The 71270-nt window shown below is 46.9% G+C and overlaps 2 protein-coding genes and 1 long non-coding RNA gene across 3 annotated transcripts in view; 2 read left to right on the forward strand and 1 right to left on the reverse strand.

The window, feature by feature from the left end:
* Positions 1–221: 221 nt before the first annotated feature.
* Positions 222–28972, reverse strand: LOC146337912 (IgGFc-binding protein-like). The gene is made up of 9 exons (XM_084815451.1): positions 28953–28972; positions 26525–26578; positions 21317–22594; positions 16335–16370; positions 11320–11355; positions 9281–9411; positions 4906–5193; positions 844–981; positions 222–386 (listed from the first exon to the last, which is right to left on the reverse strand). Exons 2-9 carry the CDS (start codon positions 26574–26576, stop codon positions 222–224), a joined length of 2124 nt encoding a protein of 707 aa, XP_084671577.1. The 5' UTR covers positions 26577–26578; positions 28953–28972.
* A 21309-nt stretch (positions 28973–50281) lies between these two features.
* On the forward strand, positions 50282–65068 carry LOC146337913 (IgGFc-binding protein-like). Its single transcript, XM_084816335.1, has 8 exons — positions 50282–50335; positions 55001–56230; positions 58252–58595; positions 58789–59362; positions 59898–60502; positions 61326–61893; positions 62808–63397; positions 64481–65068. The coding sequence occupies exons 1-8, from the start codon at positions 50284–50286 to the stop codon at positions 65066–65068; spliced, it is 4551 nt and encodes a 1516-aa protein (XP_084672461.1). The 5' UTR covers positions 50282–50283.
* Positions 65069–66527: 1459 nt separating this feature from the next.
* LOC146337914 (uncharacterized) overlaps positions 66528–71270 on the forward strand; it is a 6105-nt gene continuing 1362 nt past the window's right edge. The window contains exons 1-2 of the long non-coding RNA XR_014785121.1: positions 66528–66584; positions 68073–68214. This is a non-coding gene — a long non-coding RNA (uncharacterized LOC146337914). The remainder of the gene's footprint in view (positions 66585–68072; positions 68215–71270) is intronic.

The following is a 71270-nucleotide window of genomic DNA, read 5'->3' on the forward strand; positions in this document are numbered from 1 at the left end:
TTTTGCACCAATGGCTTTGTTTCATTTTGGTAATCTAAAAGAATCTATTGCTGACTGGGCCCTAACAGAATCAGGATCCTAAATCAACACAGGCAGGATGTTTTTGTTTTTGTTTAAATAGACTTTGAACATTTCTGTTCAAAAGGTACAAAAATATGCATTTCTTTCAACAAAACCTATGGGATTTTGTAAGGGACCAGAGGGAGGAGCTGGCCAAGTACTTACAAGAAGCAATCTGTGGTGAGCCCAGTCACATATTGGTCCACTTGGAACACCCAGCGACCTGGGTAATTCACATTGCTGGTTTGGGGAAGATGGAGAATATCAGGGGTGCGGGACCCAGGCATGATGTAATAATTTATTTGGTCTCCACTGTCAAATCCAACCTGGAGCAGAGACAGAAGGGGAAGACTCATGTACTGTTCAGACAGGGGAGAGACATTTATTGGGATTGCATTTTGATATGGAGGTAGCTAATTTTGCACTTTTGCACCAATACAAGAAGCAAAACTCAGCCTTTGAAGGTTGAATTTTTCAAATTTTTCACTCAGAATTTTTCAATGCAATCCACCACCTCCCCCCACAAACAAATGCATTCAAAAATCCATATATTGGGGAAAGTGCACACAAAAATGCATGTTTTGGTGAAAATAACATTTAAAATGCATTATATTAGGGAAATTGCTTGCAGTATATTAGGCACAGAAGTGCACAGAAATGCCTACAGATTTTCATGTGATTATTTGGGGAAGCCTTTAAGGTAGTCTATGTTACTTTCATCCCTTGGTGCAGAATTTCCCAGTATAACATTTGCTGTACCATGCGAATGCCATCTAAAGCTACCTGTGCTGGAGTTCCTCCAAGGCCCGTCTTAGGATTGCCACCACTTGTTGTCCCTGTGGTCCATTCGATATTAAGATACATGAACATGATGAAGGTTAGTTCCCTATTGGTAGTCAAGACAACCTGGAAGGTGTTGACCTGCAACACAAGGAGAAGAGGGAGAAAGTAGTGAACGTTTTGTTGTATATGGTTACACAAGTGAGCATTTTCTTCCATACTGCATAGCGATGTATGAAATAGAGATGTCGGAGAATTTCTCCACGAATCTTGGGGAGGCCAAATGCCAGTGCATTCGGCCCCCTGAAATTGGTGGAGAAACGGTCTGCCCCCCCGCCCCCCCACCCCGGGACAGGACTTACCTTGCTCGAATGTCCCTGGCGGCGGCAGCTCCGGAGGCAGCTCCGGCGGCGTTTCGGCGGCGGCCGGTCTTCTGACCGGCTGCCGCCGCCGCCATTTCAAAGTAAAAAAAAACCAAACAAACGTGATAGGCTACGTAAAGATTTACGTAGCCTATCACGGCTAGATTTTTAAAAAACACCATGATAGGCTACGTAAATGTTTATGTAGCCTATCACGGCTGACTTAAAAAAAAAAAGTGCTTACGCAAATGGCAGCACCCATGGGCGCCGCCATTTGCGTACGTGCTTCTTTTTTTTTTTAAGTCAGCCTGATAGGCTACATAAACATTTATGTAGCCTATCACGGCTGACTGCATGGACGCAAACAGTGGCGGCTACGGCCGCCGCCATTTGCATCCTGGCAGGAGATGAGGTTTCGCGGCCGGAGGGACGGGGCACCTCCCCCCTGGCCAGAATTTCGGCGGGGAGGGATGGGGCACCTCTCCCCTGGCCAGAATTGTGGCGGGGAGGGACGGGGCGCCTCCCCCCCGGCCAGAATTTTGGGGGGAGGGACAGAGCGCCTCCCCCCCCACGAAGCAAGCTTCGGGATCAGGTAAGTGACTTTCGTCCATCCCTAGTACGAAACGACTTACCTGTTTCGTTTTGTACATCTGCATTGGGGGAGGCTCCATCCCTCCCACCAAAATCCTTGACGGCCGGCTCCGCTCCGAGGTGACTCCGCGGAGCCGCTGGCCAGGGCAGCCCACAGCGAAATCCGGCCGCTGCTGGGCTGCGCAGGGACGCAAATGGCGGCCGCCGTAGCCAGCGCCATCTGTGTCCCTTTTTTTGCCATGATAGGCTATGTAAAAATTTACGTAGCCTATCACGGCAAAAAAAAAAAAGGGAACGCAAATGGCGGTGACTACAGCGGCCGCCATTTGCATTCCGTTTTTTAGCTGTGATAGGCTACGTAAATATTTACGTAGCCTATCATCGCCTCCGCAGGGATGCAAATGGCATCCCTGCATTAGCTGTGATAGGCTACGTAAGTATTTACGTAGCCTACCACGGCTAAAATGGTGATGTGAATGTAAGGATGGAAGAAAGTCCCTTACCTGGTCCCGCAGCTTGCTTCGCAGTGGGGGGGATGTGCTTCGGTTCTCCCCCCAAAGTTCTTGGCAGGGGCGGAGGTGCCCCGCCCCGCCCGGCCGAAATTCAGGCCGAGGGGGAGCGCCCCGTCTCCCCGGCCGCGAAATAAAAAAAGTAAAAAAAACCCAACAACCACGTGATAGGCTACGTAACGATTTACGTAGCCTATCATGGCTAGATTTTCAAAGTCAGCTGTGATAGGCTACGTAAATCTTTACGTAGCCTATCACGGGTGACTTTGGAAAAAAAAAAAAGCGCCTTGTTTGGGCAGGGGTAGTGTTGCCCTTATTTTTGCCGTAGTCTACATAAATCTTTACGTAGACTATCCCTGCCCAAATAAGGAACGCAAATGGCGGCGCCCATGGGCGCCGCCATTTGCATATGCGCTTTTTTTTTCCCCCCAAAGTCACCCGTGATAGGCTACGTAAAGATATACGTAGCCTATCACGGCTGACTTTGGAAATCTAGCCGTGATAGGCTACGTAAATCGTTACGTAGCCTATCACGTGTGTGTTTTTTTTTTTACTTTACTTTGTAATGGCGGTGGCGGCAGCCAGTCGGAAGACCGGCCGCCGCCCCCGCCCCCGCTGAAACGCCACCGAAACGCTGCCGGGACCCACCGCCGAGAGGGACATTTGAAGGAGGTAAGTCCCATCCCGGGGCGGGGGTGGCGGGGGGGGGTGGAGAATTTCACCACCAATTTTGGGGGGCTGAATGCGTTGGCATTCGGCCTCCTGGAGATTTGTGGAGAAATTCTCCGCCATCCCTACGCGAATGGCAGTCGCAGACGTGGCCGCTATTCGCAGAGCAGTGCGAACAGCAGCAGGTGAGTGCTCTGTTTTGCATGCCTTTTGCGGGGTGGGGGGCAGGGAGCTTCGTTCCGCCATGGGTTTCGGGGGGCCGAATGCACTGGCATTCAGCCTCACCAAGATCTCTGGCGGAATTCTCCGCCATCCCTAATACAGCGGTGACAGGTCGGTCCTCTAGTGGCAGGGCATTCCACTTTGGGGGATCAGGTTAAAATGACAGGGAGTCCCCACCCCAGTAGCCTCAGCAAGAGAATCCCCACAGCAGTTGTGTACTGTTCAATTTCAAAGTGCAGGGGCTCATCATAACAGTCCCCATAGCCATACCCTCAAGGAGAGTCCAACATTTCAGGCAGTTGTGTTGATAAGAACATAAGAAGAGCCCTGCTGGATCATACCAAGGGTCCATCTAGTCCAGCACTCTGTTCACACAGTGGCCAACCGGCTGTCGATCAGGAACCCACAAGCAGGGCATGAGCGCAACAGCACCCTCCCATCCATGTTCCCCAGCAATTGGTGTAGATAGGCATACTGTCTCTGATACTGGAGGTAGCATATTGTCATCAGGACTAGTAGCCACTGATAGCCTTCTCCCCCATGAATTTGTCCAGTCCCCTTTTAAAGTCACCCAAATTGGTGGCCATCACTACATCTTGAGGAAGTGAATTCCATAGTTTAACTATGTGCTGTGTGAAGAAAGACTTCCTTTTTATCTGTCCCAAGTCTCCCACCACTCTGCACTCTCTCCCCCACCCACCCCCCTCTGTAAATCAAGGTAGCCTAGAGCAGGGCCCTCCAACCTTTTTGCATCAGTGGGCACATTTGGACTTTTGATAGAGTGTTTGGGGTGTTTTTTCCAAAATGGCTGCCATAGTGGGGGGCAGGCTTGCCCATTCATAAAATAGCTGCCATGGTGGGCATGACTAGTCACAAAAGAGACTGAAAGAGAAGTAACTTGCTCAAGAAGCAACTTGGCCAAGAAGCTAAGTGCAAGGCAGGGGTAGGGTCTGAGCTCTAAAACACAAATCCACTCCTTTGAACCCAAATAAAGATGGTACTGGGGGGCAGCCCCTTCACTCTGTAGCTTGCCCTCCTCCCAGTTAAAAATATAACTTTTAAACATTAAAGAAATCAATATCAGGAGGGCAGAGAGCCTGGTGGGCACCAAGAGAAATGCCCACTAGGCACCATATCGGAGACCCCAGGCCAGGTAATTTCCCAAACAATAATGAAGGACTCCAAAATAATGTGAACCATGGATTTTTGTGAACTGTCCAGAGAGCTTCGGCTATATGGAGGTAGGTATGGAAATGAAATGAATAAATGGTGAAATAAATAAATAAATAAATAAATAGTTGATCATCAGTGCATCAGGGAGAAGGAGGGGGGGCAACTCTCCTTCTAAAGCTCTCCACACAACCCTAATGCTGGCTACAGCCCTAGCTATGCTGGCTAGGGCTGATGGGAGATGTAGGCCCAAACATCTGGAGGATCACATGTTGCCCACCCCTGATTTAAATGGCCCAACTTGAAAAGTCAGTGGAAGGTGAGAGAATCATGTAGGTCCTTCCCATTAAATTGGTGCTCCCTCCTGGCAGATGACTGATTTGATGGACAAGATCCATGCAATCATTTTCCACCCAAATTCTTGGGTCATCATTTTAAAGGTTCTCCCAGCCACAAGGAAGCTGCTCATTGCTAATCAGCAACCATGTGGTCAGGAGAACATTTAAAGGGTACCACGTGGTCCAGGTCGATAAGAGACCTACTTTCTTTGATTTAGATCCATAATAGCCCACATGGTCCCATGTAGCAATGAAGGCCCAGACAGCTGTGAAAGGGATCTCAGGGAAGTACTCATTGATATCTGCAGTGCAGCGGCTAAGCAGTGTTGGGTCCTGAGTCTGCCTCCAGAAGACATCCCCATGTATAGGAGTGTAGACATCACTCCAAAATGGGGCAACAAGGGGTAGTCCACCATCCAGGGGTAAAGGGTCAGGAGTGATTCCAAACTCTGGAACTGCCACACCAAAGGTGATCAGACCATCGTTGTCCACCTGCAAGAACAAAGGGAAAGGTGAGGGACAGAAGATAGAGACAGACTGATGGACAGGTGTATTTAACAGAGTTGTTGTGAATGACTTGCCCGGGGAAGAGAGGTCATGGAAGAAAGCCAGTAGTCTAGAATGAACCTATCAAATGTATCTTGTTCTCTGTTCTGTGGCTGTAAAGAATATTCCGCACACAGATTGCAGGTTCTGAGTGAGGCCATGAATAACTGGGCTTATCATGCACCCATTTCAATACAGATCTGGGATACAGTACAATAGATCTGTTTCAATACAGATCTGGGATTGCTGGGGATGAAGTGGGGGACAACAGCAAAGGAGGTTTAGCAGGTTAGAGACCAGGGCCAGAACAACACCCCAGGTCATATTGATACAATCCCATTGTAGTGACCTATATCCCTCTTGCTCATTTATAACTCATATTATCTTTTTGGTGCCTGGTTAAGACCTTTTTCTTTCCCCAGGCATTTGGCAGCATATGATGAGTTTTAATTGGTCCTGGAGATGTCTTTAGTTATGACTGACATAGTTGTTGTAGTTATATGTTGTTTGTCTATATTGTCTGTGTGCTTTTATGTAAATGGCTTTTAAACTTTGTATATTGTATTTTAATGTTTTAACTTCTGTAAACCACCTGGAGAGCTTTGGCTGTGGGGCAGTATAGAAATGTAACAACAACAGCACACACAATGATATCAGTTGTGGTATTTTGAATAATATGAAATAAAAACCAGGAATAATGCTAAAAAGGCAGTATACAGAATGTGTAATGTGCCTAGGGATGGGCGGAATGCTTACCCCATTCCGGGTGGGGGGGTCTGTGTGTGGGGGGGAGGCAATCCGTTCCTCCCTCCCGGAATCCATCCAGGCTGGCTCTGCTCCACCTTGATCCTGCGGAGCTGGCCGCCAGCTCCGCTTTGCTGGCGAATGTCGATAAAGCCAGCAGCCATTGCCGTGCCATATTGCTCTAAGTCAGGGTCCGGATGCAAATGGCATAGTGGGCGCCATTTGCGGCCGTAAAGCTGGTAGTTTAGCCCAAATGCAGCCATAAATGGCTGCATTTAGGCTAAGCTACCAGCTTTACGGCTGCAAATGGCACCCGCTATGCCATTTGCGTCCGTAGCCTGACTTACAGCGATACGGCACGGCAATGGCTGCCGGCATTGGCTGCCGGTACAGCAATGGCTGCCGGCTGCCTGCATGGCAATGGCTGCCAGGGACGTGGCCGGCTCTGCAGGATCAAGGCAGCAATGGATCTGACCCGGAAGGATTCTGTGCGGAGGTGGAGGTGAATGCTCCGTTCTGCCATGGGCCTCAATGGGGTCTGTGGCGGATTTCTCCCACATCCCTAAATGTGCCCCAACAGTTATCTGTGCACTTCAGGACTGATAAAAAGCACTCGTGTAGAACTAGCCCAGATTAGATCTGGGAGCTGTTGAAAGAAAATGCAGTAAAAGCTTAAACTGATCCAGCAGTTACGAGAACCCTGGGAAATGTAGTTCTGCCATAGGAGTGAGTAAAGTCTGTAACAAGAACATTTTCAATGATTCCCCCAACTATGGTTCCCAATATTCCTTTAGGTAAGCCATGCATTTTAGTGTTATTAAATTAATATTGTTTTTGGAAGACATGCACTAGCTTTCTGACTGCATTTCTTGGTTGTTTGGATAGGTTTTAGCTGTTCTGCTGAATTTTTATGTTGAATCATTACACTGTGATTGTATATGGATGTTCTTGTAATTTTGTGGCATGCTGCCCTGATAGTGTTTTCTGATTATTTGCATGGACTTGGGATAAATAGCTGGATGTCCCATCATTGCTTGTAGTCCATATTTGTCTCAATTCCTGCTGGGATGGAGGATTCTATAGACCAACCTTGCTTAAGCCATTGTCTTCCAGATAGGGATGTCAGAGAATTCCGCAATGGATCTCGGTGAGGCTGAATGCGACTGCATTCGGCCCCCCGAAATCCATCGTAGAACGAAGCCCCCGCCTCCCCAACCCACGAAAGTCGGGCAGGACGAAGCCCCCACCCCACCCCACGAAAATTGCTCAAAATGGAGCACTTACCTGCTCCTGCTGGCACTGACTTGCGAATGGCGGCTGCCCTGTGGCCGCCATTCGCTGCTTCTTCATGGCCGTAATAGGCTACGTAAATACATACGTAGCCTATCACGGCTAATGCAGGGACGCCTTTTGCGTCCCTGCGAAGGCCGTGATAGGCTACGTAAGTATTTACGTAGCCTATCATGGCAGGCTAAAAAAAAAACACGTACACAAATGGCGGCGGCTACGGCCACCGCCATTTGTGTTCCTTATTTTTGGCCGTCTTAGTCTACGTAAATATTTACGTAGACTATTACAGCCTAAATAAAGGGGAACGCAAATAGCGTAGCGAGTGCTATTTGCGTTCCCCTTCATTTTCGCCGTCATAGTCTACATAAATATTTACATAGACTAAGACAGCCAAAAATAAGGAAAGCAAATGGTGGTGGCCATAGCCGCTGCCATTTTCGTATGCAGTTTTTTTTTTTACCCAGAGCCCTCCGCAGCCGGAAATCCGGCTGCGGAAGGCTCTGGCCTGGCTGGGCCTGGCCGGCTGCTCTGCGGAGCTGCTGCGGAGCACAGCTGGCCGTGGAGGATTCCAGGGGGGAGGAATGGATCACCTCCCCTCCCGTCGAGGATTCCGTGGGGAGGGACGGAACGCCTCGCCCCCCACCATCAACATAATCTGCCGAAAGGTAAGTGGCTTTCGTACATCCCTACTTCCAGATGTGTTGGGCTTAGGGATGTATGGAAGTCACTTACCTTTCCGCGGATTATGTTGATGGTGGGGGGGAGGCGTTCCGTCCCTCCCCACGGAATCCTCGACGGGGGGGGAGGCGATCCGTTCCTCCCTCCCAGAATCCTCCATGGCCGACTATGCTCCATGGCAGCTATGCAGAGCAGCCGGCCAGGCCCAGCCAGGCCAGAGCTGTCCACAGCCGGATTTACGGCTGCGGAGGGCTCTGGGAAAAGAACAAAAACAAACCGCGTACGCAAATGGCGGTGGCTACGGCAGCCGCCATTTGCGTTCCTTATTTTTGGCTGTCTTAATCTACGTAAATATTTACGTAGAGTATGACGGTGAAAATAAAGGGGAACGCAAATAGCGTAGCGGGTGCTATTTCCATCCCTTTTTGATTCACCATTTTAGCCTACGTAAATATTTACGTATGCTAAAACGGCGAATCAAAAAGGGACACAAATAGTGCCTGCTACGCTATTTGCATTCCCCTTTATTTTCGCCACCATAGTCTACGTAAAAAAAATTTACGTAAAAAAATAAAAAAATTTTACGTAAAAATTACAAATATTTACGTAGACTAAGACGGCCAAAAATAAGGAACGCAAATGGCGGCTGCCATAGCCGCCGCCATTTGCGTACGCGTTTTTTTTAAAAAAACAAAACAAAACCCAGCCATGATAGGCTATGTAAATCTTTACATAGCCTATCATGTCATTTTTATTTTTTACAAGACTGCAAATGGTGGCAGTGGCAGCCAGTTGGAAGACCAGCTGCTGCCGCAGCTGCCGCCGGAACCACCGCCGCCCGGAAGATCCGCCCCAGGTAAGTCTCGTCCCGGGGGGGATCCACAGGGGGGCGGGGGGTGGCAGGCTGTTCGCCACGGAGTTCGGGGGGCCGAATGCACTGGCATTCGGCCTCACTGAGATCCGTGGCAGAATTCTCTGACATCCCTAGTTGGGCTATAACTACCAGAATATGGGAATTGCAGCCTAAAACATCTGGAGGGCAACACAGCATGGGCAAGGCTGCTATAGAGAAAAGCAAGAAAATGTTGCTATTCCTCTTCATATAGCAGGTGTCTGGCCTCTTTGGATAAAAGGCCAAAGGGGAGCTTTGGTCATCACCCCCTAACACACCAAATGATGCATCTTGGGTGTTCTGATAGGGTCCATGCAAATCAAGGTTCATGGTGCACAAAACAGGAGATAAGATATACAGGCAGAGCACTACCATGCCTTTTGGAAGAGAACCATAGCAATGAGTTTCATTCTGGTAAGAGTTACGTACATAGAGACTGTGGTACTCCTTGCCATAGAAGGTGAGAGGAACTGTAATTAAGACCTTTGGAGATCCAACATCATCTCCCTTGGGGTTCTTTGCATCACCTTGGTCTGTCCCATAAGGATACAGCAATAATTCTAGAGCAGGAGATAACACCTTGTTATTATGTCCATAGAGACCTGGTCAGAAACTACTTTTACAAAAGGTCACTGGGGGGGGGGGATATAATATGTTGGGCCAGGCTGTCCCCCCACCCACCCCACCCCACTGGGAACTTCTAGGAAGACTGATCACCACAGGCACCATTTCCTCTACAGCAGTTGCAGACTCTCAGAATTGAATTCTCCATCCTATTTGTGGGCAGAGAAATTGGGGGGAACCATTTCACCACATTTCTCCAAAGGGAGAAGAATTTTTCCAACAGTGTTTCAGAGGCAAGGCTCACTGTTAGCAGTAGCACAGCTTCTTTCTTTTTTGCCACCCTTGCAAGAGGCAGCAGCAGCACTCGTGTTGGCAGCCTGGCTACCATTTTGAATCCCCCACAATACCCTGGACCAAGCATCCTTCAGAGGCTGTGTGTGTGTGTGTGTTTGGGGGTGGGGGGCAGAATGGCAGCTGCCACACACAAAAATTGTGAGGAAAATTTAGAGAAAACTGCAACGTGGCTTTATTTTTCTAAGGGGTTTGTGTGTGAGAAAAAGAAAAATCTCAGTTCTCTCCTCTGTGTCCCCTGCCCCAGAAGACATCTTCTGAGAAATTTCAACTCTGCTCTACCCTCTGCACACCCCTCCTGCCTCTGGTATGACAACTGGGGTGAAGGAGATGGCTGTATTTGGCCCTAAATCCTCCAGTTTCTGATTCCTGCCATAAAGCCTCATCTCTGGAATCATTTTTAATGTGGTTTCTGGAGATAATTTTGTGCAACATCATGAGAAATCTCCAACCCACAGCCCCTCTCTGCAGGGACCCTGTAAATTCTATGTTATATATTCAGCCTAGCCTACAAATGTTAATATATGTGCTAATTAGGAAACCCTGAAGGGCTTGTACTATGTATGCCAAATGATCTCAAGCATTGCATCCTTGTTCTGAACCTTTCAACAAACAAGTATTTTCCCCCCTTTAAAGGGTGGTCAGCAATACCAGATAATGGCCTCGTCAAAGCCTAAGGCAGAAGTAATACCACCAACACCGTAGTCAATTTTCTCTGATGTGAACACATAAGAATCCCATTTGGCTTAACCTGGAAGTTTGCACACAACTGAGTAACCACCACAGGTAGGGATGCTGGTGAGATTCTACTGGACTGGGCTCAAAATTAATCTTAGGGGGCACATAAAAATCTCCTAAAACAAGACCTTTACAAGTCCCAAAACTCTCTTCCAGCTTGGATCAATATCTAAGCTAAAGAAGAATTCCTGGCTTCCCCCAAAGCATCTCCTCCACCCCCAAATGCCATGTCCCACCAGCTTCAGCCCCCCAAACACAGTTCCCCCCTTTCCCTTGATGTTAGGTGATATGGGAGCAGCAGTGGAAGCATATGGGGAGAAGATAGGAGGGAACAGATTTTCCCTCCATTGCCATAGGATGCTGTTATCCATCACAATGGGGTGACAGAAAGAGGTGGGGATCCTCCCTCCTCTCTTCTCCCAGTGTGCCACACTGCTGCTCTTGCTGCCACCCAGCTTGAAGAGAAGGGAAGGGGGTGGTCTGTGTTTTTTGGTGTGTGTGTGTGTGTGAAATTGCTTTTTTTGGACAGGAGAGGGCAGTGGAGATTTTCCTGAGTCCTTGACTTGGCAAACTATTAAAATTCTTCCACCCTCCCTCCCGCTCTCTCTCTTCCCCCAGAAGTTTTTGGATAATTTCCGAGGTAATCAAGGCAAATGTCAGATCACTTCCCATCATCCTTAAGTCCTGCCTGGGACTGAATTTTCCCAGAATACAGTGTCTTTTCCTGCTCCCTTATCTTATAAGCATGTCACTGTCCATTGATCTTGAAGAATTGCTCAGCCCACTAGGTCTCTCTTAACCCAACTTCACCTTACCTTTTGGCTTCGGGACAGGAGGCACCAGTGCTGATCCTAAAAGGAAGCAATCAAAAGACTTTCATCAGGCCTGTACCAGATTTACATACACCCAGATTGAGACGGCTGAGTTCAACAATCAGGGGGGTCATAGAGCAGCTTTAGTTTTCAAACACAGCATAGCAAGCAGATGCCTCACACTTAAAGCAGGAGCCTCCTAATTTCAACAAAAGAAAACATCACAGGAGACCAAATGAAGGATTCCAAATTGTTTTCATGCATGACCAATCGGTCTCTGCTTGCCTTGCTGTGTTTTAATCCTTATGCAGCCGAAACAGCACCATTCACACAGAAGAAGGAGGTATCAGCAAGCATGGGGATAACCAAAGCTTTGTAGGATTATCAATTTTGTTTAGAAAAAGAAACCCTAAGGGGTGGAACACTTGCCCCCCCCAAAAGCCACATGAGGACTGAGCATGCTCAGTGGACACCGTGTGTCTGTTGTAGAGGAAGAGGTGTTTTTTTGATGTATTGTTGTTATTGATTGCAGATTTATTTTCTTCCAACCAGTCTGAGTACAATGTAATTGTGGACAATGTGCTATATCTAGGGATGTGCAAATCAGCATAACTCAAGCTTGCTGAAGCTGTCCGAATTCCATTCCACAGCTCATTTTGACTCAAGTCTGTATCAGCTCAAGCCCATGTCAATAAAATGAGTATGACTAATGGCCAGCTCAGCAGAGGTTATTTAGTTATTACATTTATATCCCACCTTTTTTCCTCCTTAAGGAACCCAAGGCGGCGTACATAATCCTCCTCCTCCTCTCCATTTTATCCTCAGAACAACAACCCTGTGAGGTAGGTTGGGCTGAGAGTCTGTGACTGGCCCAAAGTCACCCAGTGAGCTTCCGTGGCTGAGTGGGGACTAGAACCCGGATCTCCCGACTCCCAGTCCAACACTCTTGTCACTACACCACACTGGCTCTCTCAGGTGAGGTGAACATAGGAAGCCAACAGAGTTACTTCTGGTTCTAGAAAACCTGTGGATTATGGCCTGTCTCCTCACTATGACAGAGGATAGAATGGGGGAGCAGCATCAAAAAGCAGAAGTGTGAAGAAAATATATTCTCAAGTGAGTTGTTTTATTTTAATACATGACCTGGCATGTATTACTGAGACCTGGGTGGGGGAACTGGGAGGGGTCACTCTCTCCCAGCTGTGCCCTCCTGGGTACTCGGTGCAGCACCAACACCGACTTGAGGGTTGGGGAGGGGGGGTTGCCGTGGTCTATAGGAATTCAATCTCCCTCTCCAGGCTTCCTGCTCATTCGAGTGCAGATCTTGAGTGTCTGTACCTTGTGTTGGGTACCCGGGACAGACTAGGGATTCTGTTGGTGTACCGCCCACCCCGCTGCCCATCGGACTCCCTGCCTGAGCTGACGGAGGTGGTCTCGGACTTGGTGTTGAGGACCCCCAGGATGATGGTCCTGGGGGATCTCAACTTCCATGCCGAGGCCGCTGTATCCGGGGCGGCTCAGGACTTCATGGCCGCCATGACAACCATGGGGCTGTCCCAACATGTCATCGGCCCAACGCATATAAAAGGACACACGCTTGATCTGGTTTTCTCGACTGGGCAGGAGGATGGTGATCTGAAAGTAGAGGAATTAACATCTGTCCCTTTGTCATGGTCAGATCACTTCCTGCTGAGGTTTAGACTTCTGGCGGCCTTTCCCCTCTGCAAGGGTGGGGGACCTATTAAAATGGTCCGCCCCCGGAGATTAATGGATTCCGATGGATTCCAGAGGGCTCTGGGGGATTTTCCCACTGGTATGGCTGGTGCTCCTGTCGAAGCCCAGGTCGCTCTGTGGAATGCAGAGATGACTCGGGCGGTTGACACGATCGCACCCAAGCGCCCTCTCCCTCTGAGCAGAGCCCAGCCAGCTCCTTTGTATACACCTGAGCTGAGGGCAATGAAGCAAGAGGGGAGACGGCTAGAACGCAGGTGGAGGAAAACTTGTGCTGAGTCTGACTGAACACAGGTAAGAGCCCACTATCGAGCCTACTCTGTGGCGGTGAGGGTGGCAAAGAGGCAGTTCTTTTCCACCAGCATTGCATCTTCTCAGTGTCGTCCGGCGGAGCTTTTCCGAGTGGTTTGCGGCCTCTTACATTCTGGGCCAGGGAGAGAGACGGTGGAACCCTCGGTAGCACTAGGGGTGGACGAAAGTCCCTTACCTTTCGCCGAAGGTTTTTCGCGGTGGGGGGGAGCGCTTCGCTGCTCCCCCCGCGAAGTTCAGGCCCGGGGGGGGAGGCTTCCCGCCTCGCCCGGCCGAAATTCAGGCCGGGGGGGGAGGCTTCCCGCCTCGCCCGGCCGAAATTCAGGCCGGGGAGGAGGCTTCCCGCCTCGCCCGGCGGCGAACTCGAAAGTAAAAAAAAAAAACAAACACGTCCCCTGATAGGCTACGTGACGATTCACGTAGCCTATCACGGCTAGATCTGGAAAGTCAGCCGTGATGGGCTACGTGAATTGTCACGTAGCCTATCACGGGTGACTTTAAAAAAAAAAAAAAAAAGCGCGTACGCAAATGGCGGCCCCCATAGGGAGCCGCCATTCGCGTTCCTTATTTAGTTGCTGTAGTCTATGTCAATGTTTACGTAGACTACGGCGAAAATAAGGGCAACGCAACGTTAATAAGGGCAACAACTCGAAAGACCGGCTGCCACTCCCGCCCCGCTCGAACACCGGACGAACCGCCAGCCGGACCCGCCGCCGGGAGGGACATTCAGGGAAGGTAAGTCCTGTCCCGGGGGGGGGCGGGGGGCGGGGGGGGCGGGGGATTTCTCCCTGAAACTTGTTCGGGGGGCCGAACACGTTGGCGCTCGGCCCCCCGAAGTTTCGGGGAGAAATTCTCCGCCATCCCTAGGTAGCACGCTGTGACGAGTTTGCGCAGCACTTTGAGGATAAAGTCGCTCAGATTCGTCATGAATTGGACACCACCATTAATGCAGTTCCATTGGTAGAGGCGTTCAGAGCACCGTCTGGTCCAGTTTTATTGGATGAGTTTCAGTTACTGAGGCCTGAGGATGCGGACAAGGTGCTTGGCCAAGTCCGATCGACCACTTGTGTGCTTGACCCTTGCCCTTCATGGCTTATTAAATCAAACAAGGAGGGGATGTCTGGCTGGGTCCAGGAGGTTGTAAATTCCTCCTTGAGAGAGGGAGTGGTGCCTGCTGCTTTAAAAGAGGCAGTAATTAGACCACTCCTGAAAAAGCCTAACCTGGACCCAGAGGATGTTAACAATTATAGGCCAGTGGCCAACATCCCCTTCCTGGGCAAGGTGCTTGAGCGGGTGGTTGTAGGACAGCTCCAGGCACTGTTGAATGAAACGGATTATCTAGATCCATTTCAATTGGGCTTCAGGCCTGGTTTTGGAACGGAAACTGCCTTGGTCGCCCTGTGGGATGACCTCTGCCGGGAGAGGGACAGGGGGAGTGCGACCCTGTTGATTCTCCTGGACCGCTCAGCGGCTTTCGATACCATCGACCATGGTATCCTTCTGGATAGGTTGTCTGGGTTGGGAGTTGGAGGCACTGCACTACAGTGGTTCCGCTCCTACTTGGATGGCCGATTCCAGAAGGTGGTGCTGGGGGATTATTGCTCTGTGCTATGGCAATTGTGCCATGGGGTTCCACAGGGCTCTATTCTATCCCCCATGCTGTTTAACATCTACATGAAACCGCTGGGGGAGGTTATCCGGAGGTGTGGGCTGAGGTGCCATCAATATGCGGATGACACCCAGCTCTACCTCTCTTTCTCATCAAAACCAGGTGAGGCAGTGGCTGTTCTGAACCAGTGCCTGGGCACGGTAATGGACTGGATGAGTGCTAATAAACTGAAACTCAATCCAGACAAGACGGAGGTACTGTTAGTGGGTGGTTCGTCTGCCCGGCTAGGTGATATTCAACCTGTTCTGGAGGGGGTTGCACTCCCCCTAAAGGATCAGGTTCGTAGTTTGGGGGTGCTCTTGGATCCAGAACTGTCACTTGAGGCACAGGTGAACTCAGTGGCACGGAGCACTTTTTATCAGCTTAGGCTGGTATACCAACTACGCCCTTATCTGGACAGAGATAGCCTAGCTACAGTTATCCATGCTCTGGTAACTTCTCGTCTGGATTACGGCAATGTGTTATACGTGGGGCTGCCTTTGAAAACGGTCCGGAAACTTCAGCTGGTCCAAAATAGGGCAGCAAGATTGTTAACAGGGACTGGCCTGCGAGCTCATATTACGCCAGTACTTTTCCAGCTGCACTGGCTGCCAGTCCATTTCCGGGCCCGATTCAAAGTGCTGGTGTTAACATTCAAAGCCCTTAACGGCTTGGGGCCAGGTTACCTGAAGGATCGTCTCCTCCCATATGTGCCTGCCTGGACCTTAAGATCATCATCAGCGGCCCTTCTCCGTGAGCCCCTGCCAAAGGAAGTGAGGCGGGTGGCTACTAGGAGGAGGGCTTTTTCTGTTGTGGCACCCCGGATCTGGAATGAGCTCCCTAGTGAGGTTCGCCTGGCGCCTACATTGTACTCCTTTCGGCGCCAGGTGAAGACCTTTTTATTTTCCCAGGCATTTTAGCTTTCTAAATTTTTATCTTTGCTGTTTTAAATTTGTATTTTAAACTCCTGTACTGCTGCTAGGTTTTATTGTGGTTGTATTGTTATATTGTGGTTTTAATGTTCTATATATTTTAAATTGTTTTATTGTGTGTTGTTTGGTTTTAGTTTTTGTGAACCGCCCAGAGAGCTTCGGCTATTGGGCGGTATAGAAATGAAATAAATAAATAAATAAATAAATAAATTTTTACTGTACCAGACAAAGTCACACGAAGTTCATTAACACCTGGATCGCAATTGGAGCCTGAAGTTGTTCTTGGGAAGTTACTCTTTTCCCAAGATACAGTTCTCCATTTTTTATAAGTGTGACACAGTTTTAAGTCTAAAGAATTCTTCAACTCAAATTCAGGCCTCAATCCATGTGCACTTTACCTTTTGGCTTATGGGCAGGAGACTGTGATGCTGATCCTAAAAAGCAGCAAAGAAAAAGACCATCAGACCTGTAACAGACTTATACACTTAGAGCTTTTCTACATGATGCTGTTCACTGCTGTACCTATTTTTAGTTTCATTGGAGAATTGAGATCATAGCTCTACACAAACAGCTTTTCCTTTCCTGCTTGTCTGCTACATAACCTCTAGGTGATACTGTGCTATAGCAGAATATCACAATTACACAAGTAGGAAAACATCTTTTATTTCACTTTCAGAAATAATACTCCATTTTCCCTACTCTAAAACCCCCCAGGAAAGTGCTCTTAAAAAGCAGAAGCAACACTGGAGGATCACAAAATCTTCTAAAGAACCTGTAAACAATTGCGAGTAAAGAATCACGAGCACATAATAAAAGCCTCATGTAGAAAGGCTCATATACATTTGTTCATTTCGATGATAGAAGGTTTCAGCTGAGACCAATTCCACAGCCTCCAAAACACAGACCATATTCACACTTCACCACAACCACAAACTGCTATGAAATCAGGCTAGCAAAACTAAAACTCGAATCAGCTCTTATCTGGATGTCAGCTAATGACCTGAAGCTACATCCAGGTAAGTTGGACATAAGATGTCGATTGGAGGAGGGAAGGCCAATCTGGAAAGAGGTATTCCAACTATTTTGGATGTACTTTAAGGATGGGCACATCTGTCAATTTCATTTTCTCTTGCATTCTATTTTTTAAATATGTATCTCAAGTTCTTTCTCTCCCAAATATGAAGAACTTTGTGAATGTTGGTAACTTCTTATCAAAGATGAACTGAAATTAAATTCTCACCCATGTGCACCAGACAAATTCAATAGATACAGCTATTCCCAGCATACAGAGGACCATAATCTACCAGCCTGCCATATAGTTATGAAAGATGAGGAGCCTGTCAGAAGAAAGAGGTGGCAACTCTAATGCAGCTCTAACATGGTTGAATACATAGGAATCCAAACCCAGACTTTTAAGAGCAAAGCACTCAAAGCCCTGGGCCTGGATGGATGAATCTGTCCATTCCAATTTCTCCCACATTCTTTTTTTTAATCACATTCTTTTTGTCCCAAATATGGGGAACTTTGTGAATTTTGATTTCTTCTCAAAACTAAACTGAAACAAAATTTTCATGCATCCCTGCTACATAAATACATAAAACATAGCGCTGTGGGCAAGGTCTTTCACAATTCTCCGCCCTATTTGTAGGCAGAGGAATTTCTCCAGGGAGAGGAGAAATTCTCCAATAGTTTCTTAGGGGTGAGGTTCACCACAAATGGAGGCAGTAGAACAGCTTCTTTCTTCTTTTCCTACATTTTGGTTTTCTTTGGTGCCACTGCTTTCCCTGAAGGGTTACCCAGCCAGTTGTGGTCTGTAGCACACAGGAGAGTGTGCAGTTTAATCACTGATCAGTATTTTTATTATCTTGTAGTTTTATTTTATTGTTATTTTGATGGTATGACACTGTATGTTGACCACTTTGAAACTTTGTGGAAAGCCGTAGATAAATCTGATTAATAAATAAATAAACAAACTGTGTTAAGAACATAAGAAGACCCATGCTGGATCAGACCTTGTAGTCTAGCATTCTGTTCACACAGTGGCCAAATACCTGCCTGTAGGGAAACACGTAAGTAGGACATGAGTGCAACAGCACCCTCCTACTGATGTTCCCCAGCAACTGGTGTACATAAGCATACTGCCTCTGATACTGGAGATAGCATATAGCCTTCAGGACTAGTAGCCATTGATAGCCTTCTCCTCCATAGATTTGTCTAATCCCCTTTTAAAGCCTTCCAAATTGGTGGCCACCACTACATATTGTGGTAGTGAATTCCACAATTCAACTAGGTGTTGTGCATTGGCCTGGCCACCATTTTGGAATCACCCTTAATACCCTGGACCTATCATCATTACAGAGCATGGGGTGGGGGGGCAGAATGGTGGCTGCCACACACAAAAATGGTAGAGAACATTTCGAGAAAATTCTGCATTCTTGGTGAGGAAAAAAACCCTGAGAAATTTGCTCAGAAAAATATCTTGTGCGTCAGCTCAGCTCTACTAGAAAGAGATCCTAGCAGGGAAAATAAGAGAAATAGTACCCAGGGGTAAGATAGCTGAAGGGAGGGTGTAGAATAGGCAAGAGACTGAGGGCAAATGTGGAGGCTTCTGAGTATCCAATGCCCTGTTGTGCAGCTGCCAGCAGGGCAGGATGAGCAATGGATTCAATTTCTATCCCTTTGTCCTCCTTTTATCCCCTCTAGATGAGCCTCTGAGCCTGTCTAGAGGAGGCACGCCACCAGGGCTGGGGCTGGAGCTGGAGAAGCCATCTATGAGGTTCTCCACAGCTGCTTCTGTGACTTTGGACAACAGGCACCATGGTTCTTTTCATGGTGGCTGTGAGGGGGAGGAGGAGGTGGCAGTGAGATGATCAGATGTTCAAGTCCACCTCCCAAAGTTGTAGTTGTATCTATGGCTTTAGGACTGGGGGGGGGGGGGTTGAACCTGAAAAATCCAGTGTTCCCTGGGACACTCTCCAGGAACCTGCTTGTGGGTTCCCAGTCAACAGCTGGTTGACCACTGTATGAACAGAATGCTGGACTAGATGGAACCTTGGTCTGATACAGCCTGGCTCTTCTTATGCACTAACTCAAAGTAGGTGACAGAGAAGGAGGGTTGAGGAAATGGGCCAAGGAAACAGGGAAGCACAACAAGAGGGGTTTAATAAGAAAGATAGGGTGGGATCTCAATTTCACATATTGTTTTCAACCAATGAGCCAATTCTTTGGCTTTAGACTTCTAATATTTTGGATGTATGTTTGTAAATTCGTACAGTCTCACTCTCTGAAAAATGATCTCTCTCAATAACATTATTTGGGCTACATTCGGGATGTTAGAGAATTCTGCCACAGACTCCAGTGAGGCTGGATTCTTTAGAATCCAGCCCCCTGGAGTCTGTGGCAGAAAGGAACAATCCCTCCGACCCCCCAGAATCCCCCCGGGACAGAGCCTACCTTTGTCGGCTGTGTGCTGCCCCATGAATGGCTGCCCCGGTTTGCAGGAGCTATTTCCATTCCACTTTAGCCATGATAGGCTACGTAAGTATTTACGTAGCCTATCACGGCTAATGCAGGGATGCCATTTGTATCCCTGCGGTAGCCATGAGAGGCTACGTAAATATATACGTAGCCTATCATGGCAAAAGGCAGGAACACAAATGGCATAGTGGCTGCCATTTGCGTTCCTGCCTTTTGCCGTGATAGGCTACGTAAATATATATGTAGCCTATCATGGCTACTGCAGGGATGCAAATGGTGGCCACTATGGCAGCCGCCATTTGGGGCTGCAGCCCAGCAGCAGACGGCAGTCTGGCTGCGGGTGGCCCCGGCCGGTGGCTCTGTGGGCTCCCTGCAGAGCGGAGCTGGCCCGGGAGGATTCCAGGGGGGAGGGACGGATCGCCTCCCCCCCCAGCGGATGGCCCCAGCGGAATGGGGTAAGTCATTCATACACCCCTAGGCTACATGCAGAAAGTGTTTGTTAAAAAATATTAGGTATTTGTCGAACTAGATGACCTAGGAGTAGGGATGGCAGAGAATTCCGCCACGGATCTCGGTGAGGCCGAATGCCAGTGTATTCAGCCCCCTGAAATCTGTGGTGGAACAGCCTGCCCCCCCGCCCCCCCGCGGATCCCCCCTAGGACAAGACTTACCTGGGGAGGATCTTCCGGGCGGCGGTGGCTGTGACAGCGGCTTCGGTGGCAGCGGCTGCGACGGCTGGTCTTCCGACCAGCTGCCGCCACTGCCATTTGCAGTCTTGTTAAACAACAACAACAACATGATAGGCTATGTAAAGATTTACGTAGCCTATCATGGCTGGGTTAAAAAAAAAAAAAAGCGTACGCAAATGGCGGCGGCTACAGCCTCTGCCATTTGCGTTCCTTAGTTTTGGCCGTCTTAGTCTACATAAATATTTACGTAGACTAAGATGGCAAAAATAAGGGGAACTCAAATAGCATAGCGGACGCTATTTGCGTTCCCCCTTATTTTCGCCGTCTTAGTCTATGTAAATATTTACGTAGACTAAGATGGCCAAAAATAAGGAACGCAAATGGCGGCGGCTGTAGCCACCGCCATTTGCGTATGCGCGTTTTTGTTTTTGTTTTTTAAGCCAGACGTGATAGGCTACGTAAGTCTTTACGTAGCCTATCATGGCTGACTACAGGGACGCAAATGGCGGTGGCTACGGCCGCTGCCATTTGCGTCCCTGCTAGCCAGTGGCCGGATTTTTGGCTGCTGGCGGAGCCGGCTGGCGGCTCCGCAGAATCTCCGCGGAGCGGAGCTGGCTGGCCAGGATTCCAGGGGGGAGGGACGGAGTGCCTCCCCCCCAGCGGAACCCAGCGGAGCCAGGTAAGGGGGATTTCGTACATCCCTACCTAGGAGTCCCTTACTCTATACAGTTAAGTTATTTCGACCCTGGAAGGTAACTGTGGAAATGAGGAAATTATTGTCTTGGGAAAGTCATGGAATTCTTAATCTCTGCTGGCTCTTGGGGAAAAAAAATCTGCAAATAAACAGCAGAAAGAAAGAAAATCTATTGCTGGTATTTTCCCCCAGATTAAATAGAGTTAAACTTCTCATAGTTATTTAGAGAGGCCCTGAAGAATTTTGAAATAAGCAAACAATTTCCATTCTAGATATTATTAAATAAAATAAGACTTGCATATTCACTGCCTTCTGCAGTAATAGTATGAAATGGCAGCTAATGCTCAAGGAAGAAGGGATGAGAATATCATTGGTAGTAGAAACCTTGGGCAGTGATGGGATACTTTAAAACAGATGCAGACAAATGAATTTAAAAATAATCTCCCAGTGAATCCCATAGAATTCTGAACTGCTTTATTGCCAGACTGTTCCTTCATTGCAAGAAAATGAGACTACTTACTGCAGGAGCAAAGGGCTACAGAGCCATAGCCATCACGATATGAACCTCCAAAGTTGAAGAGCCCAAAAGAAGTGGTGGGATGCTCTACAGGGAGAGCACTAGTTTCTGTGCCCAAGAGGTGTTCAGCCCAAGAATATTCTGTGCCAGGAATTGATCTCCACTGGATGTTTGCAATGGTCCTCCTCGCTAATTGGATCTGGCTGGATTCTGAAGTACTAGCTATGATGATAGCATAATTATCATTCTGTCCCATCCCATCAATATGGTACAGCCTGCAATAGCTTGCTAAAGCTGGAATATTGATGAGGAATGGGTCATAGATTCTGCTTTCTTTGGGGGCATCAGGAAAAAAGGGCATCAGTTTGTTATAGGAACTGTTTCCTTTTGTGGCACCAGTGAAGAAGAAAAGGACTTGAATTCCAGCATCAGCAGAGATGAAAAGTGGCTGAGAGCTCCTCACAACAAGCTGGATTACTTCACCAGTCACCATGTTTCGGGAGCGTTCTCTGTCCCCAGATTGGTATTTGATCACAGTGTTTTGGGAAGCGATGACATAAGCAATGTCAAAACGGGTCTGGAAGGACAGAGGAGGGACAATAAAGGTGGTTCCCCAGTGGGAAACAGGCAAGAGCTGTTCAACCACATGGTCACAGGCTGTGTGCTTCTGAGCACAGCTGTGTCCACTCAAGACAGCCACAGGTCTGTTCGATTCAACCTTGGTGCCAGATAAATCTTCTGAGCTTTGCAGCTGGATTGCCTGGAAGGCCTTGAGGTCAGCAACCAGCTTGCTCCCTGCATCATAAAAACGACCTTTGACTGTCACAGCCCCTTTCAGATGAATGACAACTTTTGTGGGAGTTTTATAGGCCAGGACTGCAAATTCCTTGAAAGTATGTGCTTGACCACCTAGTGGTGTTACCACATAATACAATTTGCCCAGCTGCTGGACTGGGTACACGACTGTGCCGCCAGTGGAGTAGTCCTTGTGGTTGCGGGAGAAGACAGAGATGTCTTTGTTAGCTTGGATCAGCACAGTCCCATCAAAGGTGCCAGTCTCCACCATCTCAAGGGAGGCTGGAAGCTCAATTGACACTGTTTGTCCTTCACTGACGGGAATGGTTTTCTGGAAGTTCTGTTTGTTCACAGTCACTGTGACGCTGGTTGCAGGATGATATCCGGTGATAAGCAGCTCAAACTTAGCATTGGGCTGGCTTTGCCTGATGTTGAACAAAAATGCTGTGATGAATTCCTTCCCACGAGATCTCGCTACAGAAGAGCCTAAAAGGAAGAACAAAACAAGGAATGAATTATGAAAGGGTCTGACAATTGTACATCATGCAATGTAATGAAATTATATACATTTATAGTGTGGCCACATTTGGAAAACTGTGCGCTGTTCTGGTTGTTCTATCTCAGAAAGACTTCCAAAAGATATGGGGGAGGAACTACAATCATCAACTGAGCTAGAACATCTTATTTATCAGGATTTAACAATGGCCCTGTTCAGACACACATTATAGAAGGGTGGTTAGGCTAACCACTGAGAGTGCTACTGTCACATGTGCAGTTCTACAATGGGGTTAGACTAACCATTCTCTAACCACCCTTCCTCCTGCAGGAATCTGCAGTCCTCAAAATGAGTGGTCATGCATCCCAACAGCCTTTGTGCTGTCGGCCATTTTGGTGCTTGGATCTGCTGGCCATTTTGGTGCTCGGTGGCTACTCCTTCTTTGGCCACCCTTGCTGCAGCGCTCTATGGCAGCTGTCAATTAACCACGAAGGCTGTTCAGACATCACACTAAGCCATGGTAGAGCCCACTAACCATCTTGCAGCAAGCAGTTAGTGAATGTGGTTAGTCCGTGGTTAATAAGCCACCATGACTGGGACAGATGCCTGTTCATACATTACTCTAAGCCAACATGGTTAGCTCAAAACTCTCAACCATCATGGCTTAGTGTGATGTCTGAATTGTTGTTGTTCAGTCGTTCAGTCATGTCCGACTCTTCGTGACCCCATGGACCATAGCACGCCAGGCCTTCCTGTCCTGCGCTCTCTCCCGGAGCGTGCTCAAGTTCATATTCATTGCATCGGTGATGCTATCTAGCCATCTCATCCTCTGCCGTCCCCTTCTCCTTTTGCCTTCAGTCTTTCCCAGCATCAGGGTCTTTTCCAGAGAGTTTTCTCTTCGCATTAGGTGGCCAAAATATTTGAGCTCCAACAAGAAATTTGTTTTCCCCACCCCACCCCACTCTCATAATACTGGAACTCATCCAGTATTAGGATCATCCGGTGGTAGGGTGGCCAGTTACAAAAAAGAACAGGGGTCCTACACCTTCAATAGTTAAGTACAAGAGAGAACAGCTCGCGGCATTAACTCTTCTATACAGCTATTAATTGTGCAGGAGCCCTGCCCACTTTCCAATCTTGCCACCATTGTCTGTGGGTTTGGGCTGCAGTAGAGTTAAGACAACAAATTAAAAAAGCACTTTGTCCAGTGACATATAGTTAACATGCAGTGAAATCCTGAATATGCTTACTCAAGGATATGTCCCACTAAGTTCAATGGGACATATTCCTAGGTAAGTGTGTATATAATTGCAGCCTTAGAGAGCATTACTATGGGTGTCTCATGGGACAGAGTGCTCCGATATTGGAGCATTCCGAGGCGAGTATACAACACCCCGACAAGATGGGAGGAATGGCAGAGGCTTTTTCAGCACCTTCAAAGTCCCAAAATCCTTTTTACATTACACAGGTCTCCGAGCCCATGCAACACACTCAGCTTGGGAGGGGCGTACCCCAGTGTCCCCTCTTCCTCCTCAGGTTGGCGCTCCAACCTCAGGACAGAGAGTCCTGCAGAGCTTTCTGTGGCAGCTGGAGGGGCTTGGGGGGTGGGTGGGTGGATGTCCTGCATTGGCTGTAGCAGTCTCAGTGACAGAGTTGACCACAAGGCCAAGTAGTAAACCAGGCCAATGTTCCAGCAGACAGGTTTCTGTTCAAGGGAGTTCAGGCAAAGGCAGAAATGATCAAGATAACAGGCACAGGGTCAAAGAACAGGCAACCAGTCCAGCCTATGGAGTCTGGCAAAGCAAACAGTCAGCCGTCAAATGCAGTTAGGCAGATATATCTGCACAATCCAGCAGCAGAGTCAAGCAGGCATCCAAGATCTGTAGCACAGAAGTTCAGTCACAAGGCAGGAGGAGCTGGTGAGGCATTGTTTCCAGTAGCTAGCAAGCTCTGACTGAAGGCTCTTAACCAGAAAGGCTGCTCAGTCCCACCTGGGCTCAGCTGCTGTCCGTTAGAGCTCTCTGGCCAGAGCCGTACTCAAGATGAGTTACTTTTTCCCGAGGACACCATGTTTGCACTCCTTCTCACAGGAGCCCTACTGGACTCTTGCTTGAGGAAATGATGCTCCTGGGGGCCGGGGGGTTGATCAGCATCTGCTCCAGAGTCCCCCCAACCTGACAGGGACCAACCTGTCCTGGCCTCCCCCGAAGGCCCAAGCTCCTCCTTGTCTGGGGACAGTGAGAGATCTGGTGTGCCCTTGGGTTCTGGAGGCTCTAGTTCTTCCTCTGAGGAGGATTCCTCTAGGGGCAGGGCAGTGGGGGGAAATCCTCACTCTGGTCGGTCCCCTGCTCTAAGTTCATAGCTCTGTCTACAACCTCAGAGGGAGAAATCCTCAGCATTCTATGGCTCCTCAGATGCTGTCAAGAGGCCATAGGAATGCTCTCTTAGGGCACAATCCTACGGGGATAGGCAGCCGCCTCCAAACTCGGAGGCGACTGCCTATCCAATCCAGGGCAGGAGAAGCATGGAGGGGATCATTCCTCTGTGCCTCTCCTGCCCTGCATTTGTGGCTGGACAGCCACTTTCAGCTGTCTAGACGCAGGATGGTGGAGCGGGGGAGGAGGCTGCTGGACGACACATTGGATGTGTCATACTGGCATTTCCACCCTCCCCACCCCAGAATGCCTCCCGGAATGCCCCATTTTGGCCACTCCATGCTCCTCTTCAGAGCACGGAGCACGGGGCTGTTCCACACTGCCTGCAAGACAGCGTGAAAGGTGGGGAAGGCTGGTTCCCACAAACCCATATATCCTATGGCTGTCTAGCGGCTGACTAGAGGCCATAGGATTGCTCTCTCCGGGCGCAATCCTATGCATGTTTAGACAGAAAAAAAGTCCTACTGGGAGTTGTAGGACTTTTTTCTGTCTAAACATGCGTAGGATTGTACTCTTAGGCCATAATCCTGTGCACATATCTAGGAATAAATTCCACTGAACACAGTGGAAGTTACTTCTCTACAAACGTACATCCAACTGCAGAATTTTTCAGGGGTCACAATTAGAGCCCCCAGATGGTAAAGCCATGGTAAAGCCCCCCCTCCACATCACATTCTGATGTGGAGGGGGGGCTTATTGCTTCCTCCCTCCCCCTTTCTTTTCTTCCCTTTCTTCCTTCTTTTTTTTCTGCAGGATTTTGAAGCCATTAGCTTTTGCTGGCAGCAGCATCAAAGGCAGAGCTCTAGTTGCCATCATTCTACCTTCACAGAGTGCCTCTGGGAAAGATGGTTCCCTCCACCATCTCAAATACTAAAATTGTTGCCCCCCTTCCCTCCCCTTGAAATGTTTCACTCCTTAAATAAATAAATACATAAATAAATATTCTATTTATTTATTTCTATACAGCCCAATAGCCAAAGCTCTCTGGGCAGTTCGCAAAAATTAAAATCACAAGTGCAGCATAAAACAATATAAAATATAAAAGCTTAAAACTACAGTATAAAAGTACAACTGGAATAAAACCTAGCAGCAATGTAATGATTTTAAATACAGATTTTAAACAGCAGAGCTAAAAGCCTAGAATGCTAAAATGTGCAGGGGGGGGGGGAGTCTTTACTTGGAGCCAAAAGGCATAGGGGGGATTTGTGCATTTGCACAGTGCAAATTTGTGCAAATCCAAATTTCTGCAAATTCAGGAAATTGGAAACAAATCTGATTTTGTCAATGTGCAGACAATGGAATGAAAGGCACCTGGTAATTCTCAAAATGCAGACGTAACGAATGTTACAAAATCAATACATCCATAAATGTAAAGAAAATCATTACCCATTGCCAATGCTCTAAGAAGCCACACGTTCACCAGATAGCTATACTAAAAATGAAGGGGTGGGGGAGCTGAGGTGTCCTCAAGTCCAGCTTACTCACCACTCAATAGCATCAAACCAGCCACAAGAAACAGGATCCATCTCATTGCCATGGCTGCAAAGCAAACAAGCAAGAAAGAAATATTTAAAATGATCCCTTCTTCTTCTTTTCTATTTTGTGCATGTATAAGAACAGTACATCCTTATACCCAAGAGCTTTTGCCTGACGTACAGTTTAGAACCTAAGCTATACGTGCAGGTGATACTCTTTTGGAGATGGTGCTGCAGACCTATCATTACCTGTGGTGCACGTGTGTTATTTTCTCTTAGAAGCAGTGTCTTCTGGATAGGATGTTAGAGAAATCCGCAATGGATTCTAATGAATTTTGATTTCTATGGATCCATGCTGTGGTATTGGCAGCAGACTGTTCTTTTTTCCAAGACATGCAGTTTCCATAGATTTGATGACCAGATTTCGGGGGGGGGGGGAGTTGCACTAATTTGGATTACCACAAGTGCACATTAGTGTTAATGTGCACTTGTACAAATGCACATTAGTTAAAGCTCAATTATGCAAATTAAAAATATTTTGAAGTATACATTTTTAAAAGTTTTAAAATAAGTGTGCTTTAATTTGTGCATATTTAAAGTTGAACATTGTTAAAGTTGTGTGCTTTTAAGTTGTGCAATTTTAAAAGTGCACATTTTTTACCCTGCATGTTCTATGAACGTGAACGCAAGTTCAGGAATTTCCTAACACTTTTGTAGAGCATGCTGCCCTGTTAGCATTCGGGATTGCAAACGGGGCATTTTTGAGTGATTTGTGAACTCAAAAGAAATTCTCGTACATCTATATTGGAGGTATCATTACTTAGCCTCTCCATTTTGGGAAGAATTTGCTGATCCAGGGGCTCTACGTTTGGGTTTCCAAAATGGGACCCATGGGCACCAATGTGTCCACAGGCACCACTCTTGGTGCCCACCAGGCCCCCTTCCTCTCCTGATTTTAATTTCATTTCTTAAGAGTATTTTAGGGTGCAATCCTATGGCCGCTAGACAGTGGCTGGATGGCTATAGAATTATTTGGTTTTCAGTAACCGACCTCAGAGCCCATACTTTGAGGTTGGTTCCCAGAAAACTGCCTCCTTGCCCCTTCCCCTGCTGCCTCTTAGGCAGCGTGGACCATCCCCAGCTCTGCACTCAGAAGAGCAGTGTGGAGTGGAAGGAAAGGGGGCATTCCCAGGGGCAGTGCGGGGAGGGGACATTGGAAGGGCCAGTACGATGCTTTATTTGTGTCATCCAGCTGCTGTCCCCCCACTCTGAAGCGCTGCAGATAGACAGCCAAAATCAGCCATCTACTCACAATTGCAGAGTGGCTGGAGTGCAGAGGAGAAGCTTCCTTCCATGATCTGCCCACCCTATATTGGATAGGCAGTTGCCTCCGAGTTTGGAGGTGGCCACCTACCCCCATAAAATTGTGCCCTTAATTTGTTAAAACTAGGACTTTATCATACTGCAAAGCAAAACACTGTCCTTTACTTGTGTTCAAAGGAATAGTTTTGTACCCCGCCCTCGCCCCCGCCCCCACCCCTGTACTTATGTTGTTGGGATAGTTACTTTTCTATTAGTCTCACCAGTTTGCCTTCTGGGAAATGACTGTTTCACCATGGAAGCCATTTTATGAATGAGCAAGCCCTTCCATGGCAACCATGTTGTGGGAGTGCCCATGACACTCTCAGAATTCGAAATGTGCCCACCAACCCAGAAAAGGTTAGCCCCCCCTTCTCTAAGTAAAAAACAAACAAACTGGGGGGGAAACTGTTTCTTTTTCTCCTCCCTCAACATGTCCCTCAAAGTTTTCTTACCCATCTGTCATTTCTTCTCCCCTGCTTCTTTCACATTTAAGTTGTACCCAATCCCCAACTGCCAGTTTCTTTCATCCTTCCCTCCTGCTGCATTTATATTCACTTCCTCCTATAACAGCTTCCCTCTCTTATCACTTTCCTCTTTATTCCCAATTATAAAAATTATTTAAAATTTATTATTAGTAGTAGCAATAGTAGTGGTAATAATAATAACAACAACAACAACAACAGCCTTGCTCTCTAACCCATGCCTGCTGCCATGCCTACCTATGAAATGTGCATGGTATGGCCATAGCACAGGGCATTAAAGCAAAGAAGCACTGGGCAGTCTACAGCACTGAGACCAGCTGTATTTTGGCTGAGTCCCACTGTGGGTCCCATCCCAGAGACTGAGAAAAACTGCTCTAGATGTTTTGGACTTTAACTCCCATCAGCTCCAGCCAGCATGACCAATTATCAGGAATCCTGGGAGTTGTAGTCCAAAACATCTGGAGGGCACCAGATTGGGGAAGGCTGAACTGGAGGGATCCTTATTTGGCTCATTTATGGCCTGTCTTCGATCAGCTGGGTTCCACAGTAGCAGCTGATTTGTGTCATAGGGCACCTTACAAAACAATCTCTTACCTTCAGGCCTTCAGTAGACCTCCTTGGCTTGACAAAGGAGAACAACAGCTCTGCCCACTGTCCACATCTCTCAGCTACAGCTCCTCCTTTTATACAGAAAATGATAAGTATGAAAGCCTCTTTCCCAATCGACTTCCAAGGAAGTTTCCACAGCCCTAAAGTACTTGAATTTTTGGCTGGGCAAATGCAAGAGCCAAATACCACAATATATGAAGTCAACTCATCCAAAGCTGTGGGGTCCATCCTCTCAACCCCAAGAGAAATGGAAGAAATTGACTTTGGCCATCAGTTTTTGGGTGGGGAGTAGCCCTGGATAGGGTTGGCTGCTCCCCTAATAAACTAAGTTGCAGATTTTTTTTTTAAGTTTCCAAAATATAATTCAGCATTAAAATAAGCACAAGAAAATCTTGTCATAGTTATTAGCACATATTCTTCATGATTAGCACATCATAAACTAGAGATAGCTTTCTACCTATTATAATAACATGATTAGACTAAATCTAGCCATAAAGGATAATGCACAGACTGATGCCCTCCAGATGTACTGGACTGCAACTCCCATCATTCCCAGTCAGGACAGGGGAGTGGCATTATATAGTGCACATTTAGTCCACAGATAGATGATTTGAGATAGCTTATGATATAAGATAGCTTAGAGATGACCTGAAAACAAAAAATGACATATATAGGAAGTGGAAAGAAGGCCAGGCTACAAAGGAAGAGTACAGGCAGGTAGCACAGAATTGCAGGGATGGTGTCAGGAAGGCTAAAGCTGAGAATGAGCTGAGGTTAGTGAGGGATGCTAAAAACAACAAAAAGGCTTTCTTCAGCTACGTACATAGTAAAAGACAGAGGAAAGAAATGGTGGTTCAGCTAATAAATATGGATGGCAAAATGATACCAGAGGACAAAGAAAAGGCAGAAGTGCTCAATTTGTTATTTGGCTCAGTCTTCTCCCAAAAGAGGGTCTATGACCCCCCTGGCAAAGGCGAAGTACAGGCTGAAGGGGCAGGATTGCAGCTTGAGGTCAATAGGCATATGGTCAAGGAACACCTAATTACTTTGAATGAGTTCAAATCTCCAGGACCAGATGAACTGCATCCTAGGGTAATAAAGGAACTGGCAGAAGAACTCTCAGAACCACTGTCTATTCTCTTTGAGAAATCATGGAGGACGGGTGAAGTGCCAGATGACTGGAGGAGGGCTAATGTTCCTATCTTCAAAAAAGGGTAAAAAGGAGGAACCTGGGAACTACAGACCAGTCAGTCTGACATCAATCCCAATCCCTGGGGAAATTCTGGAGCAGATGATAAAGCAATCCATTTGTAAGCACCTTGAAAACAATGCAGTGATTACTTGAGGGCAACTTGGATTTGTCAAGAACAAATCCTGCCAGACGAATCTGATCTCATTTTTTGATCAAGTGGGTCACGAAGAGTCGGACACGACTGAACGACTGAACAACAACAACAACAACCTCCCTTGTGGACTGTGGGAATGCTGTAGAAATAATTTACCTTGACTTCAGCAAAGCTTTCGACAAAGTGCCCCATGTTATCCTGATGAGCAAACTAGCTCAAAGTGGGTGAAACAACGATCCGGTGGATCCACAGTTGGCTACAGAATTGGACTCAAAGAGTGCTTATCAATGGGACCTTCTCAAGCTGGGGAGAGGTAATGAGTGGGGTACCGCAGGGCTCAGTCCTGGGCCCAGTGCTCTTCAACATTTTTATTAATGACTTGGAGGAGGAGGTGCAGGGAATGCTGATCTAATTTCCAGATGATACAAAATTGGGAGGGATAGCTAATACCTTGGAAGACAGAAACAAAATTCAAAGTGATCTGGATAGACTGGAGCGCTGGGCAGAAAACAACAGAATGTCATTTAATAGGGATAAATGCCAAGTTCTGCACCTAGAAAAAGGAACCAAATGCACAGTTCCAAGATGGGGGATACGTGGCTCAACCACACTACAAGTGAGGAGGATCTTGGAATTGTTGTCGATCACAAGCTGAATATGAGCTAACAATGTGATGTGGCTGCAAAAAAGGCAAATGCTGTTTTGGGCTGCATTAATAGAAGCATAGCTTCCAAATCCTGGGAAGTCCTAGTTCCCCTCCACTCAGCACTGGTTAGGCCTCATCTGGAGTACTGTGTCCAGTATTTATTTATTTATTATTTATTTATCCACCCTGACAGTAGCTGTGCCCCATTCAACACCAGGTCAACATCCCCCAGCCTCCTCTTGTCTCCCACCAAAAGTACCTCGGTCTTGTCAGGGTTCAGCTTATTCCTCCCCGTCCAGCCACTCACCGTCTCCAGACATTTGGACAGGGATTCTACGGCCAACCTTGGTGAAGATTTGAACGAGAGGTAGAGCTGCGTGTCATCCGCATATTGATGACACCGCACCCAAAACCTTCTGATGATAGCCCCCAGTGGCTTCACATAGATGTTAAATAGCATCGGGGAGACGATGGAACCCTGTGGCACCCCACAAGTGAGTGGCCACGGGGCCGAAACCTCCTCTCCCAGTGCTACCCTCTGGTACCTGCCGGAGAGGAAGGACCGGAACCACCGCAATATGGTGTCCCCAATGCCCAACCCCTCCAGGCAGTCCAGGAGGATACCATGGTCAATGGTATCAAAAGCTGCTGAGAGGTCGAGGAGAACAAGGAAGGAGCATTCACTCCTATCCAGAGCCCTCCTCATATCATCCAGCAAGGCGACCAAGGCCGTTTCTGTCCCATGCCCAAGCCTGAAGCCCGACTGAAATGGTTCTAGATAATCGGTTTCTTCCAAATGTGCCTTCAACTGCATCGCCACCACCCGCTCAATCACCTTGCCCCAAAATGGCAGATTCGAGGCTGGGCAAAAGTTGTTCAGAACTTGGGGATCCAAGGACAGCTTCTTTAAGAGCAGTCTTACCACTGCCTCCTTGAGGGCTGATGGCATCACTCCCTCCTCAAGGGTGGTGTTCACCACTGCCCTGATCCCCACACCAGTCTCTCTCTGCAGCCCATAATGAGCCAAGATGGGCAAGGATCAAGTAAGCAGGTGGTCAGCCTTACAGATGAAAGCACCTTGTCTAGTTCATCAGAAGGAAGAAGCTGGAACCGATCCCACAAAACTGGTTTGCCACAGCCACAGGCCACCTCTTGCTCACTAACTGTATCCACAGCCTGCGGAGTAACACTCCTAATCCGATCAATTTTATCTGCAAAGTGCCTTGCCAAGGCCTCACAGGAGGCCTTAGAATGCTCCAGTGGTTCCGGAGCCACAGGACCAACCAGGCTCCAGACCACTTCTGCCCAGAACTCCGGACCAGTTCTGGGCACCACATTTTAAGAAGGATGCAGACAAACTGGAGAGGGTTCAGAGGAGGGTAACAAAGATGATCAGGGGACTGGAAACAAAGCCCTACAAAGAGAGACTGAAAGAACTGGGCATGTTTAGCCTTGAGAAGAGAAGACTGAGGGGAGAAATTATAGCGCTCTTCAAGTACTTGAAAGGTTGTCACAGAGAGGAAGGCCAGGATCTCTTCTCGATCATCCAGAGTGCAGGACACGGAATCATGGGCTCAAGTGACAGGAAGCCAGATTCTGGCTGAAGATCAGGAAAAATTCCTGACCATTAGAACAATACGACAATGGAACCAACTACCTAGGGAGGTAGTGGGTTGTCTCCCACTGAAGGCATTCAAGACGAGGCTGGACAGCCATCTGTCGGGGATGCTCTGACCTGCATTCCTGCACTGAGCAGGGAGTTGGACTTGATGGCCTTGTAGGCCCCTTCCAACCCTACTATTCTATGATTCTATGATTTAATTACCTGCATTCATTACCTCCTGTACTCCCTGGTACTGTGTATTTTATGAAATTGTGAAGTCCTATCTCTGAATCATGCTGTTTAGCAAACCCTTCTTGTAACATCTCAATCACCCTCTTCCAAAAATCCTTAGCTCATACACATGCCTTTCCGATATGAATGAAACCTGCTTTATCGGATGGTACCACCAATGTCTTCTTGTGTCTGATTTATATGGTTTTTGAGACCTTCAAGGGACTAAGGAATAAGCCATTTTATAACAGTTCCCTCTTCTATTTAAACATACTGGGTTGGATCCATAGTTAATTGTACGTACTTCCAATTAAAATCAATGAGAATTAAGTCATGACTAATTTCCCTGTGAATTTCAGTGAGGTCTAAGTTCAACTAATTTAGCTTGCATCGAAACCACCGAAAACTGTGAACCCTCCATGAATGCAAAATCCCATAACCCTTCAGAAATCTCTATCTATGATCCAGCACAAATATAACACAGTCATTTGTGTGATCTGAACTGAACTAAGTGCTGTCATCTCACCAAGTTTGGAGCTGACATTTGTGATGTGGTGGATGATGCTATGAAATTCAACTTCCCATAGGGTTAGTAGGGGTGTCACAAGCATCTGTTTGGGGACGAGCTCAGAGGGTTCCTGCCAATTCGGCCCCCTGGACACCAGTCCGTGATCCCCTGCTGTTGCCCAACTCAGCACATGCTGAGTTGGGCAAGCAAGGTGGCCCCCACTCCTTGCCCGAGTGTTGCTCTCGGTGGCAGCAGAGGCAGGATGGGAGCTGAGAGGGAAGAACCATGGCACTTGCCTCTCAGTTCCCATCCTGCTGCCTCTGCTGCTGCCGAGAACAACACTGGCCTCTGGCAGTGCCGGGCACTGGCAGAGAGGGACACAGTTGCTCTCGGTGGCAGTGGCAGTGCTTACCGGGCTCCTGCAAACCACCAGCTGGCTTGTGTCCCAGCACAAACAGGGGAGAGCAGTGGGCAGGGATCTGATGAGAAGGTCATGGGGTGGACTCAGGTGGTTCGCCCATCCCTAAGGGTTAGACTCCACTTTGCTGCTGGGCTTAGGTACAGTAACCTATTAAATAGCTAAAGTTAAAAGTTTACCTTTCCATGGGGATGAAACCCCAAACACTAAAGCCAGAAACCAGCTTGGAGAATATGCAACTAGCCAGGGATGGCCCAAGACATCTTGCAGCCTGAAGTGAAGAACAAGATGGCGCCTCCTCCCATTCCAGGTACAAAAGCTGACTGGACTAACAGATGAATCTGTCTTCAACGCTGATGATGGGACAGCACCCTCCCCTGCCCCCAAAGGCAGCAGACTAACTTAGGGACTGCAGAGCAGGCCTCCTCCAACAACTTGTTGCTGCCTCCCAGCATCTTCCATCTGAAGCAACTGCTTCACTCTGCCTGATGGTAGGGCTGGCCCTGCAACTAGCCCCACACATCTGGTGGTGCTTTGGCCTTGTTGTTTGCAAGCATAAGCCCTCAATGCCCCACTCTGGATGGGAACTTTCAAAGGCAGGTTGTGAGATGGTGTTTTTGTGTTTAAAGAGAAAGCAGACATATCCTGCTGGGTGCTTTCATAGCCTTGGAGCTGGACATCCCTCAGGGAGCTCTCTGGATTTGGGCCAAGGGCAGGAGAAAATTGAGGCCAGTTACACTTTTTAAAATGGAAAAAATTCCAACAGTGTAATTGTTCTTCGGAACTTGTTAATAAATATTCCTGTAAGTGAAGGGGGTCCAAAACTTGTCAAGTTATCTTCCAGATAACAAGTGAAGCCAAGAACCCTTTGGTACCTTTCCATTCATTCCTTAGAGACCTCCACTGGTTAACTCCACTCATGGAGACACCACCTTGCTGCTTACTGTAGGGAGGGACAGTAGCTCAGTGGCACACCATATGCAGAAGGTACCAGGTTCAATTCCTGACATCTCCTGGTAGGGCTGGGAAGGAATCATGCCTGAAACCCTGGAGAGCTGCTGCCAGTCAGTGTTGGCAATACTGGGCTAGATGGACCCATGGTCTGACTCAGTCTAAGGCAGCTTCCAATGCTCCTAAGTTCTTCAGTGACATAACTGTCAATAATGCATAGATGACACATTTGCAGAACAGAAAGTTTGAAAAAGCTGTTCTTGTTTTTTAGCTGCTTTGCTTGGTGCTCTACCTCACATGGAGACAGATTAGAATGAGGGCTGCCAGTAGGGATGTATGGATTTTGTGAATCCTGTTCCAGACGCATTTCGCAGATTGTCAGGTGCCCTTTGTTCTGTCGTCTGCTCATTGGCAGGTTCACCCACAGGGCTTTCATCTTGCCAGGATTCTGCTTCAGCTTATTGGCCCTCATCCAGCCTATTACTGAGTCTAGGAACTGATCCAGGACTTGCACAGTCTCGCCTGATTCAGGTGTCACAGGGAGATAGATCTGTGTGCCATCAGCATACTGCATGCCATCAGCAAATCCCCTCCTGATTACTCCCAGTGATGTTTAGATGTTCATATAAATGTGGTTTTAATGGCTACCCCTCACACCCCCATGCGCCTTCAAGTTCCTTTTCCCCAGAGTCCTGAACCTTCCTTGGGGGCTATTGCTACAGCAGCAGCTACTGCTGCTCTGATGGCAGCAGAGGAAGAATTTTCTGTTTTTCTCTTTCCTTCTGCCCCTCTGCCTCCTTCGTTGATGCTGGGGCTGTGGAGCCAAGAGGGATGTTGGGATCTCTCTCTCTCTCTCTCTCTCTCTCCTTCTCGACTCTCTTCTGTTGCTGCCTCTTCTTCTTCTCTTCCCTGTTGCCCAGAATGCTGGGAAATGTAATTTTCCCAAGAGCACTTGACATTGACACCTGACATTTCATCAGTATTAGATACATATTTCAATACGTTTTTAAAATGTATTTTTTCTTTCAAAATAAGGGTTTTTAATGTATTTTGATACTTTATTTGAGCTGAGAACTGCATGGGAACATTGGGAGGAAAAACACAACAATGTTGGACAGCTGCTTTGCAATCCACAGATTCGTTCAGGAAGTAGCTGATCAGATCATTGTTTATCAAAATTCTCAATGACCAAATCTTTCAGGCATCTCTACTTCCATGCTCCTAGGCACGTCGGAAGGTAGGTTTGGCCAGGTTGATGACAGGAGATATGTTAGGCCTGTTTCACTTTCTACACCCTGTTAAAAAAGAAAAAAACAAACAAAGGTCCAATTCTACTTTTTCGGAACTTGCGGGTCAGTTTGGCTTGTCAACATGTTCCAAAACATATTAAAATTCTCATGCAAAAAACAAAGAAGGCCAACCTTTCACTCCTTAGATATTTCCAAGGAACTACTGCACTACTTGCTTGCTTTTAAGTGTGCCAAGTGCCACAGTGCTTTCATCATACACATCTGGAAAACAGAATGAGGTTTGGCTGTTTGCTGGCAGGGTGATGGAGTGGTCATATTCATACTAGATATGGATGGAACTAGAATAAGAATCAACAGTTCTTACTGTGCCAAGGTCCATCCCATCTGACTCTGAACCAAACTCAGGGAGGGAAGGGTCTAGGTCAACAGAGAGATGAGGGAAAGGCACACAACACATGCTCAGAGGCACTCTCTAAGAAGCCTGCAAGCAGAGAAATAGGTGTAGGCAGAAACAGATATGCTTAGGAGTAAAATACACATGATGATGGCAAGCCCATTCCTTGACAGCAGGATCAGCCTCAAACAAAGATTACATGCAGGGAGGCTATGTTTAAGGGGAAAAGGGTGCTCAGCTGGGACGTTCAAAACCGCACGCACCTTTGGCTTACATCATCTTCACTGCCTCTCTTTTGAAATCACTTTCCCTCAGTGCTCCAAAAGTGGAAGTGAAAAAGAAAAGAAAAAACTTCTGAGATAGGAGGAGGCTATGGGGAAATAACATCACTTCTTTATTTCATGTTTGTTGTCCCTGCTGTTGTCCCTACAGTAGACCTTACAGTAGTAAGGTTCAGGACAGGTCCCCTCACTTGTACACCCCTTTTGCTATATCAGTTAGATTCCTGAAGAACTGCTTTATACAGTTGTAGCTGACCTGGCTTTACTTTAAATCATGGATGCGGAACATGCATCCTGCAGAGGTTTTGCATAAAGCCCACAGAGCCTCCTTTGGTTCCTCCTGTGGGCAGATCTTCATCTCCAAGCCCCTCCTCCTGGAGGAATCATGCCTGGAGGTATGATGTTATCTCTAACCTGAGACTGGAGATAACAGCAGGGATTAACCCTCATGCTGTTGCCCTTTCCAGTTGGGAGAGGGAGCAGTGCACAGGGGAATCCTCACTGTAATCTCCAGTCTCTGATTGGAAATAACAGCAGGGATGCAGGCATGGAGGACTTGGCTAGAGCTGGGAAGAGCAGGTGGACAAGAGGCTTCACACAGTGCCTCTATGGGGACAACATGCTCTGTGTGAAGCCAGGATCTTGGCTGGCACTGGGAGGAGTGGCTGCTCTCCCCAGCATCTGCTGAGTGGCTTCACATGGTGTCCTCATCGGGACAACATGAACCACATGAAGTCAGGGACTCAGCCAGCCTTGGGAGGACGAGAGAGGCAGGGAGAAAGGGAGAATAGACAGGGTGGTGATGCACTGATGCCATGGCCTGGGGAGGGCAGTTCAACTCCCACCCAATTCTGGTTCTCCTCTGCTGCTGTAAGTTAACAGGGCTGCTGCTGGCATCCCATGCAGTTTGGGCCTCACTCTGGGCTCTGTGTGTATCACTGGATTCAGTGTCTTTACACTGTCCATCATGGTTCCTACAAAGAGCAGCTTTTCATTGTTGCATGCATGCTTCATCACAGGAATGGGCTATCAGCCGCTTGATTGGCCCCCAAATCCCATGAGAATTTCTTTGGAGAGGCTAGGTTGGTGGGTACACAAGACAGGGCCTTTTTTATAGCAGCACCCTGACCATGGAATTTGCTCCTTTGGCAGGCCAGGTTGGTTCAACCCCTACTGAATTTTAGATGGGCAGCCACATCTGTAGTTTGGTTGTGTCTTTGATGGATTTTCATATTGTTTTGACTTGGTGTAAATAATGTGTCCCCCCCACACACATTTATTATCTTGTGATTTTATTGTAGTATTGCATGGTTTTAAATTCATGCAAAGGGAAATAGTTTATATTTCCAGCCCATGTCAGTTTTGCATATGTTCACCTGTGAATCCATTCCATCTTATTTCCACATCTACCCCCCGCTCCCAATTTTAAATGTGGTTGACTGACTGTTCATTTCAAAGCATCACTTCAGAGTCAACATTAAGAAACAGTGAAATGGGTCAGAAATGGTGCAACAGGGACTGATTGTACAATAGGCCAGAAATGGTGCAACAGGGACTGATTGTACAATAGGCCAGAAATGGTGCAACAGGGACTGAATGTACAATAGGCCAGAAATGGTGCAACAGGGACTGAATGTACAATAGGCCAGAAATGGTGCAACAGGGACTGATTGTACAATAGGCCAGAAATGGTGCAACAGGGACTGATGGTACAATAGGCCAGAAATGGTGCAACAGGGACTGATGGTACAATAGGCCAGAAATGGTGCAACAGGGACTGATGGTACAATAGGCCAGAAATGGTGCAACAGGGACTGATTGTACAATAGGCCAGAAATGGTGCAACAGGGACTGATTGTACAATAGGCCAGAAATGGTGCAACAGGGACTGATGGTGCAATAGGCCAGAAATGGTGCAACAGGGACTGATGGTACAATAGGTCAGAAATGGTGCAACAGGGACTGATGGTGCAATAGGTCAGAAATGGTGCAACAGGGACTGATGGTGCAATAGGTCAGAAATGGTGCAACAGGGACTGATGGTGCAATAGGTCAGAAATGGTGCAACAGGGACTGATGGTGCAATAGGTCAGAAATGGTGCAACAGGGACTGATGGTGCAATAGGTCAGAAATGGTGCAACAGGGACTGATGGTGCAATAGGTCAGAAATGGTGCAACAGGGACTGATGGTGCAATAGGTCAGAAATGGTGCAACAGGGACTGATGGTGCAATAGGTCAGAAATGGTGCAACAGGGACTGATGGTGCAATAGGTCAGAAATGGTGCAGTAGGGGCTGATGGTGTTATAGGTAATGAACGAAGTCTCTGCGCCTTCCGGTTCTCTCTACCATGGGTTCTAATATGCCGAATGTAAGCATTACAGGAGAATCTTAGAAAACATTTGCTCCAAAATCTGCAGAGCTGATTCATTTGTTTTGTCTATCCCAGGGGTGCAGCCTGCCAAGGGTCCCAATCCAGCCCTCCAGGGTTCTATAGATGGCACCACCCTGTTCTTCTGTCCCCTCCCACTTCCCCTGGCTCCACCCCCTTTCCCCTTTAATAATGGGATAGTTCTAATAATGCTGTGATAATGGTTATAAACCTGTGTCTTCGGTGTCATGCTGACTGTGAACATGTTTTCTTCTGCCAGTTTTAACACTGAAATACATTTTGGAAACAACAACAATAATAATGTTTTTTAAAAAGCCCTGCAAGGTGGCCTAGCAAGGCCAGAACTGGAATCTGTTCATATCCATCAACACCAAACTTTGTGGCCAACGTGAACAGCTGTATTTCTCTAGGGTCAGCGAGCTTGTGAAGGGATGTCTCCATATTTTGCATTTGGCCTGCCAATAAACCCAGTCGAATTCCATGGAAGTTAATTGGAAATAAGGCTTTGACCTTTTTCTCCACCAAAAGGGAAGAAGGAATTGAAAAGAGAGAGGGAGAGCAGGCTGCCTTTTCCCTCTCGTTCTCCTTTGCCAATCCAAGGCAGACCTACTGGGGTCAATTGTGCCGTGTGACACCGCTCAGCCACTCCTACTGTGTAATGAGCAAACACAGTTATGAGGGAAAGGCGCACAAAGACACTACAAACCCCACAACTTTGTAGAACCAGCCACAGGCAGAAACAGGTCCGCGAAGGCTTAAACTTTGTATATAATGGCAACAAGCCCATTTATTTACAGCAAGGTAAATTGTCCATTTATTGTTATTGATGTTGTTGTTGATTATGATGATGATGTAGCTTCAAGATGAAGAAAAAACACAAACATAGATCAGGGGTGTTGAACTGCTTTCAGCCTGAGGGCTGAATGCCATTTCAAAGAATCTCTTGGGGGCCACATTCCAGTAGTGGGCGGGGGCAAAGGCAAAAAGGGCGGGGCCAAAAATGCCAGCTAAAAAACTGTCACTGTCAGTAATTAAGCCTTGGGAGAGGCATTTCAAACTTTCAGAATGGGGGGAAATGTGCACAAAAGCTGGGAAACCACCAAATGATCCGTGAGCAGGGGAAAGGGGATGGAGCCAGGGGAAGTGGAAGGGGACAGAAGGACAGGGTGGGGCCATCTATAGAACCCTGGAGGGCTGGATTGGGACCCTTGGCAGGCTGCACCCCTGGGATAGACAAAACAAATGAATCAGCTCTGCAGATTTTGGAGCAAATGTTTTCTAAGATTCTCCTGCAATGCTTACATTGGGCATATCAGAAGAATTCTGAAGGAAATTCATGATTTCTTATAACCCAGTTCTACTGATATTAGCTGTCTTGGAAGTTTGGGATAAATGTAGGAATATATGTCTTGTAAAATCCCTTTGCTCCAATATTTTTGCTCATTGATTATAAGCCACTCCGAGAACTTTTTTTGGCTGAGCCTGAGAAGTGGGATAAAAACACTTTAAAGTTGCAATCCTATGCATGTTCAGGCAGGAAAATATCGTACAACTCCCAGCATTCCCCAGCCATCATAGGACTTCTTTTCTGTCTCAACATGCATAGGATTGTGCCCTAAATAAATAAATACATTAGGGCTGTGCATAGGGATGTCATGAGCGCAGTTCAGGGTTCGGGAATTCGTCGAGCAACCCCTGCCCATGACGCCCGAATTGCACCCACCGAGACGCTGTCCTTGTTTGCCCCCCGCTTGTGCCCTCTCGCACTCCAAAGTATTCACCGTGAACCCGTTCGGTGAGCAATGCCATTTTCATGCTTTTGCTTTCAAGGAAAAACAGGAAGTTTTAAAAATGTGCATATCCAAATATGTGCCGTTTGGAGCTGGGAAAGCTAAATAAGTCCAATATTAGAGGTATAATCCCTCTAATAGTGTGCTTATTTAGCTTTCCCAGCTCCAAACTGCGCATATTTGAGTATGTACATTTTTTTTAACTTCCTGTTTTTTCTAGAAAGCAAAGGTGTGAAAATGGTGGTGCTCCCCGAACAGGTTCATGGTGAGTGCTGGGGAATTCACTGAACTTGTGGGTGGCTTGAGCACAGGTTCGGGGAGGAAGCGAGCAGGGACACTGCTTCGGAGAGTGCACAGAGAACCGAACTAGGGGGAGTTCTTACATCCCTAGCTGTGCACCACTTCGTTCTGAAGCCTGAATAATGAGTTGAAGTGGGTGCTTCGGTGGTGCCTCCATGTGATACAAGGCAGAGCAGAACAGCAACAAGGCTCCCTGAAGCGAAGCAGCTTGTATACGAAGCGCCTTGTCCAACTTGGTGATTCGGAGCTCGTATGATGCGTTGTGAGCAGCCCAGACAGCCTGGTGCCAAAAGTATTAACTTGAGAAGGTTCAGTGAGGGGTTGAGGAGGAGGGAGTGGGGAAGGGGAGAGGAAGAGGATGAGGATGAGGGAGGGAGCTTTGGCGAATGGAAACTAGTTGCCAAATCAGGGCTGAATGTAGCCCAGCAATCTCCAATCAATGAGAGTGGTGGAAGGAGGCGGGGGAGACTGAATAACTGGAGAAAAATGACTGCGTGTCAGAAACAGAGATCATTCTGGTGATGTTACTTAGGGATGTGAGAACCCACCCCTGTCCGGGTGCTCTGGATGCCCACCCAGCCCCTGCTCTGCTTGCCGGTCCCTCTGCCTCTGCTTCAATCACCATTTTTTTTTTAAAAACATGGCAATTGGAAGTCTATGTGCACCTCGACTTGTACAAAAAAGGGCCATGAATCTTGAGTATACGGGCAATTCACAACACCTTTTGCATATAAGTCAATTTGTGCACATAGACTTCTAGGCAAAAGCACTGTGAATCACCCAGGCAGGAAGAGGAGGAGGTGTGGTGCACACCCCAGCCACTAGCCATCTCCTCCTCATGAGCAGGAGATGGCTAGCGGCAGGGGTGTGTGCTACACCTCCTCCTCCTACTACCTGGTCAGCTGTCAAGGACAGCCGACCAGCAGCACGGTGCATGCCCCAGCTGCTAGCTATCCATGCCCTCCTCATGAGCAGGAGACAGCTAGTGGTCCTTGACAACCAAGCAGGCAGGAAAAGGAGGAGGAGGTGAGAGGCTGGGAGGTATAGCTCTTTGCTTTGAGAGTTTTTGTGGGAAAAATCAAATTTCAGCTGCACTTAGCACAAAAAGTTCTGGGCCAAACTGTCTGAAATTTGGCAAGTAGGACCCCCGCCAAGGGAGCAGAAAGGAACCAAGTTTTATGCATTTATCATGAAAACCAAAAAAGTTATGGCTAGTTGTATTTTCCCATGCAAGTCAATGGGAAAACGCCCAAACCAAGTGATCTGGATATCCAAATCTCACTTCAGATTCGGATTGGAGTTGAAGCAGGTAGGGCCCAAATCGGTCTGAGTCAAAGCAGAGCTGCTTCAGAGGGTCCAAAGCAGCATCTAAAGTGAAGGGGGTGGGCGTGCACAGCCCTAAAATACATACATACATAATAAAAAGCAATAAATTCCAACTAGTTGGTGACATACACATCAGAGTGGTTTAGGTATAAAATATAGGACATCTGCTGATGTGAAAAGGGATGGAGAATTAATAGGTTTAGCTGATCTAGTAAGCAAAATGGGAACAAGTGATTCTTTGAGGTTTCAATATATTGAGATTAAAAGTTTTGTTGTTGTTCAAACATATAAGTGATAGAAATGTAGGTAAATGATTAATCATATTTGAAAAGATGATTGGTTGACAGTACAAAACTGAGAAATTGTTGTCTCATGTTTATCAAGTATTAACTGTAGAAGATGAAGATAAAGGACAGTATTTTAAATTTAAAAAAATGGGGAAAGATATTAGGCACAGAAATTTATCTGGATCAATGCACATACATTTTTATGATGATCTAAAATTTTCCCATATGTTAATTTAAAAGAAATATTCTATAAAATGGTATATGGCACAACAAAAACTGGCAAAGACATACCCCATTGTTAATAGTGCTTGTTGGAAATGTGGGGAAACTGATGCAGATGTCCTTTACACATGGTGAACTTGTAAACAAACGAACACACACACACACTGGTGATTTCTGGGGAGAAGTTAAAGCCCATTTGAACAGAATGATTGGGTATCCTATGCCTAGGGATTTATGGATTTTGTGAAATCCATTCTGTCTGCATTTCTCAGATTGTCAGGTGCCTTTCATTCTATTATTTACTCATTAACGGAATCAGATTTTTTTTCCAATTCACTGAATTTGCACAAATTTGCACTTGTGAAAATGCTAGGGGTGTACGAACCCCATTCACCATTCCAATTTGGGGCGTCTGCGAGGGGTGGGAGGTGATCTGTCCCTCCATCCAGAATCCTCCCCGGCCAGCTCCGCTCCACAGTGAGTCTGCGGAGCTGCTGGCTGGGCCTGTCCGCAGCCGGACTTCCGTCTGCTGCCGGTCTGTGGCTGCAATGGCATCCGGCATAGCGAACACCATTTGCGTCCCTGCTTTGGCCGTGATAGGCTACACAAATATTTACGTAGCCTATCACGGCAAAGAGCAGGGACACAAATTGCATCTGCTACACCATTTGCGTCCCTGCTCTTTTTGTGATAGGCTACGTAAATATTTATGTAGCTTATCACAGCTAAAGCAGGGAGGCAAATGTTGTCCACTACGCCGGACGCCATTTGCGGCCGCAGACTGGGGCAGCAGATGACAGTGGACAGACCCAGACCGGCTGGTGGCAGGTAGGGTCTGTCCGGGGAGAATCTCGCAGGGTGGTGGACGGGAGTGGTCCGTTCCACCACGGACTCCAGGGGGTCTTTAGAATCCGGCCTCATTGGAGTCCGTGGTGGAATTCTCCGCCATCCCTAGAAAATGCACAGATCCTCCCAACAATGTGCAACTCCCCCAAAATGTGCATTTGAATGTTTTAGTCTATGGGGGAAAATGCACATTTTTTTTTTAAATGTATTTTTTCTATGACTGAATTTGCATAAAATTCCAGAAAGTAAAACAAAACAAACAAAACAAAACAAAAAAACAGTCTGCAAGTGTGCGGAATCCACACGACTTGGGAAAAGCCGGTCCACTGTGGAATCCATGGGTCAGATTCAGAGAAATCTGAATTTATTTGGTTCCATTGTGGATTTCTCCAACATTCCAACCTATACCTATGAAATCTATGTACATCTTGCTTGGCGATCTTTGCAAGAAACAAGAAGGTGGAATTGGTAGGAAATCTTTTAATGACTGCAGAACTAGTTATATCTGCCAAGTGGACATTAGCCAGCATTCCTTTAAGGAAATGGATCAATAAAATATGGCACGTTGACTAAGTGGTTAAATCATGCACCTTGACAACTTTCTTAGTGTTCACTGAGGTGGCTGCATGTGTGTGCGTGTGTGCGTGTGTGTGTGTGTGTGCGATGAGCAAGGGTGAGAGAGAGTGTATGAGTGGTGATCCACAAAGACCAAAAGAGATGGCGGGAGGGGGGGAGAAAAAGAGTTTGCCTTCTGTGAAATAGGTTTCTGTTGGCACTGAAAACTGTGGGTTCAAAGGAGTTGTTTTGTGTGTTAGGGCTCAGACCTCACCTCCACCTGGTACTCAGACTTTTGGGCAGTCTTTGGAATAGTCCTTTGTGACTAGCCACATCTCCCATGACAGCCATTTTGTGCGGGTTCCCAAGACAGTTTCTCAAACTGCCAAATGTGCCCATGGGTCCAAAAAGGTCACCTATCCTGGGTTAAATTAGCAGAGTTTGCTCACCTACACAAAGGTAGACAATAAAAACAAACATCTGGACTTTGGATTTTATCCAATGGTGGTCCTACTTAGAGTAGACTTATTGAAATGAATGGGACTTAAGTGAGACCCATTCATTTCAATGGGTCTGCTGAGTATGGGTCTACCCTAAGTAGGGCTAACACTGGATGCCATTTATTTCTTGGATGAAATAATGTCGTTTCAACTTTAATAAATACAGAACTTATGCACTATTTGTGTAAACTTTTGATATGGATACTGGATCGTTATGAATCTATTATGAAAGTTAGGGAAACTAGGAAGGCTTGGTGATTTATAGTTGTTTAGAATCACTTGAGCATCTATGTCTATACCTTTTATTTTGCATTTGTGTCTTGGGGGGCATTTAGTAATGTGTGTGATGTTTTGTATGCTTGTATACTAATAATTTAAAAATATTTTTAAAAGAAAAAATGAGGAAGCTATTCTTAGGGGAAAAGGGGTAGACAGCTGCCTGTTTCGAAACGTAATTGTTCTTTGGAAATAAACCCCCAGATAGTTGCGAGGTAGCCTAGTGCGGACAGGAGCCTGTTCAGGGCTATCGGCCTCAAAGTTCATGGCCAAAGCCAACTAGCCTGGGAGGGGTTGGTTTGACATTTCTTGCCTTTCCCCTGCCAATAAAACCAGACCTTTGGGACTGTGGGAGATTCCATGGAAGTTCGTCAGAAGTAAGGCTTTGACCTTTTTCTCTACAAAAGGGGAAGGAACAGCTCAAAAGAGAGAGGGAGAGCAGATTGCCTCTTCCCTCTTGTTCTCCTTTGTCAATCCAAGGCAGATCTACTGGGTTGAAGGTAAGTGACTCCTTTAGACTGTGCCTTGGGACACTGATTGGCCACTCCAGCTGTGCCAGCCTAATTAAGGGCATGTCTTACTTAACTGGAGTCAAGCAAGGACCTATCTAGTCTAACAGCCTTTCCCCATCCGTGGCCACCAATGCTAGTTAACCCAGAAGAAACGCAGCAGGGTGAAAGATGTCCTGCAAGAAACTGCTGTACGAGAAAGCAGCCTTGACAACTCCTGCCCTGATTTCTGTACCTCCTTCTTTGCAATGAGCGCGATGCTCTTTTTGGATTTCTCCTGCTCAATTCTTTTAACTCAGGCATTTTAACAATGTTACTGGTAATTTATCTGAGGGAGCATCTTCTCCCATATTCATTATTTTGCATGCTCAGATTAGTCAAATGAAATACTACTTTACATGATCCAGCCTTCAGGGGTAAGGAGGCTGGTGACTGAGTGTGAAGAACTGGGCCCTTTCAGATGCAGTGTCCACCCTGTGCAATCTCTGCTACCAAGAATGATTCACCGGGTTTGGCCAGTTGGGGTTCTTAGAAAGCTGACAAAATCATTTTTGTTCCAATAACATTTGGGACAGTCAGCAGACTAAACCCCATTAGTTCTTTTGGACCTCTCAGCAGCTTTCAATATCATCACCCAGGGGTCCCCAGTGTGGCACCTGTGGGCATCAGTGTGCCAGCAGGCCCCTCCAATATCGCCCATGAAGCTCTCTACTCCTGCCCCCTTGAAAATTTCATTTTTAATTAAAAAACCCCAAAAACTTGGAACACATTTGGGCACCAGGTTCTCCTTCCTGTTCCTGATCCTGCCACTGATCAGGTGTTTGGCAGGCAGGAAGAGAAGGAAAGAGTTGCTTCCTGGCCCAACCCAATCCTCTTCTGTGCATGCAGATCTCTTTCCCCTTTGCTCTTTCTCCACTCCCAGCCTTTAGCCTGGCTATTTCTCTCCCTCCGGTCCTGTTCATCATTCTTCTCTCTCCTCTCCCCCTTGCTATCTCTCTCCCCCACCTTTACCTCACTGTTTCTCCCCACTCCCAGCCTTCAGCCTGCTTCTTCTCTCCCTCGACTCCTTTGCCTTGCTATTTCCCCTCCCACCCAGCCTCTAGACTCACTATTTCCCTCCCTGCAACCTCTTTACCTTGCTGTTTCTCCCCCTCTTAGCCTCCAGCCTTCCTCTTCCTTTTGCTGTTTCCCAGTCCCTAGCCCTGCTCTTTCTTTCCCTCTCACCCCTTTTCTCAAAATTTCTTCCTCCGCCCAGCCCCTAGGCTTCCTATTTTTCTGTCCTTTGCCCAGTTTTCTCTCACTCTTCTCACAGACACATGCACACCACCACCTTCTTTCTGGATGAGGGCTCTGATGGCAGAGGAGGAGGAGCCCTCAGGTGGGGAACCGAATGGCTGAGCCTGGGTCGAAGCATGGGATGCTTTTCTTTCTTTTGGGGGCTGGGGGCATTTTCCTCTCCCTTGGGGATGGGGAAATCTGTGTGTATGGACAGGATGAGGAGAGTAATCCTACATAGGCCTACTCAGAAGTAATTCCCATTTAGTTCCATGCAAACATGCATAGGATTGGAACTTTACATGGGTATTTTGTTGTGCTTCTGTGATCAAATGTGTGGATTAGCTTTGGAGTGCAGATCCTTCCTCTGCTTGTACTCAGTTTCTTGGGTGAATTTCTTATCTTTTGACTAGCCAGGCCCCCATAGCAGCTGTTATGTGACTAGCCACAACTTTCATGGGCACCATTTTGTGGTGGTGCCCATGGCACTGTCTCAAATTCCCAAATGTGCCCATGGGCCCAAAGAGATTGGGGCACCCTTGGTATCCTTCTGGACCACCTGGTGGTGCTGGGCCTTGAGGGTGCTGTATTGAAGTGGTTTTGGTGCTATCTATCAGGTTCTGTCTAGAAAGTGGTGCTGGGGTATACTGTCTGACTCCATGGCAATTGGCCTGTGGTGCCCCACAGGGTCATATCTTGTTCCACATGCTATTTAACATTTACATAACACCACAGGGAGAGGCCATTCAAAGCTTTGGAGCAAGGTGTCACCAATATGGTGATGACACTCAGCTTTATTGCTCTTTGTCATCTAACTGCTGAAACCCTTGAACATTTCCTGGGTTCAGTAATGAGCTGGATGAGAGTGAACAAGCTGAGGTTAAACCTGGACAAGATGAAGATGTTGTTGACCACTAGAAAGCCTGACTCAGGGACTGGGACTCGACCTGTGCTGGAAGGGGCTGGGCTCCCATGGAAGGCTCAGGTTTCTAGCTTGGGAGTGCTTTTGATCCTATGCTGTGCCTGAATCTTCAGGTGGTGACAGTTGCAAGGAGTGCATTTGCACAATGATAAACAGGGATCCATGCCTTCATTGCATCATGTTTATTGCAATGCCTTCTGCGTGGGGCTAAGAGTGTCTGGAAAGTACAATTAGGGCAAAACACAGCAGCTAGGCTGCTAACCAGTACATGGTACTGGGACCATATTACACCTGCCTTGAAAGACCTGCGCTGGTTACCAGTTGCTTTCTGGGCTCAGTTCAGCACATTGGTTTTAATCTTTAAAGCCTTAAATGCCTTAGGAACTGGATCTGTAAGGTACTGAGGGGCCACTGGTGTTGTCATGAACTTGTCCTGCTATTAAGATCTGCAGGAGAAGCTCTTTTGAGAACACCATTACCCACAGAGGACCATTTATGAGGCACGCATGAAAAGGTCTTTCTCCTGTTTCACCTCCAAACTGTTCAATGCGCTCCCTTAAGAACTGTGATGGCTCCTCCCACTCCCTTGGCTTTTAGAAAGGTTGTGAATGTAAAGACACACTCTTTTAATCTAGCCTTTTAAATTAGATTAATAATTTACTATAATATAATTTAATACTAAAAAGGTAAAGGTGTCCCCAACCAGTCGTGCCCGACTCTAGGGTGCGGTGCTCATCCCCGTTTCTAAGCCGAAGAGCCAGCGCTGTCCGAAGACGCTTCCGTGGTCATGTGGCCGGCATGACTGAATACCGAGGTGCACGGAACGCTGTTACCTTTCCCGCCGAGGCGGTACCTATTTATCTACTTGCGATTTCTTGCTTTCGAACTGCTAGGTTGGCAGAAGCTGGGACTGAAGACGGGAGCTCACTCCATCACGCAGCACTCGGGTCTCGAACTGCTGACCTGCCGACCTTCCAGTCTGCAGTTCAGCATCTTAACCACTAAGCCACCGCGGCCCCTTAATTTAATACTATTACATCATTAATATTTTTGTTATCGATATATTTTAAATATTTTTAATGTTTTAATATTCTGATGTTTGACTGATTTTAATATTCTTATATTAATTGTTTTAAGGTTTTATTTTTAAATTGGCCTGTACAACACTGCTGTGTGTGTGTGTGTTTAGCAAATAAGGTGACATATAAAAGTTAATAATAAATACATAAATAAAGGATTCAAAATTGTTATTGTGCAGTTCACATTGCCTTTATTTATTTTGTTTGCATCCTGCCTTTCCTCAAGGAGCATAGAGCAGAATATATGGCTCGGCAAAATAATTATAATCCTTGTAATAGCCCTGTGAAGTCAGTCAGGCTGAGAGTTAATAACTGGCCCATAATCACTTAGGGACTATGTGTGTGGATTTGTACCTGGGTCTCCCCATCCCACTCCAACACTGTAATCACTACATATCACGGGCTTTTTATCAGTTTGTGATGACTCTTTTATTGGTTACTTCAGTTGTTTTACTGTAAGTCCCTTTGAGGGCCTGTTTCTCCAGAAAGGACAGCATAAGCATATACAATGCAATCCTATGCATGTCTGCTCAGAAGAAAGTCCCAATGAGTTCAGTGAAGTTTACTCCCAGGTAAATGCATACAGCATGGCAGCTTAAGAGAGTTTGCAGCTTGCCTCCCCTGTCATACACATATTCTTTGTGATCTCTGGTCAAACAGGTTTTCGAAACAGTACAAAATGCTGGCAAACATGTTTGCCAGAGGCAACCATGTGATAAGCATCCACACCAGAAGCATGAATTATTGTTCCAAATCACTTTCAGCCCTCTTAAAAACAAACCTCAGATCTACTGCCTGTCTTAAATCTTAAATAAATCTAATCAACCAGTTTCTACAGGTGAACCCAAAATACATTTTCCACGTGACATCTCCATATCATTCAGTAGTGGTGGGTTGAAGTTAGGGAGGAAAAGTCAAATCAGAGGTTCATCTTGGGATATGTACATACTGAGGAGTGTTTCTGTGGAGCAATGAGAGATACTTGTTCATGGGGAAAATGTTGGAGGTTCGCTGGTGAAAGTGATGGTGGTAGGAAGGCTTTTCTCAGCCTACTTCTCCTCCTCCTAACCCTATACAAATGAATCAGAGGTGGTGAATCAGGGATGGCGAATCACAGTAGACTAGACCATAAGCAATAAAATCAGTTTGACTAGAGGCAGAGATCATTGTAGGATACATATACACACACACAACTGAAGATGTGAATCCCAGGTGATGAAAGCTCTACAATACCTTCTCCAGTTCTCTAAAAAGTTGTAGTCTGTGCAATAGCCTTAGGTTCTGTTTCAAGCTGTAGGAGATACCAAGATCCTGAGATGTAGGGCTGTGTGTGTGTGTTTGCATGTCCATGAAGGGGGGAAAAAAGGAATCCTCCTTAATTTCTTGCTTTTCTCTCTTGATTTGCAGACATGGCAATGAGGAGGGTCCTGTTCCTCCTGGCCGGTTTGGCACAATTATGCGGTGAGTACACTGGGCTGATGGGTGTGCTCTCTGCTCTGTGAATTTCAGGATGGCTATCCAGAGTGCACTGTCTTCTTAGAGCCATGGTGGGGTGTGGGGAACATATATTGTCCTACAGCCAAACAAGAAGTAAAACAGGAGCTCAGATGCTTTGTTCGATGTGAACCACCACCTTCTCAAAACATCATTTGAAAGTTAGATTTGTACAAAGGGTCGTATAGCAGCTAATCTGCATGTTGTCATATTAATAAATAGTTATGTTAATGCATCAGAATTCAGAATGTGGAGGCCACATCTGATGAAGTTCTCCTTTCCCCCTTCCAGCCTGGTCTGCTCCATTTCAGCAGCCTGTTGTGGATGATTCAGCAGTAGGGATGTTGCAAGGATCTAAACAAGAAGCTCTGACAAAATTCTTGTGAGGGGGTTCAAGGAACTTGGGTGGGAGGGTGCTGTTGCGCTCATGTCCTGCTTGTCAGTTCCTGGTGGACAGACAGCTGGTTAGCTACTGTGCGAACAGAATGCTGGACTAGATGGACCCTTGGTTTGATCCAGCATGGCTCCTAGGTTCTTATGAGGCTGTGGTGACTGAGCAAGGCCCTGCTTGTCTCGAACCTGTGAGTGCTGCCCCCGCTCTCTTCCCCTGTGCCTAGGGGGTACCCTGGGGCAGGAGAAGGATGCAGGTGGCAATGGCAAATGGTATCAGTTTCCCACCAGGAATTCCCTCTTCTTCATGACTATTAAAGGTGCAGGATCCCTGCCCTATTTCATATCTGGGTGTTGTATAAGGCAGGGGTAAGCAACTGCAGGAGGTCTGGGGCCCATTTTTAATGCCCTGCCCTGACACCCCCCCCCCCCATGTCCCATATGGGTGGAATACCTTCTTTACAAAAAATGACAGGTTTGCCACTGCATAGTGGCAAACCACTGGACTATGAGCCCTACTGCATGGGGCTTGTAGTCCAGTCCTTGATTCCACAGTGGGAACAAGATGCTGTCCAAGTCATATGCCAGCTACATCCAGGCTTTCAAAAGCCATCCTTCACTTCCTATCTGCACCTCTTCCACTAAGTGACCGCTCAGACTACTGTGCTGATAAGGATATCTAATGGATTTCTCACTTTTCTAAATGTTGTGACACAGTTCTTGGCTCAAAAAAGGGTATCATTTGCATATTTGAGAGGAAATGCATTTAGAAATGCATAACTTGAGAGAAAATACTTCTGTGTGCATGTGTAAACCCTGATGCAGATTTTTTTTAAAAATAACAATTTAATATGGACGGTACTGGAACAGAACAATAATGAGTGAATGCAACTGAAAGTGACATGGACTGGAAATAGTCTTCTTCATCCACCCTAGCCCAAATCAATCCCTTATTCTGTTCTCTGCCTTTCCTTTCCCTCCCTCAATGGGCACCTAGGGATGTACAGACTGTATGAATTCCATTCCATCTGCATTTCGCAGATTGTCAGTTGCCCTTCGTTCCATCGTCTGCCCATCATAGGGATGTCAGAGAATTCCATGGCGGAACGAAGCTCCTGCCCCCCCCCCCACGAAAGGCGCGCGAAATGGAGCACTTACCTGCTGCCGTCCATGCTGACATGCGAATGGCAGCCGCGCTGTGGCCGCCATTCACTTCCATATCATAGCTGTGATAGGCTATGTAAATAATTACGTAGCCTATCACGGCTAACGCAGGGATGCCATTTGCATCCCTGCGGAGGCTGTGATAAGCTACGTAAGTATTTACGTAGCCTATCACGGCAAGCTAAAAAAACAACAACAGCGTACGCAAATGGCAGCAACTATGGTGGCCGCCATTTGCGTTCCTTTTTTCCCCACTGTTTTAGCCTATGTAAATATTTACATAGGCTAAAACAGTGGAGAAAAAAAGAACGCAAATGGCTCCCACTACGCTATTTGCATTCCCCTTTTTTTCCGCCGTAATAGCTTACATAAATATTTACGCAGGCTAAAACTAGGAGTGCACGAAAGCCATTTACCTGGTCTCGCAGCTTGTTCGCGGTGGGGGGGAGGTGGGGGGGAGGCGCTTTGCTGCTCTCCCCCCGAAGTTCAGGCCGGGGGGGGAGGCTTCCTGCCTCACTTGGCCGAAATTCAGGCCGGGGGGGAGGCTTCCCGCCTCGCCCGGAAGAAATTCAGGCCGGGCAGGAGGCGCCTCGCCTCGCCTGGCCGCGAAATAAAAAGTTAAAAAAAAACACGCCCCCGTGATAGGCTATGTGACGATTAACGTAGCCTATCACGGCTAGATCTGCAAAGTCAGCCATGATAGGCTACGTTATTCGTCACGTAGCCTATCATGGGTGACTTAAAAAAAAAAAAGCGCGTACGCAAATGGCGGCCCCCATAGGGAGCTGCCATTCGCGTTCCTTATTTGGTCGCTGTAGTCTACGTAAATCTTTACGTAGACTACAGTGACCAAATAAGGAACGTGAATGGCGACTCCCTATGGGGGCCGCCATTAGCCGTACGTGCTGTTTTTTTTTTTTTTTAAGTCACCCGTGATAGGCTACGTGACGATTTACGTAGCCTGTCACGGCTGACTTTGCAAATCTAGCTGTGATAGGCTACATTAATTGTCACGTAGCCTATCACGGGGGCGTTTTTTTTTTTTTTACTTTTATTGGAATGGCGGTGGCGGCAGCCGGTCGAAAGACCGGCTGCCGCCTCTGCCCCTGTCGAAGACCTGCCGAATTGCCGCCGGGACCCACCGCTGGGAGGGACATTCAGGAAAGATAAGTCCCGTCCCGGGGGGGGGTGCAGGGGGTGGGGGGGGAGAGAATTTCTCCCTGAAACTTCTTCGGGGGGCCGAACACATTGGCGCTCGGCCCCCTGAAGTTTCGGGGAGAAATTCTCCGCCATCCCTAGCTAAAACAGCGAAAAAAAGGGAATGCAAATGGTGGCTGCCGTAGCTGCCACCATTTGCGTACGCTGGTGGTTTTTTTTTTTTTGCCTGCAGGCTGCCCAGCGGCTGGATGTCCGGCTGCGGGCGGCCCCGGCCGGCGGCTCTGTGGAATCTCAGCAGAGCACAGCCGGCCGGATTAGGATTTCAGGGGGAGATGCGGAGTGCCTCCCCCCCCCACCGCGAATCACCCTGTCGAAAAGGCAAGTGACTTTCGTACATCCCTAGCCCATCAACAAAATCAACGGATCAATGATTTTTTTAGTTTCTGAATTTGCACAAATTTGTATTTGTACAAATGTGCACATGCAGAAATGCACAGATTCCCCCTCCCCAATGTGCATTTTCACACTTTAGCCTGTGGGGGAAATTCACATTTTTGGCTTCTTTTTTTTTAAGTGTATTTTTCTATGACAATATTTGTGCAAAATTCCCAAAGGTTAGAAAAATGGTCCACTCATTTGCAGAATCCGGCCAACAGGGGAAAAGCTGGTCTGCTGCACAATCCAAGGAGTGGATCCATAAAAATCCAAACTCATTTGGTTCCATTATAGACTTCTCCAACATCCCTGCTGGAACCTCAATATTCTGTGCATCCTGGAAGCTCACAGGTTCTTGTTCATGCCATTTCTGGCTTTTGAAAATATGTATTTCTTTTAGTTTATAAATAATTGTGTTCCATGTACCAAAGAAGTATCTTGAGTATATAGAAACCTCTACTTTATTTTTCAGTGGCTCTGTTTATCACCCCACTGACACTGGAGTCACCAGCCTCCACTGACTACTGGTGGCCTGGCTTCTATGAGAGAGGGAGAAAAAAAACAACACCTCTCTCTCTCCCTGCTCTCTCCATTCTGTTGAAATCTAATAGGTGCTTGACTCTAGCCCAGTTTCTTTCTGTCCTTTTCCCTGCCATATTATGCCCTTTATGAGATGGACCAATACGAATAGTACACAGAATTTATTTATTAAGTTGTGTTTTTTTAAAAAACTCACTCATCAGCCAAAAAGGCTCCTAGAGCATTTCACATATAGCTTGTAAAACAAGGCAGTCCCTGCCTCAGGTGTACAATCTAAAAAGACTAAGTACAAAGGAAAAGAAATGTGGAGGGAAGAAAAAAAAATGAAGGGCACAATCCTATTAATTGTGTCCTTGAACTCAGATGCTTCTGAGTTTCCTCTGACCTTCTGGTCTGAAGCCAGCAAGGCAGGAGGAGCAGCAGAGGCAATCTATACCTCTCTGTCCTCCATCTTGGGTGAATTTCACTAGATGGGCTTTTTAGCCCATCTAGCAAGCATGTGTGCTTTGGAGGGGTAGGGAAGGAGGTTGGAGGAGGCTCAGGATAAATCATATCTTGGTCTCACCAGTCTCCTCCTCTCCTTGCCCACCAGAATCCTTCCCCCTCCTTCTCTGACTCCTTTCCAGCCTCAGAGAGGCAGCTGGCATGGTTCTTTCTGCACTGGTGGGGAGGGGTCTGGGATCGGATCTCCAACTCCCCCTTCCAAGGTCGGAGCACTTTCTCCAAGCTCAGAGTGGTGTTCTGAACCATCCTGTGGTCCCTAGGATGCTTTCCCAGGGACCAGACAATTGCTCTCTAAGTCTGTCAGCAGGGATGGTGGAATGGTCCTGCTTCCCGCACTCACCTCCCTCAGTATAGTCTTCTGCATCACATGTGGCTGTATCAGTGCTGCACTTGAATTATTTTCAGTCCACTTCTTAAAAATATCTTCACTCTTTCTTCCAGGCTCTCATGCAGCAACTACCCATGGGAAGATATTTGTCACAGCCTTCATGCAAAACAGTGAGAACATCTATTTAAACCAACCCAGTGCCAAAAATGAACTATTTCTCACTGGCCACCATCCTGTAACCATGGTCAGAATGACAATAAACAAGTCTATGTACTGGAGAACTGTTCCTGTTAGTGAGGGACAGACAGTGACAATTAGGCTTCCCCAAACCATAGAGATGGTGGGGACCAATAGCTTTGATGGGGCTGTTCTGATTGAAGCTGACAAAGACATCTCCGTCTTCGCCCGCAGCCGTGAGAGTTCCTCTGTTGGTTCTACAGTTGTGTACCCAGTTCAGGAGCTGGGCAAGGTGTATTATGTGGTAACGCCACCAGGTGATCAAGCAAACACTTTCAAGGAATTTGCAGTTGTAGCCTATGACACTCCCACTAAAGTCAACATTCACCTGAAAGGGGCTGTGACATTCAAAGGGCAGGTTTATCTCGCGGGGAAAGAGCTCGTGGCTGACCTCGAGGCCTTCCAAGCAATCCAGCTGCAAAGCTCAGATGATTTATCTGGCACCAGGGTTGAATCGAACCAACCTGTGGCTCTCTTGAGTGGGCACAGCTGTGCTAGGAAAAACACGGCCTGCAACCATGTTGTTGAACAGCTCCTGCCAGTTTCCAGCTGGGGTACCTTCTTCATTGTCCCTCTGCAGTCTCTCCAGAACAGAGATGGCACGGTGTATGTGATTGCCTCCCAAAACACGTACACCAAATTCCATCATGGGCTTACACAAAAATCCCAGGACATGAAAGCTGGGCAAGTTATCCAGCTAAACAAGCAGTCATCTGAGCCAATTTATATTTCTGCCAACACTGGAATTCAGGTCCTTTTCTTCTCCGCTGGGACTGGAAGCGAAAGCAGTGGACCATTCCTCATCAACATCCCAGGCATGACTGGCTATTGCAGGTCGTACCTCATTGATGGGCTGAGTCAGTTGGATAACTATGCTGTCCTCATAGCCAAAACTTCAGAAGTGAATGGTTTTACATTACAGAAGATGGTTACAGGAAACATCCAGTGGAGACTGATCCCAGACACCGAATATTCTTGGGGTGAACATAGCTTGGAGAGAAAAGCAGGGTCCCTCTCCGTAGAGCATCCCAGCAGTCCTTTTGGGCTCTACATCCTTAGAGGCACACTTTATGATGGCTCTGGATCTGTAGCTGTTTGCTCCTCTGGTAAGTATCTCATAGATAGATATAGACAGATATAGATATATTTATTTATTTGATTGACTGATTGATTACACTTCTATATCGCCCCATAGCTGGAGCTCTCTGGGTGGTTTACAGAACTTAAAACATTAAAATACAATATAAAAAGTTTAAAAGCCATTTAAATAAAAGTGCAGAGACAATATACACAAACAACATATAACTTAAAACAACCACAGTCAGCCATTACTAAAGACACATCCAGGACCGATTAAAACTCATCATGTACTGTCAAATCCCAGGGAAAAGAGATTGTTCTTAACCTGACGCCGAAAAGATAACTATGTTGGCACCAGGCAGACCTCATCGGGGAGCTTGTTCCACAGATGAGGGGCCACCACTGAGAAGACCCCCTATATATAGGCTTTTGATAGTTTAATTCTAAAGCTTGGAGGGTCATGCATGCCAATTCTATTAATCTGACAGACTATTGCATTCAACCCCCACTTCAATTTCACCTCATGATTGCTGTTTGTTGCCAGCACTACAATTCTCATCCCTCCCACATCCAGCATTGCCTGCCCTGTTTTAACATTACTGCTAGGGATGGATGGACTCACTTGTGCCCAGCTTCATCGGGCACTTCCCAAGTCACTGGTTCCGCCTGCCCCTGCTCACGGTGCCGCGTGAGCTGTGTCGCAGCCTGGTGAGCACCCGACGAGGCTGTGGGGCCACCCGTCCTCCCTAGAGAGCTGCCATTGCTCACAACAATGGCAGCTTGAGCACTTACGGGTAGAGGCAGCCACGCAAATGGTGGCCACTACTCCATTTGTCGTGGCTGCCTTTACCGTGATAGGTTACGTAAATACTTATGTAGCCTATCACAGCTGCAAGAACGCAAATGGTGGCATCAGCAGCCCAGCTGTGGCCGGCTGGGAGACCAGCCGGAGCCGCCGCCACCACCACCACCACCAGAGCCACCGCCAGAGCCACCGCAGCATCCACCCCAGGTAAGTTCCACCCTGGGGGGATTCCACGGGGTGGCGGGGGGCGGGAGGCCGTTCTAAAGAATCCGGCCTCACTGGAATCCATGGTGGAATTCTCTGACATCCCTATAACTGCATGACCAGAAACAGTAGTAAATGCTGCTGAATCCATTCATGTTGAAGCTCTTCTAAATGTAGTACAGTCAGATCTGTTCTGAAATTAAATGTTTGATTAAAAACCCTTTCAGCCTTTATAAGAAAAATAGGCATGAGGGCTAGATTAACATAAAGCAGGTGAAGAGCACAGTGCAATGGTCCATTGTGCACATTGTGCATCCAGGCATTGATCCTGGATATGAGAGAAGATGTGTAAGAACCTACAGGATTGCCCAAAGCTGGTTTTGACTTACAAATAGAGATGGGCAGATTCCCCACCTTCCAGTCCATGGGGAATCCGCCCGCGGGGGAGGGGGAGGCAATCCGTTCCTCCCCCCGGAATCCTATCGTAGCCTATCGCATGAATGAAAAGCATGGAAAAACAGGGCCATGAAAAAACAGGGCTGCAAATGGCATCCAGGATGCCATTTGCGTCCCTGTTTTACATGATAGGCTATGCAAATATTTGCGTAGCCTATCACGTGAATGAAAAGCACGGACGCAAATGGCATCCAGGATGCCATTTGCGGCTGTAAAGATCTTAATTTAAGCTTAATTCAGCCATTTACAGCTGCATTTACCTTAAACTAAGGCCTTTACGGCTGCAAATGGCATCCTGGATGCCATTTGTGTCTGCAGTCAGTCCCTTTCAGCCAGCAATATGGCATGGTGGCCGTATCACTGGCGATCCAGAGCTGGAGGATCCAGCCGAAGAGGATTCCGCAGGGAGGTAGAGGTAAGTGTTCCATTCCGCCATGGATTCTGGGGGCATGGATTCTTTAGAATCCGGCCTCATTGGAGCCCGTGGCGGAATTCTCCGCCATCCCTACTTACAAATACACATACAGACAGTCGAGCATTTCTGCTTTCAAAGGGAATGATGCTACCATTCTTACCTTCTAGGTGAACTAGTACCCTCATGCAGCTTGATCCAGTGCAGGAAGGAGGAGAAGTGTGAAATCACAGAAGGCCACCCTGTCTGTGAGGCAGCAGAGTCAGAGTTCACCTGCTGGGCACAGGGAGATCCCCACTATCACACCTTCGACGGGAAGAACTTTGACTTCAGGGGCACCTGCACCTACACCATTGCCAAGACTTGCAGCCCAGATGTGGATCTTCCTTCCTTCCACATTGAGGCCAAGAATGAGAACAGGGGCAACCCTCATGTTTCTCATGTTGGTTCTGTGACAGTCACAGTCTATAGCTCTGTCATCTCTGTGGCCAGAAATGAGATTGGATTTGTGAGGGTAAGACTGAAAGACAAACATATTTCTGTTTCTCTCTTGCTTTCCCAAAAGTGTTGCTTTTCCAAGAGTAACTGCTTCAGAATCTACTCCGTTTGCTGCTGGTCTAAATCCCTGTTTGATACAGAACATAGCTTTGTAACAAACGAAAGCCTGTCTCCTGCTGTTGGTTGCCCCTGACTTCTTTCTTTTGCAGGTGAACAACCAGCGGTTCCGACTGCCCATCTCCTTGAACAAAGGGAAACTTCATCTCTACCAGAGTGGGGCCTCTGTCCTTATTGAGACCGACTTCTCACTGAAGGTCTCCTATGACTGGGACAGGTACTTGGTGGTAAAGCTCCCCAGGAGGTTTTCAGGCAGCATGTGTGGCCTTTGCGGTAACTACAACGGAGACCCCACTGATGACTTCACCACACCCAGTGGGGCCTTGGCCAACAGTCCTGTGCAGTTTGCACAGAGCTGGGCAGCTAATGATGGTGACAAATTCTGCTCAGATGACTGCCAAGGGGGGTGCAAAAGCTGCTCAGCAGAGATGGTCAGCAGGTATAAAGCTGAACAATACTGTGGCTCCATCAGCAAAGAGGGAGATGGTCCGTTCAGTCAATGCCATTCTGTGATTGACCCCAAGATCTTTCTGGAAAACTGCGCCTATGACCTCTGCTTGAATGATGGCCACAAAGACTTACTGTGTGAGGCACTAAAGAACTATGCAGATTCCTGCCAGAGAGAAGGAGTTGCTGTTTCTGATTGGAGGACACCCACTGGTTGCTGTGAGTATCCCTGGGTGATGAAGAGAAGGGTGGCATCAGAGTGAAAGGGAAAGTTAGCTATAGGGATTTGTTCAAATGTGGTGTATCCTCAGATAACTTGTAGTAGGGCTTCTGCAGTTCTGTCCACATGACAAATCACAATAAATATTAACATAGGCCTAGATTCTTGAGAAAATCACAGCTTTTGCTGTTGAGCAATTTTCTCACTGTAGCAGACACATGACTTAAAGAGATTCAAGGAAAATGAGATTGCAACATTGGCAGAATTTGATTTGCATACATACTTGCCATTTCATAGTTCATTTTATAGCATTTTCAGTTTGCAAAAGAGTCGGTTACTTATGAGCCGAGGCCAAAAAGGTAGAGATTTCCCCAAAGATCTTCACTTCGAAGCTCTTCAAAGATCTTCAAAGGTTTTCCTGGTTGAAGTCCAACATTCTACCTACTGTATCACACTTGGAAAATGGAGCTGAGCACATGGCTCCCATCTCCTTCAATTGTGCCTTAGTGACTAGTGTCTTGTCTTTTTTGACAGCCCCACTACCCTGCCCGGAGAACAGTGAATACAAGGCCTGTGGACCTCCATGTCTTGCCACCTGCAATGATCAAGCTCTTCCCAGCAACTGTTCATCATTGCCTTGTGTGGAGACCTGCCAGTGCCATGAGGGCTTTGTGCTGGATGCAGGGAAATGCATCCCCAAGGCTTCCTGTGGGTGCCTATTTGAAGGGAAACCATTCTTTCCTGGGGAGCAGTTCTGGGGAGACCCCACATGCACAAGGCGTTGCAGTTGTGATCCACTGACCAATGAAGTGACCTGCCAGGCAGCAAGCTGCAGGAGCGGAGAGCAATGCAGGGTGGAGAGCAACATCCAGAACTGTTACCCCACCAATTACGCCACCTGTTCTGCTTCAGGGGGTTCTCACTACATCAGCTTTGATGGCCAGAAGTTTGACTTCCAGGGCACCTGCGTGTATCAGTTCACTGGGCTGCATGACAAGACAAAGGACCTGGTGGATTTTCAGGTCCTTGTCCAAAATGACCATCAAGACAGCCGGTCTTTGTCCTCTACCCAGGAAGTAGTGATCAATGTGTATGAGACATCCATTGTAATTAGTAGAAAAGAACATGGAAAAGTCAGGGTGAGTTTATATTCTTCCCTTTTTAATGGCCGATTATTTTTCCACTAAGTTGCATCATGTTTTTCTTTGGTTTCTTTATCCATTAGTTATTTATGACTGGTGGGAAGCCCACCAAATGGGAACTCAGGAATCTGAAGCCTGTCCTTTATTTGCCACTGACTGAAAGCTCAGCATTTTGAGACATGGAGAGGAAAAGGGGGATTGATTGGTCTATTGGCTTGTGATGTTCCATCATCCCTTAACTCTGCATTGAAAGGGAGGTTTTCTTAGTGTTCTATATAAGTGGATGGGGCATTGGGGCTGGGCGGTGTGTGTGGGGGAAGTGTATCCTATGTTACATAGGATACACAATAGGATATGTACACATATCCTATTGTGATATGTGTGAGTGTGCACACAGTGTATTTTGGTGAAATGACTTTTGAGGAGATTGAGATCAACTTGATTGATCATGAACTCATGGATATCTTGAACAGATGATCTTTCGGTATTGGAACAGAAACTATTTTGATAACGAAGATGTTATCTTACACTTATCTTCCTGATATGTAAGATGTTATAGCTCTTTTTTTTTCTCTTTGTGCATAGTTTCCAGTAGAAACAGTTAAGTAGAGTGATGTTTCCACATGTTTCTCTTGCTCTCTATCCTGAGAGCAAGAGAAACAAAGCCAGTGAGGCCAAGAATGGCTGCTTTTGCTTTTCATGGAAAATGTGGAAATGCTCACATTGATGTGTTTAGCAGTTTTCTTTGATCCTCTGGGGACAGAATGCATTGCACAAGTGTTTCTGAAATTCCCATTTCTCCCTGTTTGAATAATCCCAGGTGAACGGTCTGCTGACCAACCTGCCAAACAGCATCAAAGGCAACAGAATCTCCATGTACAGGAGAGGGCAAGAGGCAGTGGTCCAGACTGACTTCCACCTGACAGTCACCTTTGACTGGCAAAGCCGTGTCACTGTGACTGTGCCCAGTGCTTATGCTGGCACCCTTTGCGGTCTCTGTGGGAACTTCAATGGCTACAAACCAGATGAGATGACCATGAAAGATGGTGCAGTGGCTCCAAATCCATCAGCCTTCGGTCAGAGCTGGAAAGTGCGGGAGGTGCCAGGCTGCACGGAGGTGGACAAGGGAGAGTGCTCTGACCTATCAGCCATCAAAAAATACCAACGGGAACTCAGCAGGGAATGTGGGCTCATCCTAGCCAAGGATGGCCCTTTCAGAGAGTGTCACAGCAAAATTGACCCAGAGGGATACTTCCGAGATTGTGTATATGATTACTGCTTGTTCAAAGGCCAAGAAGATGTGATCTGCCAGGTCATGGCAAGCTATGCAGCAGTCTGCCAGGCTGCTGGGGTGGCCCTCTATGCATGGAGGTCTGACAGCTTCTGCAGTAAGTGCAACAACCCTGGCCTGAGCTAGTTTTCTGGGTTAAAGAGAGCATAGACATGATTGTTTAAAAAATGAAACATTAGATCCTTTGCATAGCATTTCAGATAGGCTTTAAAGTTAAACCTCTCCAGTCCCAACTGAAAATCTGTCTTGGGGGAACATAGAGGGATTCCACATTGCTCCCCAATCAAGAGACCTAGGTGTTGGGTTTTGTTCCTCCAACATGGTGCTCCAACAGACACCTCCCTTGGCACCCACCAGGCTCCCTGCCCCTTCTGATTTTTATATTGTTGTTGTTGTTGTTGTTGTTGTTGTTATTTTAATAAATAACACTTCTATCTAAAACTGGGAGGCAGGCATGCTGCAAAGCTTAGTGCCACCCTCCAGTGCCATCTTTATTTGGGTCCAAAAGAGCGGTTTGTGTTTTGGAGCTCAGACCCCACCTCTGCCTTGTACTTAGGTTCTTGGCCAAGTTCCTTTTCTTTGGTCTCACCGGTTTGCCTTCTGGGAAATGAGTGTTACCTGAGCAACTATGCCTACCATTGGATGCATGGGCAAGCTGCCCTTCCATGGCAACCATTTTGTGAGGGCACCCATGACATTTTTTCAAAATGCCAATTTTGCCCACTGACCCAAAAATATTGGGGTCCCTTTCTGTACGGTGACCAGAAGCAAAAGAGATTTCTTGTTACAACAAGTGCAAGGAGCCACTGAAGGAGTAGAAGTCTGTATTTGAAGGGAATAGACCCAGATGGGAGCAGTAGATCAAGGACCTTCTCTCAGTCTGGAAGGTGCCTTCAAGACATGCCCATGTCATGTCTATAACCCTGTTTAGCATGTCATCCTGGATTTTTTTTCCCAACTAAGTTCTTCCTCTCATCTTTTTAAAAATTTCTTGTTGTTTCAAATGGACAGGTCTTCCCTGTGCTCCAAATAGTCATTATGAGCTCTGTGGTAGGGGCTGTGCTCAGACCTGTAGCAGCATCTATGCTCCATTCACGTGTCCAGCGAAGTGCCAGGAAGGCTGTGTATGTAACCACGACTTTTTGCTGAGTGGCAATCAATGTGTCCCCCAGTCTCAGTGTGGCTGCCTTTACCAGGATCGCTATTACTTGGCAGGAGAGGCTTTTTACCCAACATGCCAGAAGCATTGTGTGTGCCAAGCTGGAGGGACTGTGAAGTGTGAAGCCATCTCTTGTGGTCCTGATGAAGAATGCAGGTTGTTTGATGGCATACAGAAGTGTCACCCCATTGGCAATGCTACCTGCTCAGTTTTCGGCAAACACCACTATCTTTCATTTGATGGACTGGCCTTTGATCTCCAGGGTACCTGCAGATACACCCTGGCTAAAGCTAGTGTAAACAGCAGGGGACTGACATCCTTTACTGTGAATGTGGAGAACAATGCTGATGGGAAGAGGAAGGGCTCAATTATCAAGACGGTCTCTGTCATGGCCTATAACATCCTGCTCAGTTTACTGCAAAACAAGCAGGGACAAGTGAAGGTGAGTCTGTACCACAAGGAGGCAGCAATGTTTTGGCATTTAGCCATCGCTTCCATATATATCGAGCTTGTGATAGTGCTGCAATAATGTAGAGAAGTGGCAGATGTTCCTCCCCTCCACCTGCATTTCCTGCATTGAGCAGGGGGTTGGACTTGATGGTCTTGTAGGCCCCTTCCAACCCTACTATTCCATGATTCTATGACCATTTGGAGGCTATCTACAAGATCACCCAATTACATAGGAGTCCAGTGCAGATTATTCTTCCTCCTCAAATATGCTTATTTTCCCCCAGCTGTCTCAGTGCATACTTACATGAAAGGTGAATACTGGGCTCAAGTTACAGGAAGCCAGATTCTGGCTGAACATCAGGAAAAACTTCCTGACTGTTAGAGCAGTATGACAATGGAACCAATTACCTAGGGAGGTAGTGGGCTCTCCCACACTGGAGGCATTCAAGACGAGGCTGGACAGCCATCTGGCAGGGATGCTTTGACTTGGATTCCTGCATTGATCAGGGGGTTGGACTCGATGATCTTATAGGCCCCTTCCAACTCTATTATTCTATGGTTCTATGATTCTATGATACTCCGTATTGGAACCAAATAAACTAGGTGTCATAACCTTCAACCAAGGAAGTCATTTTACATTGATACTACAAATGTTGTATCAATTTAAAATGACATCCTTGGTTGATAGTATTTTATTCCAGCTCTGGGCCTACAAATGTAAAAGCCCAGAATTGGAATAAAATAGTATCCCTTCATTTGTTTCTAAGGCTAGCTCTACACTGGTGCTTTTTATTGATATTGAAGTGAATCGATAACTGTTGAGGCACATTAAGTATTCCGTATACCGTTTTTCTAGCATTGTTTCCTGCTTTTTATTCCGTATTATCCAAAATACTGCAACAGATGACATCATGTGTGCTACAAGGTATAAATGAGCAAGAGGGATATATTGATAAGATCTATGATGAGATCTTATCAATATGACATGAGGTGTAGATCTGGCCCAAGTTACCATCAAATACGCCATCTTCACAAAACAACTTTACTTAACAGGCGAATGTGCTTCTGTCTCCAGGTGAATGACGTATTCCAGCCCCTTCCAATAACCCTTGCTGAAGGGCGGCTCAGAGCCTATCAGCACGGCACTAAAGTCCTGATACAAACCGGCTTTGACCTTATTGTGAGCTATGACCTGCTTTACCATGTGACAGTCACTGTCCCAGGCACTTACCAGGGCCAAATGCGAGGCCTGTGTGGAAATTACAATGGGCAGAAGGATGACGATTTCCTGCTCCCCGATGGCAGGGTGGTCTCTGATGTGGCTGCATTTGGTGCTGCCTGGAAGGTCCCAGTGCCTGAGACAGATGGATCCTGCTCAGATGGATGTTCTGAGAGCGACTGTCCAGTCTGCGAGGAAAGGAAGGACATTTTAAAACAGCGCAACTACTGTGGGCTCCTCACTGCCTCTGATGGCCCCTTCAGAGCTTGCCACAGCAAGGTGGACCCCGGTGTCTACTTCAGTAACTGCATCTATGACCTCTGCCTGGGCAATGAGGTGAACACGATCTTGTGCCAGAGTATCCAGAGCTACATGTCAGCCTGCCAAGAGGCCGGGGTCTCTGTTCAGAGCTGGAGGATGTCATCCTTCTGTCGTGAGTATTAGTGCCTGAGCACCGGGGTATGTATAATTTGGGAAGTGGAATGGAAACTGCATCTGAACTGAGTCTATATTTCTTTGGGGCACAATTAAAGGTTCATGTTTCATTTGAAGGGCATCTCAATGGCTTGGGCTGTGCATGCTTCAGGGATGGCCTTCTCATTTATATTCAAGAAAGTAGTGGTTGTATAGCTGGTAGAGGCATTGATTGGCTTTCCAACAGTACAAGATTAGAATGTTCTCAATGTCTGTAAAAGGAAGACAGATAGTCCAACTATCCAGGCTTTGGAATGGTGTATTTAAGAATCTTACGAGCCCTGCTGGATCAGTCAAAAGGCCTGTCTATTCCAGCTTGCCACATACATGCTGTTCTTTCGGATATACAGGGGAATGTTTGTGCTATTCTTCCCTGTATTAAAAAAGCAATATATTCCATATACAGGTGGAGGGTTTAAATTGACTCCCACAGCCACTGATACAAAGGAAGTGTGCCAGTGAATGTTCTCTTACATACTGTGAAAAGGGATGCTTGCTCGTTAAAAACTTCGTAAAAATGTGGATGCTCGACTAAAGAGACAGTTTCCATTGTGTCGACATGTTAAGTAATGATCACCACTTCTCTCACACCTGAAATGTTTAGCAGAGCAATACTGACACACATATATATCAAATTCCCTGTGTCAAAACTGATGGGTTTGAGTTGACACACTGAAGGGCAACCGCATTTTTGACATGTACAAATGTAAAAGCATGGTTTGTTTGCTTCGAACTGTCAAACCAAGTGCTCTTTTGGGGTTCTTATTTCGGCTTGATGATGAACACACATCCATTCTGCTTTTTTCTTGGTTAGGGCTCTTCCAGACGGAGGGGTCCCAGCATCACCAGTCATTGGGCTTCTGCTGTAGAGTACAAGTGGGATTTCCATGTACTGCCCACACTCTCAGGGGAAATTGTCGCCACAGCCTTCTGCCCCAGCCAGGAAGTGGCGTGGTAGCCAAAGCTCTTCCCTCCCTTTGCTGCTTCCTCCCATCATGTTCTGTGTGCTGGTGGATTTTTTGTTTGCTGCTGCTTCTTCTTCTTCTTCTTCTTCTTCTTCTTCTTCTTCTTCTTCTTCTTCTTCTTCTCCTTCTTCTTCTTCTTCTCCTCCTCCTCCTCCTCCTCCTCCTCCTCCTTCTTCTCCAGAATTGATAAGAATTCTCCAGAATTTAGAATCCCTGCTTCTCCCATCCCTAATCTTCAATGGCCAACCCAACCCCTCTTTGCTCTCATCTTGTGTAGCATTGGTGATCTTTTCATCTGATATGTATGTTTTTCTCATTCAGCTCTGGACTGCCCAGCAAACAGTCACTATAAGGTCTGCGCTGACCTCTGCTCCACCAGCTGTGCCACGATTACAGAGTCTAGACCATGTCCAGAGACCTGTGCCGAGGGCTGTCAGTGTGATGATGGCTTCTTCTTTGATGGTCTTGTCTGTGTTCCTGCAGAAAGCTGTGGTTGCCTCAGCAATGGAATCTACTACAGAGTAATTGGTCTTTTGGACCTTCTTCTCCTACTCCTCAGTTGCTATCACCAGTCCTTATGGATCAGAACATGTGTTTGGTCTTCTTAGTGTCTGTGCTTGGCTTAGTCCCATACATTCCAATTAGGTATCACAAGCTCTTGAGGTAAACTCTAGAATGTCTCAGTATCCATTTAAAGATGGCAAGTTCTTCTCTCTCTGTCAAATGTGAAAGAGATGAAGCCCTGAGTCGTGCTGAACTCTTCCACTTAATGTAGTGCAGTTCCTCCAGTGCTCAATACGTTCCGTCCAAAATATACCTCAGCAAAACTTTGAATTAACTGGTTCTAGCTTACGTGGTATTTTTATGTGGGCTCTTACCTGATGGATTTCCCTTTCCCCTTGAATTATAGAACTCGTGGGGTGGGTACAATTTGCAATCCAGACCTTGATCTCTCTCACATTGTTGATACTATAGGTTTAATATGTGCCATAATTACATGCCCTGGTCTCCTCTCATCTAGACTACTGTAATGCGCTCTGTGTGGGGTTACCCTTGAAGACGGTTTGGAAACTGCAGCTAGTGCAGAACATGGCGGCTCGCCTGATTAAAGGCAGCCGCCGGTGTGATCACATCACTCTAGTGCCGAAGGAGTTGCACTGGCTGCCAGTTGTTTTCAGGGCCAAATTGAAGGTGTTGGCTTTGACCTTTAACCCTATATGGTTCCGGCCCAGCCTATCTTAAGAAGCGCCTCCAGCAATGCCAGATAGGCTGCTCAACAAGATCAGCCTTGGATGGCTTTCTCTCTGTCCCATCAGCCAGGACAGCTAGGCTGGTGAGAACAAGGGAGAGGGCCTTCTCTGTGGTGGACCCCACTCTATGGAACTCCCTCCCTAGGAACTCCGCCATGCCCCCTCTTTAATGAGCTTCCGCCACACATTGAAAACTTGGTTGCTCAGGCAGGCATTTGGGATGGGTTAGGGTATTTTTTTTAGGGACCGCAGTGGCTTAGTGGTTAAGACACTGAACTGCAGACTGGATGGTCGGCAGGACAGCAGTTCGAGACCCCAGTGCCGTGTGACGGAGTGAGCTCCTGTCTTCAGTCCCAGCTCCTGCTAACCTAGCAGTTTGAAAGCAAGGAATTGCAAATAGATAAATAGGTACCGCTTTGGCGGGAAAGGTAACAGCATTCCATGCACCTCGGTGTTCAGTCATGCTGGCCACATGGCCATGGAAGCATCTTCGGACAGCGCTGGCTTTTCGGCTTAGAAATGGAAATGAGCGCCACCCCCTAGAGTCGGACACGACTGGCTAGGGACACCTTTACCTTTTTACCTTTAGGGTATTTTTAGACAATGTTTTAATGTGTGATTTTACTGTTTTAAATTGTATTGTTGTACATTGCCCAGAGTGGCTGGGTGACCAGCCAGGTGGGCGATTAAGGAATTTAATGAAATAAATTAAAATAAATCCTATTGTTTTCTATTACTATTTTTAATCTTTCCCACTAGCCCAATGAGAAGATTCTGCTGAATAACTGCCAAGAGAGCTGCCACTGCATCCCAGGCCAAGGGGTAAATTGTGAGGCCCACAGCTGTGCCACTGATCAGACCTGCAAGATCCAAGATGGAGTCATGAGTTGCATTAAGAAGAGTAAGGAGAAATTCATTTCAGAACACTAGCTAATGAGAGTCATCTTGGCCAAATGTGTGTGCAGGAAGACATTGGCGAAAGGTTGTAAACTTAAGGACCAGTTCTTGTACTAAAATACTAGAAAGTAGGGGTGTGCGAACCCACCCCTTTCCAGGTTCTCTGGGCACTAACCCAGCCCCTGCCCTTGCTCGCCAGTCCCCAGACCTCACTTGAGCCCCTCCTGTGCTTGATGAGCATCCCGTACTCACCCCAGCAGCCTCGTCGAGCTCCGTGGTTGCCGTTTTTGAAAAATAAAATGGTGATCGCAAAAACGAGCATTTTTGCATGTGCAAATATGCACATTCACAAAATGCACATTTTTGTGATTGCCATTTTATTTTTCAAAAAATGGTGACTGCAGAGCTCGACGAGGCCACTGGGGTGAGTGTGGGCCACTTGCCACTCGTGGGCAGGGGGCGAGCAGGGGCAAGGGCTCAGCGAGCTGGGCTCGGGGGTGCAGGCAGGGGAGGTTCCGCTGGATTCCCAGATGGAATCCAGCACCTGCACCATCCCTACTAGAAAGTGCATTGCATTCATTTTACAAGAAACAATGCAAAGGTCTATTACCTGGAGACTGAATCAGAGAGGGAACCTAAGACTTTCTGCATGCAAAGTTTGTGCTTGAACACTGAGCTATGCATCTTCCATGTGAGGTACAGGCAGTTTTCTCCCACCCCATGCAGGACTGCTACCACACCTTTCTCTTCCAAGATAGGCTTGGTCTGAGCTAAGCAAAAGCCAATGATATCATTCATATACCCCAGTGCAGACCACTACAGGCTTCTGAAGAGCTACAAGATTTTAAAACCTGCCTGTATAAATCCAAGACCTGAGCAAAAGTTATCAGTAGAAACTTTTTCAGCTCAGGTATTGGCAGAGGGGAGAAGGAAGTTTCAAAAATCATGCCACCCTAACTCACCACTTTCACTGCTAGGGATGTCGGAGAATTCCGCAACAGAATCAAATGAGTTTGGATTTCTATGAGTCTGACCTACAGATTCCGCAGTGGGATGGCTTTTCCTAAGTTGCATGGATTCTGTGGACTCTCAGACCATTTTTTTTTTAACTTTCCAGAATTTTACACAAATTTATTAGTAGAAAAATACGTTAAAAAAAAAAAAACCTGGCCAAAAATAAACATTTCCCCCATAGGCTAAAGCATGAAAATGCACATTTTGGGGGGATTTGCCCATGGGGGGTGATATTTGTGCATTTCCACAAATGTGGATTTGTGCAAATGTGAATTTGCACAAATTTGGGAAATTTGAAAAAATCTGATTCCACCAATGAGCAGGTGATGGAATGAAAGGCACCTGGCAATCTGTGAATGCAGATGGCATGGATTTTACAAAATCCATAGATCCCTATTCACTGCTGCTGCCAGCTCAATAGCTCTCTGCCTGCATCCTGGCCGCTTTAAAAAATATATCTTCTTTTTGTCTTTCTGTGCAGATGGGAAGCATTGTTTCTTGAAAGAGGGCAGGAAGCATTATTCCCTGATTCTGCCTTCACTTTGATTTCACTTCAAGACTGATGCCCTCAGAGTGAAGAGTGAATTAGTAAAAATGCTTCCTGTCTGAAGAGTAACTGTCAGTTCACACAATCTGGTATTCCAAGCACACTGCCTCAGAACATGGAGATTCCATTTAGCTAAGACAATGTATTTCACATCCAGCTGGGATTTTTAAATCGACTCCCAGAAATACAAAAGTGTCCTAGTGAATATTCTCTAAGGAATGCTATGAAAAAGAATGGTTACCAGTTAAGATGCTGTGCAGAAATCTTGGCCACTTAACTGAAGATACTTGGGGCTGTTTACACAACACAGTAACCCACACTCAGTGGTTGAGTGTGTGTTGTTATTGAACCATGGGTTGTTTGTGGAACCCTTGGTTAGCGTGTTGTCTGAACCCAGGATATTTTCTGCAGTGTGGCTTGTTAACCGCCCTGAACAACCCAACAACAAACCATGGGTTCTCAAGGTGGGTTGTTCGAGAAAAATAAACCACACTGCATGGTTGACAAGCCACCCTGTGTTAAATGTCCTGGACTCAGACAACACACTAACCATGGTTCAACAACAACCCACTTTCAACCACTGAGTGTGGGTTAGCATGTTGTGCAAGCCCAGTCACAGTCACCATTGTGACAGAGAATGAAATAATCACTTCTTTCACGCCTGAAATGTTCAGCTGAGCTGTATTGACATAGGTACATCAGATTGCCTATATTAAAACTAATCTATTTGAGACACTGAAGGACTCTGGATGTTCATTATGTAACTGCTGTTTTCTACATCCTTTGCTTGGGAGTAAGCCCCGTTGAACACAATCAAACTTGCTTCTGAGTAAACATGTATATAGGATTGCTGGTGTTAGAACAACCGTCCCCAAACTGATGCCCTCCAGATGTTTTGGACTACAACTCCCAGCAATCCGACCATTGGCCATGCTGGCTGAGGCTGATGGGTTTTGTAGTCCACCAGGTTGGGGAAATGTCGAATGACATTTTTAGGTGTGCAAATTATTTTCAGATTCTGTTCTTATAATTTGATTTTGAGGCAGGGCCAGTTGAAGACATTTGGCTGCCTGAGGGGGAGCAGTAAATGGCACCTGCCCAAGTCCAGATGCATCATGCACAAAGGAAGCAAAGCTACTTGGGCACATGAGGCTTTCAATCCCACAAACTCCTTTCTCGATCCCCATAATTAAAACAACAACAGCAGCAACAACAACAACAACAAATTAAACAAATAACAATTTGCTGTTTTTTCATGGCATCCAAAATCTGCTGTCTGAGGCTGAAGCTTCACCCAGCCTAGTGGTGGGGCTGGCCCTGCTTTGAGGCAATCAGCTTACTAACTTCATAAACCTACCATTTAGGTCTGCAACGTTGTGGAAGTGACTGCTTTACAGCCACCATTTATGCAATGTTACTGTTACAGAGAAACCCAAGCTGCCATTTTTATGTGAAATGGTGGCCCACCAAGGGGATGGGTGGCTCTGCAATGATTGCCG

The sequence above is a fragment of the Heloderma suspectum genome, chromosome 10 (genome assembly GCF_057233095.1).
Source record: "Heloderma suspectum isolate Gila_16-S chromosome 10, 16-S_ref, whole genome shotgun sequence".
Taxonomy (NCBI): Eukaryota; Metazoa; Chordata; class Lepidosauria; order Squamata; family Helodermatidae; genus Heloderma; species Heloderma suspectum.

Coding starts and splice junctions, on each gene's coding strand:
- LOC146337912 (XM_084815451.1), bottom strand. CDS start 26,576: ATGGCAATGAGATGGATCCTGTTTCTTGTGGCTGGTTTGATGCTATTG. Junction 16,371..21,316: donor TGTAGCCCTTTGCTCCTGCA/GTAAGTAGTCTC, acceptor GCTGCTTTTTAG/GATCAGCATCACAGTCTCCT. Junction 982..4,905: donor ATGGATCTAAATCAAAGAAA/GTAGGTCTCTTA, acceptor CTTGTGTTGCAG/GTCAACACCTTCCAGGTTGT.
- LOC146337913 (XM_084816335.1), top strand. CDS start 50,284: ATGGCAATGAGGAGGGTCCTGTTCCTCCTGGCCGGTTTGGCACAATTA. Junction 59,363..59,897: donor GAGGACACCCACTGGTTGCT/GTGAGTATCCCT, acceptor CTTTTTTGACAG/CCCCACTACCCTGCCCGGAG. Junction 63,398..64,480: donor ACAAGCAGGGACAAGTGAAG/GTGAGTCTGTAC, acceptor TTCTGTCTCCAG/GTGAATGACGTATTCCAGCC.